At 40.1% G+C, this 51,848-nt stretch overlaps 2 protein-coding genes across 2 annotated transcripts; one reads left to right on the forward strand and one right to left on the reverse strand.

Annotated features, from left to right (window-relative positions):
- Positions 1-424: 424 nt before the first annotated feature.
- On the forward strand, positions 425-24,007 carry LOC117435830 (inactive ubiquitin thioesterase OTULINL-like). Its single transcript, XM_034059287.3, has 8 exons — positions 425-651; positions 8,322-8,478; positions 18,105-18,136; positions 18,234-18,325; positions 18,941-19,090; positions 19,406-19,534; positions 20,942-21,211; positions 21,682-24,007. The coding sequence occupies exons 1-8, from the start codon at positions 579-581 to the stop codon at positions 21,859-21,861; spliced, it is 1,083 nt and encodes a 360-aa protein (XP_033915178.2). The 5' UTR covers positions 425-578; the 3' UTR covers positions 21,862-24,007.
- An 8,234-nt stretch (positions 24,008-32,241) lies between these two features.
- Positions 32,242-40,249, reverse strand: LOC117395009 (uncharacterized). The gene is made up of 18 exons (XM_059020664.1): positions 40,153-40,249; positions 39,892-39,944; positions 39,560-39,652; positions 39,362-39,486; positions 39,113-39,256; positions 38,288-38,365; positions 37,061-37,231; positions 36,833-36,929; positions 36,340-36,563; positions 35,844-35,997; positions 35,473-35,681; positions 35,228-35,345; positions 34,199-34,401; positions 33,823-33,940; positions 33,184-33,353; positions 32,763-32,860; positions 32,396-32,528; positions 32,242-32,280 (listed from the first exon to the last, which is right to left on the reverse strand). The coding sequence occupies exons 1-18, from the start codon at positions 40,182-40,184 to the stop codon at positions 32,257-32,259; spliced, it is 2,244 nt and encodes a 747-aa protein (XP_058876647.1). The 5' UTR covers positions 40,185-40,249; the 3' UTR covers positions 32,242-32,256.
- Between the last annotated feature and the right edge of the window lie 11,599 nt (positions 40,250-51,848).

Here is a 51,848-nt window from a genome sequence, read left to right on the forward strand (position 1 = left end):
ACATACATACTACAACTTCAGTATTCTCTGTATAATTGTAACCTCTTCCTGTTTGTTTGTGCATTTCCATGGATATTATTAAAACGTTCTGTAGCAGCGGGAATGCTGGACAAACATTTATTGCAAATGGTATTATAATGTACGGTACAGCCTTCTTAATTTATACAAACAAGCGTCAATTATGTTACGTTTTTCTGCGAAATTAAAAAAGAAACAGGAACTTTTGTATTTTTAAATGTACCCAAGCCTCACAGTAAATGATACAATATAAGCGAACACATTTCATAACAATACGATATTAATAAGAACTTGCGAAATGTTTCATTCGAAGCAACACGTTTTGGAAAACAATCGTTTTTAATCAAACGTGAAGCTCTACACAGGAACTTACATCCGCCTTTAAAAAAAAACAAGCTGCCAGCGCTCGCCTGGTTCACTCGTGTTTCCTCGTTTAGAGAGGACCTGCCCTTCCGTGTTCACTTCTGAATCGGCCGATTGGATCCGACTGAGCTGTCACAAACATTAGCCGTGTAAAGCGAAACTTAATATTATCTTTTGTAAAAACAGAATATGGTGGTATGGGGCAGTCTGGCAGCAAAATGGAAAGTCACACCAAAGGCAGCAATGACAATTTCCCATCTGCTCTGACAGGTAAGCTGTGAAAAATAAATACTTCATTTACAAAGCTAGTTTTGGTTACATGTTACAGTACTGTAGAACCGTAGCATCTCTATAACGAAGAAACACATATCTCATTTTACAAAATTATACACAACTAGTGGTTTATACACAACTAACGTGTCTCCAGTTAAGTCCAAATGTATTTTCTGATACGTTAAAGCTAATGTCTACACGGTTTCAATGCTTCTCCTGTGACACCAAGGGACAACCGATACAGTGCGCCTGTGTTGTAAATGCAGAAAGCAGAAGTAATGCAATCAAATCTTGCCAGACAGTCCTGATTTGACAAAAATATCCTTCAAATTATTATTTTTTTTTCCAGCAAAATAATGCACTGATGTATCAGATATTGGAGGAAAGTGATACAAATCTCCGTTTCATGCTACAGAACTGTAGAGTGCATGTATGTTACGCATACAGGATTTTGAACATAATAATATACGGGTGTGAATGCTGAAGTTTAATTCATTGAAATATATAGCGAAATGTCATACCTCACGTTCTTGTTTTGTTGCGGTTGTGCTTTATTTATATATGTATTTGTTTATTTATTTTAATTTTACTAGTAAATTTCCGTGTTGGTATTAGCAGTATTTCTTTATTTTTATTTGTGGCAGTAATAATACATCAACAAAATGAAAGACTCTGGACTTCTGAAATGATTATAGACATTTATTACTCTTTAGAGAGTACAAGGGATTCAGCTACACTAATCACTGGAGCTTGAACATGTCAGCCCTTCTTTCAGAATGAGCTGCAGCAGGGTTCTTGAAAGCTCAGCTTAGGGAATGGGCCTGAACTATGTGGTAGGCTAATAACTTGCCTGAATTTTATTCAGATCCCAGCAGAATAACTTTATTGAATGTAAGTGAACATTATCCAGCAGTGTAGCAATATTGTAGTTCACCTTGTAAGAATCTAGTACATGAAGGAGGCTGTGTGGTCCAGTTGTTAAAGAAAAGGGCTTGTAACCAGGAGGTCCCCGGTTCAAATCCCACCTCAGCCACTGACTCATTGTGTGACCCTGAGCAAGTCACTTAACCTCCTTGTGCTCCGTCTTTCAGGTGAGACGCACTTGTAAGTGACTCTGCAGTTGATGCATAGTTCACACACCCTAGTCTCTGTAAGTTGCCTTGGATAAGGGCGTCTGCTAAATAAACAAATAATAATATTAAAAAATGGTCTGGTAAGGAGCCCACCTATCACCAGGGAACGTCTTTCAGGAGACTTTGAAGAAACTTCTTCAATGGGACATTTTAAGCAAATTTCCCTAAGTGGCTCAAATCATGTAAGGGTGGTTTCCATTTATATGCCAGCTTGCAGATAAACTGAAGGTTACACATAAATGTTTTTGTTTATTTGACATGACCAAATTGTCACATGAAAATCCCACTTGGCCTGAGGGGATATGGCCTTTTTTTAAGTTAATAGTGGTAACAGTGCTTAATGTTTGTTTACACAGTTTTATAATAAAAGGAGACTTCTCTTAAGTTTGAGTCCATGTCTCCAAAGCTGGTGAGCTGTTTTCAGGGATGTGAAATACATTGTATGTGCTGTATATTGCAGTTAGAAAGAAGCCTGACAGAGCTTGGGTGATTGGAGCTCTGGGCAGACAGACTTCACCGGTTGCTGGAGACTTGGGATGAAACCAACAAGTCTACAGTATTAGCTGCAGAGCTTGATAGTGCAATGGTATGGGGACCTGGCTGATAGGTGCTACTGTAATACAACTATTACATAACAATATGGGGGTGAATATTGGTCTTTACTGTACATTTGTCCATCTGTATGTGACACTTTGCAAACAGTATCTTGAAAACTGCTTAGTAAATTGTGCTAAATCTTGGTATTGACATTATTATTTTGTGTAGTTTGTACATCCGCCCATGTGAACGATACACTTTTTTACAGGATACGTTATTATACTGTAAGTCTAATACTGTGTGTGCATATTTTCAATATGTGTCCACTTCCTTTACTCTGTTTACAATTTTAACTTAAACCAGTTCTCTAGAGGTTTAATTTTTGTTCAATTTTTTTTTCTTATCACAGCTACTTTGTATTTCAAACGGAAAGATTTTCACAAACATCTGAATCTGTGAATCTGTTTTTTTTTTTTTTGAATTATTGTGGAGCAGATTTTTTGGCATTAAATTAACATTATATACTTTAGGAGATTCACAAAATCATTAGCAAACACAAAGTTTTTAAAATCTGAACCTCTGTACCGATATAACAATGTTAACATTTTAAGATTTGAGAGCCTGTCTTTGTTTTTTTTGTTTTTTTCAACTGAATGTCTATTGATTTTCATTGATGAATCATTAAATAAATTAGATGCCAGAAGTTAGATTCCAGCTTACAGCATGACAGTGTGATGCTACAGGAACGATATGTAACAGAGCAGGCATACACGGTTGTGTAGTTTACCTGATCACTGTCAACTGGTCTGTTCTTTAAATAGTCTCCAGTTCTCCACAATGTCAATGATAAACACATTAAGAAGTTATACGATAGTTAGCTGGATGTTTGAGGCTTCCTGCTAAAATATATATATATTTTAAAAATCACATAATAATGTTAAATAATAGTCTCTTTTCTGGTACTGTAAATGCTAGGTTAAAAGGTTGACATGGACTGTAGTTGTTTTTGGACCTTGTACAAATATAAAATATTATGTTCTTTGGATTCTTAAAGGTTTAACTTGGTTATTTATCACATTTGTTTACCGCATATCCTTATTTGTTTATCTTCCAGATAGCCTTATACCACATCATTATCTAAATGTCTCATTTGAATTTTGTAATACATGCGTGCTGTTTCTGGGGAAACCGACGTCCTCCAAATGGTTTCCATTCCACGATGATCAAGGGGAGAGAGAACTACTTTGTGAAGAGGCTTAGTGCTCATTTGACTGCATTCAGATGTTATGGGTGGTTCCAAGATCTTAAATTATAGATAACCTCTGATGTCGTCAGGAGGTTGTGGAGTCAGACTAATAATCTCACCTGTCTAGCAATAGTTTAGATCCACAGTTAACATACACAAACCCATCAAATAAACTAGGACATGCAAAAAATAACTTCCATATCAGATGCATTTTATTGTACCTTAGCATTTCTGACTAAAATAGATCTTTGTGTGTGCCATTCACATCTTCCATTCCATCTAGTCTGCAGCTCATGGCTTCATACCGTGATTCAGATTGACTGACGTGTGACCATGGTCATCTTTATATTGTTGCAGTTTCTAATTTTTTCATGTCCGCAATATTTCAGCTGTGATTCTCTTTTATACATATATATATATATATATATATATATATATATATATATATATATATATATATATATACAGTACACTGAGACTTCAGTACATGAAAAACACTATGTAACATTCTTATCACAATTTACTGTTGCTGCCTCTGTATCGACTGGAAGATCATTGCTTGTGAAGTCACTTTGCTACCCTGACAATTAAATGTTCTCAATGGAGATCTCCAGTTTGCTTCCAGAACACGATATGATCACACACAGTTGTGGAACCTTAAATTTAAAGCAGTGTTGATTTCCAGTATAAGAATAATACTAATAAACATGTTTTAATATGGGAGTCTGAGTCTATGGGAGTAATTATTGGCAGGGATGGGGTTAAATTCTCCTCCCTGCCCAGGTTTATTGTGTCAGGTGGGAATCATGAGTAATCAATTAGCACCCAGCCACCTGACATAAAAGGAGGCCTCAGCTCCTTAGTAGGGAGAGGTAGCTGAGGAAGCAAGTGTGGGGTTTTTTTTGGGGTGCTGGGTTTGTGGTTAATGTTGCAATCCAGTGAAGGCAAAGCTCAGCCTGGAAGACTTATTTCTGTAAGGTTTTACTTTGTGTTTATTGTTTGTGTTTAAGAACTTTTTTGTTTGGCCCTAGTGCCTGTTTATTTTGTGTTTTTTTATTTAATAAAAGTCTTTTGTTTGAACTGCAGTCTGTCTCTGGGCCTCATCCCTTGCGCCACCCTGTCACACAGAGTTACAGGGTGAATGATGTGCAGATGTTGAAACATTCAATATGGATGTGTAGGGAGGGAATCTCCATTTTAACCCTTTGCGGTCCTATGTCGGACCAGGTCCGACATTACAATTTTCCCTTTCCGGTCCAATGTCGGACCCTGTCCGACATCATCAAAAAACAAAGGTCTCTAGTCGTTTTTTCTACGGAAAAAGCCGAGAAAACCATTCAATGGCCGAGTGAGACCAATAGGAGCCAAGAGAAGTCGATAAAAAAAATAAAAAGGGGCGGATCTGAGCAATACACATAGCCCCAGCACCTCAGAGATAACACGGCCATAAACAAACAAGATAGCTGCTTCTGCATCCAGTGCTCAAAGAATATCACAGACATTTGCAGAGCTTTTTGAGATGTTACAGTAGTAAAGTAATGACTTGGATCGCATTATTGAGGAGTTTGGTGATAAAACGAGTGATCAGGAGATGATTTATCAGTATGCACGACTATGAAGAGGTATGTGAAAAATACAGCGAACAAGGGGTGGGGCAGGGCTGGAGATGCGGTACTGAGTGTCCTGTTGATATGCAGTACCTTTTAAACGTGTTTTACTGTGAAAAATAAAAATTTTAAACAGCGCATCTAAAATAAACTAAGTTTGCACATATGCATAACACACATTTTAACATACTGTTTCTTCGCATATCCAATTGTTGTAAAGCTCAGTGAGAACATTCTTTAGCACAAGTTATTTAGAATATGAATCGGGACATATGTGGAGATGCATTTCTGTTTAAAGCATCTGTACAAATGGTGTTAAACGTCCCCAGATATGAATGACAAAACAATCCTTTTATGTTTATGAAAAAATCCATGCTTTTTGCTAGTCTAAACATTGTAAATGAGTCTGGAGTGGCATTTAATAAGGTACAATCAAAATCCATACAGGTTTGTAAGCCTGTAGTTCTTTTCCTCTGCCAGTTTGAGAGTATTGGGCAGCAGTGTGGAGTAGTGGTTAGGGCTCTGGACTCTTGACTGGAGGGTTGTGGGTTCAATCCCTGGTCGGGGAAACTGCTGTTGTATCCTTGAGCAAGGTACTTTACCTAGATTGCTCCAGTAAAAAACCCAACTGTATAAATGGGTAATTGTATGTAAAAATAATAATGTGATATCTTGTAACAATTGTAAGTCGCCCTGGATAAGGGCGTCTGTTAAGAAATAAATAATAATAATAATAATAATAAAGTATGGGCATGGAGCAGAGACTATACACTTTTTGCCGTAATCCACCAAATGTAATGCAGTATAGTGTATTTGGTTTTAAATATCCATATAATATAAAATGTTCAAGTTATGTCCAATAAGTTCCCCTATATTTCTAAACGGGGCAGATGGCAGGCTCGTGTTACTGTTCACAGCTGGTTTTGTCAGTGAACAGCCAAGCTTGCTTTCATTTGAATTGCAAACAAATCAACTAAATCTGCCCTTTTACGAATACATCCCAGTAGAGAGGTGAGATCATGTTCAGTACTGTACAGTAACTGTACTGCCTGAATAACTACCTCAAACACATGGGTGAGTGTGTTATTCTATATGCAATCTAAAAATGAACTTGCAATGTTAGAAATAAATGTTGAAAACAATGTCGACCCAGGGGACTTTTTTGACCTGAAAAAAGAAACAAGGACCAGGGGTCACAAATGGAGATTAGATAAAGGGGCATTTAGAACAGAAAATAAGAAGCACTTTTTACACAGAGAATTGTGAGGGTCTGGAACCAACTCCCCAGTAATGCTGTTGAAGCTGACACCCTGGGATCCTTCAAGAAGCTGCTTGATGAGATTCTGCGATCAATAAGCTACTAACAACCAAACAAGCAAGATGGGCTGAATGGCCTCCTCTCGTTTGTAAACTTTCTTATGTTTTTATGTTCTAATCCTCCTCTAATGTACTGTGGAAAAATAAGAGGGGCTGTATCATTCGGGAGATTGGTGGCAAATTCAAATCTTTGTAAAGAATGTCTTAAATGTCTGACTGTACTGGCTATATTAGCTCCACAGTGTAGCTAGAGTGCTTGTTGTCTTCATGATTAATGTATTTTCCCTCAACTGTATTCAGTGTCTGTGCAGTTGTTTTAGTACAGTAAGTATTGCATTTATATAGTATTGAATGAAAATCGAATGTGGCAAGTTTGATGAATTACATAGTCTAGTATTCATTCCTACATATTTATACATATCTATCTGTATACTTATCTGTACAGTATATCAAACTTGTTAAGCTTTGAGAACTTGGTGACATTTTCAATTATTTTAAAGTGCATTCACACACTTTCACCTTGTGGTTTTCTAAAAGGGTTTGGAAACTATTGTTGGGAATAATGTTCAGTATGTATCAAGTTGAATAATTGTGTTTTATCTTTATCCATGCATACTGTAACATCTTACTGCTCACACAGACTTTATATTCATGGGATATTTGGGCTTAAAGTATTTATGCAGGACTAACGAAGTACACATTATAAGTAGGGCTTCTAGTTTTCGGGTTTTATTTTGTCCCTTTAAGCATATTTTGAGCCGATTCGTTTTCTTAACCAAACACTAATTATCAAAGGAAGTTGTTTCTTTTTACCCTCATATCTTGATGGAGTTCACAATCGACGTGCATTGATCTCATCTGATTCTGTTTGAACTGAATTTCATTCTGGATTTAATCGCCGAATTCAGCTTATTCATTTACACTGCGTCAGTTTCTAGTAGCACGTCGCTAATTTAAACAATCTGGTATTCAGTTAAGGCTTAACAACTATTAATTAAGGTTTAGAGGAAGGGAGAGAGATGGAAAAAAAAAACTAGGAGCCCTAGTTAAGACACTGCAGTTGCATGTGGAACTGTGTGTACTGTACGTTCTCGTTTATTCAACATAAAGAGGAAAAGGGCTGCCATTCTCTAGATTCTGCTGCTGGTTTCATTTTTTTGTAAAAATGCATGGGTGTAACAGGAACTCCATCCACCTAGCTAGCAAATATTAGACATTCAAAGAGCTGAGTTAATGAAACACATTTAGAGTGGCTTGCATACCAGAGCACTCAGTAAAGAGCAGAGTTGTTAATTGTATCTCCGATACTATTTGTTGTATTGATTTGGAACCTAAAAGGTACTGTATTACTGTACAACCATTACTGAGGAATGTGTTGAGTGACCTTGTCTTTGACCTACAATCTAATATGGCTGTATGGAAACCACCTTGGACATTTTGTATCTCTACCACTATTCCACCAATATGGCTGTGTGGATTCTTGACTTTATTGAGAGGTGGTCCCCCGAAGGAAGGTGGGCTGATCAGATTTTTCATATTATTTGATCAAAGGCGGCTGACTGGTCATATTTTCTACCCTGCTGTATTCATTCTCCACATAGTTTTCTCCACATTGTTTTTGTTAATTGCTGTTTTATGAGTTCACCATTGTAACACAGGCCTGGAGTAGAGTGGCCCTGGGGTATGGTAAAAAAAACTCAATAGTGAATTTATTGACACCACAATAAATAACCCAACAAGATTTATATGTATGCAATGAAAAATAGACTATTATTGTGTAATATGTAAGCGTCCTGTAATCTGATCCTTCTTTCCTTAATACTTTAGATAGAAGTGGATTCCAGTCCGTGAGGCAAACAATCCACTGGTTGTCTGGATTTTTGTGGCAGACATTGGAAGGACGGCTAATACTAGGAGTTGGATTTGTACTTGGTCTGTTTTTTATCCAAAAGCCATATGTTTACATAGGGCGGTTTTTGAAACAGTAAGTACATTTGTTTTTCATTGGTGGCTTACCTTTATGACTGATTTATGTTAATTTTTTTTTTAAATAAATAATATCAAGATATCATTGTTTTTTTTAGTGAGAAATAGAAATGTACTGGGGGAAGTGTTAGGTGTGTGTGGGTCATCACTGAATAATACTGAGGCAGACACAGAGCACTGGGTGCTGACACGCCACACAGGCACACAGATTTTATTTAACACACAGGCTGTCACCAGGGTACCAGTAGTGATAGGCCTGGTATCAGATTTAATAAAGAAAACAAAGCTAAAAATAAATGTTTGCTACACACGGCGAGTGCTAGCCTCATTAAAAAGAGACGTTCCAGGAAGCCACCATACTACATTAACACTCTCTGTATTGGTATAAACTAATATAAACGAACTTACTGCTGTTGCTCCCAAAGTCCCGGCCTCTCAGCGACTCCGGGTCGTTGTGGCAGTCCTGGCTGGACAGAGGCTTTACAGGCACCGTCTTGCAGTTGAAGGGTTCCATAGTAGTTAATCCTGCAGACGCCTTTTGAGCTGCACACAGCCTCCCCCGGACACGCCCCCACAAACCCCCCAGCCAATCCGGACCTCCCGATCAGCTCAGTATTGGACGAGCCTAACTGCTCAATTGGTTGCCTAGCAACGTGTCTCCTGTTCCATGTCCCAGCTGCACACATTTGCGCAAGAACCAGCGACAGGTCTCTCCCTGTCACAAGAAGAAATTTGGAGGCATTTCAAACAATACTTTTTAGTTAGGTTGAGTTTCATTTTCTCAAATTCACAGGGTCTCTTCAGGTATCCCAGATGAGTCTTTGGTTTGGGAATTAAAGTATTTTATTAGAAGAGCACTTTAGCACAGCATTTGTTATCTATTTACATTGTATCTCAACATGCGTCTGTGGATTCATGGAAATACCAATATAAACAACGTCACCCCTTCATCAAAAGAACAAGTTGTCGCTCTCTCATAAAATGTACTAAATTCACACAGCAGTTTTTTTTCAGAAACTGGTATAAAAAGTGTTTTATAAAATGTGTTTCAAATTGTTTTGTGAAAGCGGGTTTAGCCTGAAAATGGCACTAAGGAAAATAACTTTCTTTAACATTCCTAAACTGCTACATGTACAACAAGAATCCACAAGCAGAAAAAAAATTATAGTTAGAGCTTTGCCGATCCTGGGAAAATACGAGTAAATTCCATTGACTTTCAGGTCTCACATAATATCTCAAGCATGTATTTTCATTTTAAAGCATAGCAGCTGGTACTACAGTAGGTAAACATAAGTTCTCAGTTGGCTTGTTTTCCCTTCTAGGGAAATCTGTTAGACTTGTACTTCCTGGGTAGTTTGACCTCATCACTGTCTTTGAGTCAAACATCTTACTGGCTGCAAAGCATTGTCAGTCATTCTATTATATGTAAACTTATGGAAACTATAATAAGATCTAAAATGGAAAATTACCTATATGGTAACAATATCCTGGGAGACCGTGTCTAACTAACCTGCTTGATTTTTTTGAGGATGCAACATCGACAATGGATAATTGCAAAGCATACAACATGGTTTATTTAGATTTCCAGAAAGCTTTTGACAAAGTCCCGCATAAAAGATTAATTCTCAAACTGAACGCAGTAGGGATTCAAGGAAATGCATGCACATGGATTAGGGAGTGGTTAACATGTAGAAAACAGAAAGTACTGATTAGAGGAGAAACCTCAAAATGGAGTGAGGTAACCAGTGGTGTACCACAGGGATCAGTATTAGGTCCTCTGCTATTCCTAATCTACATTAATGATTTAGATTCTGGTATAGTAAGCAAACTTGTTAAATTTGCAGACGACACAAAAATAGGAGGAGTGGCAAACACTGTTGCAGCAGCAGCAAAGGTCATTCAAAATGATCTAGACAGCACTCAGAACTGGGCAGACACATGGCAAATGACATTTAATAGAGAAAAGTGTAAAGTACTGCACCCAGGCAATAAAAATGTGCTTTATAAATATCATATGGGAGATACTGAAATTGAAGAAGGGAACTATGAAAAAGACCTAGGAGTTTATGTTGACTCAGAAATGTCTTCATCTAGACAATGTGGGAAAGCTATAAAAAAGGTCAACAAATCAAGGGAAGTAATGTTAAAACTTTACAATGCATTAGTAAGACCTCACCTAAAATATTGTGTTCAGTTCTGGTCACCGCGTTACAAAAAGGATATTGCTGCTCTAGAAAGAGTGCAAAGAAGAGCAACCAGAATTATCCCAGGTTTAAAAGGCATGTCGTATGCAGACAGGCTAAAATAATTGAATCTATTCAGTCTTGAACAAGGAAGACTACGCTGTGATCTGATTCAAGCATTCAAAATCCTAAAAGGTACAGACAATGTCGACCCAGGGGACTTTTTTGACCTGAAAAAAGAAACAAGAACCAGGGGTCACAAATGGAGATTAGATAAAGGGGCATTCAGAACAGAAAATAGGAGGCACTTTTTTACACAGTGAATTGTGAGGGTCTGGAACCAACTCCCCAGTAATGTTGTTGAAGCTGACACCCTGGGATTCTTCAAGAAGCTGCTTGATGAGATTCTGGGATCAATAAGCTACTAACAACCAAACGAGCAAGATGGGCTGAATGGCCTCCTCTCGTTTGTAAACTTTCTTATGTTCTTAAAAGCAGCGGTTGGTTACTGTAGATGAAATGACTATAAAAGTGCAAGACAATCAGAAAGCAAGGCTGCAAACCTGAAATTTATTTATCTTATTGTAGTTCTGGAAAGCATGCTTTAAAATGAAAATACCTGTACATTTGTTTAAAACATAGATTTCATTCTAAACTACCATTTGAGCCCCATATAATGTACATTGAAGGGGACATTTCTGGAATTATTTTTTAAGCTGCAATCACTTTAAGAGATAATGGGCTGGATTTTCAAGTTTGTTAATAATAACTCTAATGTTAATCAACAAATATTTATGTAGCATTGATTTGGTCATTTTCAAGAGGTCTTTATGCTTATCTCGTTGTTAAATAATTATGCTAATGTGGTTTCTGAAATGATGTTAATTTACAAAATAAAGGTATATCTTATGAGCTGTGCTTCTTGCGACTGTTCATTTTGTTTGCGTGGAAATGTAAAAGCAAATCCGTGTTAATTGTTATAATTTATCAGGAGTTCATTTGCACTTGGAAAAGGAGGGTTTTAATTTACGAAAGACTATAACTCACCTTGAAACAGAAATTTAACAGACAGCGGCTGTGATGCCGACGATACAAAGACTAGCTAGATAATTCAATATTTGTAGTTATGGAAATATTTTAAACTTTTATATACTTGTGATTATGAATGAGATTTGTTCACTTGTTTTAACAATTTGTAACCTTAAGCCCGGAACACACTGCCCGATGACATCGCAGGAAAGGATGCATGGATGCATAAAGTACAGTGGCAATGGGGAGAATCAATAGGTGAAAAGATAAAGCTGTGGCAGTAATACATATCTACAATCCTGGCTAGAACTTAATGGAGGAGACATGCACATATTCTCTCTCTATTAAACATACATACATACATACATACATACATATATACATACATACACACACACACACAGTATTCCATTGGTTTCTATATAATGTCTGTGCCGATATTTTTTTGAAAACAAGACCTGTCAGCCCCACATTGTACTTTTTAAACTATTAGACAAAATATTTACAGAATACTTAAAAACTGCTGCTATAGTCATGATTCATTTATTATTAATAGCGTTATCATTAAATGATACCAAATCTTTTTATTTACAATGAAGGTAACCGATACTGTGTCACCCAAATGCTTATAAAGTCAGCAAAAACATATTTTCCCTTCGTTGTAATTAAAAACGTGATTTGGTATAGTTTAATTATAACACTATTAATAATAAACAAATCATGCAGCATGCTCCTAATAGCAGTTGTTAAGTATTCTATAAACATTTCGTCTAATAGCTAAAAAGTGCAATATGGGGTTTGCTTTCAAAAGATATCGCCATGGCCATGAATGGAATACCTAATGTGATCGAGATCGTTGACATGGGTTTTGCGTAACGTATTTGTAATGTAGTGAGAATATGCGTGATTAGAGGAATTCACCAAACAATTAACTGTAAATACATTATGTACTGGGTTTGGGTGTTCGGTCCTAATTTTAAAAGCTTAATAAATGTATAATGAAGTGTTACACACATGGTAGACATGTACAATAACTAACAACTACAAACACAAATGACACTTCAAATATATGTATTTATAGCCTACAATCGTACATACTAAAATACATACAAAAGTAGATGTCAGCATAAGAAAATAAATTCCAACCAATATAGATAGATGGCTTACAACACAAAAAATAAATGCCATTTTTTTTTCTTTTTTAAATCTGTACCCACACTCCAGATAATCGTAAATCAGCATTTTATATGTGAAGTGTTCTAAATAAATGTACATTCTGCATGACACAATGCACAATTTTAAATGAAGTTTACAAATTATACAAAAAATAGATATTCACATTATTTTTTTATTTCATTTCCATTTGGCTGCTGCTGGTCAGAAAGCCGTCTCGCTGGTAGTTTCCATAAATTCTGCTTCCATTCATTTTTCTTGATCTCGTTAGCATGCATTTTGATTAACGAGTTCCCCTTATTTAGTCGTTGAGACAGGACGTGATGTATTTGGCCTGCGACAATTAAGCTTTTTAACGAGAAATAAGTTAATTAACAACCTCATCGACTCAATTTCAAAGCATTAACAGATTCATTTAATTAACACTAAAGCATTGCTACTAAAGCTCTCGTTACTATACCACGATTTCAATGCAATAACACTGGTTTTTGAATATCCTGCCTGGTTTTTGGAATATCTCTTTTACTGAATCATCTACCGCTGTGCATACTGGGAGAGGTATTTATTTGTGGAGTTTAGTTACAGGTTAAATCTTGCCCAGGACACAAACGCACAATTCACTGCAGAGATAACACATTTCTATGGAAACCAGGAAATGAAATCAAAATGATCGTGTATAAAATACCGTATGAGTGGTTTTAGATTTGATTTCCATTACACGAGAGTAGATGTTAAAACTTCATGCTGATTTGAACTCGGCTCTCGCCAAGATAAGCACCAACTAAGACGTAGCTTTACAGTAAACTAATGTGATCCATATGTGTCTCCCTCCATTTACGTTTCCTTCCATATGATGATGTAGATATCCTTCTGTCTGGTGTTAATGGCTGAAGTGTAATGCTGGCTCCAGGGATCAGCTTATTTTGCCTCCCTGGCGCATCAGCACCACAACGGCTGCGATGCTGGCTCCGGGGATCAACCAAAGTGCGGCCTCCCCAGCGCATCAGCATGACAACCGTCTGGATTGAGCCAAGTAGGGTACATCTCTGGGGTTTTCAAGTGGGCACCTTCCATCCTCAGTGTTTCGTCGACTAGCCCACGACACCTCAAGAGGGCTCGACGGTGATTCTGGCGTCCCAGCATCACCCCCCTCCGTCCCCCACTCAACTCAGCCCAGCTTACTTACCTGTCCCCAGCCAGAATCTTTCCGTCTCAACCACAGCCAGTTGCTGCTCCTCTCTGCTGCTTCAGATAAGTTCTTCACTGTGCAACGCAACTCTTGGCCACTGAATCCGACGTCTCTGAGAAACCGGGTTGTAGAGTGTGCCACAAATCCTCGACAACCCACTTCCACTGGGTAAACCCGAACTCTCCATCCTCGCTGTTCCGCTTCAGTGGCTAGTTGAGCATACCGCAGTTTCTTCCTCTCATACGCCTCATCTACAGCATCCTCCCATGGCACTGTTAACTCTACCAGGTGAACAAGGCGTGCTGATCCAGACCACAAGACAATATCTGGTCGAAGGTTAGTGGTGGCAATCTCAGGTGGAAAAATAAGCCGTTGACCAACATCTGCCAGCATATTCCAGTCTCTAGCAGCTTCCAGTTGTCCTGGGCGAGGATTGGTTTTAACACCTTTTCTTGGTGGTTGCTCTCCTGGGCGGAGGAATGTTGTCTTTTGTGTGTAATGTTTTGATGGAACAGGTGGCAACTTATTGGTCATGTTACGCTTGTCTTCCAATGCTAAGGCCAAACATCGCAGCACCTGGTCATGGCGCCAAGTAAACCGTCCTTGGCTAAGAGCCACCTTACATCCTGTCAAAATGTGCCTTAATGTTGCAGGTGATGAACACAAAGGACATGAGGGATCCTCTCCTACCCAGAGGTTTAGGTTCTGTGGTGATGGGAGAACATCATATGTTGACCTGATGAGGAAACTGATCCTGCTCTGTTCCATTGACCATAGGTCTTGCCAGCCAATCTTGCGTTGTTCCACACTCTCCCATCTCATCCATTCTCCCTGTTTGGCCTGGGAAATGGCCTTTATACACCTCATCCTCTCCTCCTGCTTTTGCACCTCGTTGACTACCAGCTTCCTCCTTTGAGCTGGGGCCGCCTTGTGCCATGTAGGAGGAGTTGAACTGAAACCAAGACCCCCTCTTCCATGCTGAACTTGCCCCATGATATCACCAATTCGAAGGGCAGCCTTTGCATCTTCCACAGCTTTCTTTGCCGCCCACTTTCTTCCAGTTTTCAACACAGGTGCTGCCTCCCTTACGCATTTATCGCGTGACTCTACTAATGTCATTTCCAGTCTGACCTTGGCGCACTTAAACTCCTCGGTTAGAGCAGAGACTGGTAGCTGCAGTATTCCTTTACCATAAAGTCCCACTCTGCTGAGGCAGCGTGGAACTCCCAACCATTTCCTGATGTATGAACTGATTAAAGCTTCCAGCTTCTCTACTGTTGTCAAAGAAACCTCGTACACAGTCAGTGGCCACAGCAACCTCGGCAGTAGACCAAACTGAAAGCACCAGAGTTTTAGTTTACCTGGTAGAGCGCAGGTGTCTATGCTCTTCAACCCTTCCACTGCTTGTTGTCTAACTTCTCCCACACGAACTGTGTCCTTTAGATCCCCGTCGTACCATCTCCCAAGACTCTTCACTGGCTTCTCAGACACTGTTGGTATTGCCTCACCATTAATGAAGAATGTTTTATCTACTACTTTGCCTTTAATTATAGAGATGCTCCTTGATTTAGTGGGCTTGAATTGCATTCGTGCCCATTCAATGTTATTGGTTAATTTGCCCAATAATCGATTAGTGCAGGCTACTGTTGTAGTCATGGTTGTCATGTCATCCATGTATGCTCGAATTGGTGGTAGTCGCATTCCAGAAGCCAAGCGCTCTCCTCCTACTACCCATTTTGATGCCCTAATGATTACTTCCATTGCCATGGTAAAAGCCAGTGGAGAAATGGTGCATCCTGCCATTATTCCAACCTCTAGGCATTGCCATGTAGTGCTGAATTCTGAAGTTGAAAAACTGAATTGCAAATCTCCAAAATAGGCTTTCACTAAATTTGTTATTGTCATCGGTACACTGAAAAAATCAAATGCTGCCCAAAGTAGTTCATGTGGCACTGAACCATATGCATTAGCCAAATCCAGGAATGTCACATGGAGCTCCTTCCTCTCCTTTTTAGCTGATTGAATTTGTTGCCAGATCACATTGATGTGTTCTAAGCAACCTGGGAAACCTGGAATGCCCGCTTTTTGTATTGAAGTGTCAATGAAGCAGTTCTTTAATAGGTAAGCTGACAATCTCTGAGCAATAATGCTGAAGAAAATCTTGCCTTCTACGTTTAATAGGGAAATGGGACGAAACTGACTGATGCTTGTAGAATCTTTTTCTTTAGGTATAAAGACTCCACCTGCTCGGCGCCATGCTCTTGGTACAACCTGTTTTTCCCATGCCACTTTCATCAATTTCCACAGAATTCGTAGAACTCCTGAAGCACTCTTGTACACTCTGTACGGAACTCCATTAGGCCCTGGAGATGATGAAGCCCTTGCTTTTTTCACAGCTTGCTCTATTTCTTTCCACTTAGGTGCACAGTCTTCCATTTGGTATTCTGGTGGATTGATAGGTGGGATGTCTGACGGAACTGACATAGGCTCCTGCCTTTTTGAATCTGTATGTGTTTCCTCCAAATATCTCTCCAGCTCAACCTTAGATGCTTTTAGTGTGCCATTCTTCTCACTGGTGAATAACTTCTTTACAAATTTGAATGGGTCTTTATAAAAGTTAGCTCTCGCACGCTCCTTCTTTTTGTAGCGTTTCCGTAGGCGCTCAGCTCTGCGCAATGTTGCAAGCTTATCTTTTATGACCCTTTGTAAGAGATTGAGTCCCTCCTTCTGACTTTGTTCTGCTCTTCTCCATTGGTTCCTCAGCTGTCTCCTTTCTCTAACTAAGCGTTCAATCTCCTGCTGCCGTCTAGACTTTCCAGGAATAGTTTGTACTTTTTCCTTCCTTTTTTCAACTCCAAACCTCTCACTTCCATATGCGTAGATGATGTCCCCAAATTTATCCAGCTTCTTTTCAACTGTTCCACTTAATCTTTCCAATGCAACGCAGAGATCTGTGTTTACTGTGTCCCATGCAGTTTTCTCACAAGCTCTTGGCCATTTAACTCCAGGCTTGTGCCCGTTGAGGTTCTTTTCTCTCTTATGCTGGTTTGTCTGACCGGGTTCACAAGGATCATTAGGTTCATCACTAACTGTGTCCATGCAAGTCCTCCTCACATCTATGACAGGGGTGCTGATATCCTGCAAACTGTGGTTTGCTTCCTGTCGCTGGATTTCATTCGACTGACTTGACTGACTTCGTAAGAAGTACTGATCAATGCGAGGCCCTTGTCCCTTCTCCCTCAAGCATTTCATTCTCCCTTGATGTTAGTCTGTTAGTTAGTTTGATTAGTTTGAGTTTCTAAATTAAATCACTTGTCCACTTGTTATTTATTGGCACTCAATAATTGTGTAGACAAAGGGCAAATGAGGAAACGCTTTATTCCATTTAATTCATATTTAAAACCTTTATTTTATATTCATAATGTATTCCCCATGTTACAGTAGATCCTTATCTTAAGGCATAGCCAGACAACATCATCAATACACAACAAGTTTCCTTTTGATTTAATTCCATGTCTTATGTGTGTGCTACTAGAATCTGTCAGAAGGCACTCAGGAGCTGTGTCACAGACAACACTGGTATTTCAGTGCAGTAAATTAAAAACGGAACATGTACAGCAGTGTTTTATTACTTGCAACATTCCACTTCATGACCATTCCTCTTAGATCCTGGATTATATATGAATAAAAACAAAACCTTGTAGTGACATCATTCAAAAAACAAAATTCCTTTTATAGATCTTTTGGGTTTTGATGGCTGTTTGTGCATAATTGGGAATATTTACTGGGATTGCTTTTATCATGTTGGCACTGTACTTTCTATTGTTCATATCCTATTAAAAAACATTACAAACAATAGACACCAAGGGCAGGAAACATACAATGATTTATAACCAAACAAGATACTTCACAACATATTTTACAGTAAGCCAGGGACCTGAACCTCCAGGAAATGTGTTATCCCGAACCACCCAAGTCCCAGAACATCTTTGCTCACCTCAATTTAAAGTATGGGGATATACTGACTTAGCCTTTCCTCTTTCATTTCAGTTACAAAGGATGTTTCCCAGGGATGACCAAAAGTAAGAATTCTTTCATGTATGATTCAGAATTGTATATCTGTGTCTGCATTGATGCTGTGTAGCACTTTAGTGTTTTTTTTCTCTCCTCTGGTGTCAGAAAATCTCAGTGTAACCCCAGCAATGGACCTACTAGAATACTGTGAACTGGAATGGAAAGGAATGACACCTCATGCTGATCAAATAAGGAAGGTATAAACAATCCTACAGAATCCTCCCCATGCTACTCAATTATAACCCATTAAATACATGACTATCTAAAAGTTCACTGTTGTTATTCCATGAATGTGGATGGCCAATTAACCGAGTTAGTTAGTTGTCTACAGGCATCTTCAGTAATACAAACACAGCACTCTATGAACGTTCATGCGGGAGTTTGTTTATTTAACAAGTACAATGTAACGAACATCCTTTAGATGAGTCGTGTCTCTTGTCAATAATCAGGGATGTCAACCTAAGTTTCCACAGTAAAAAATAGCCCAATATCAACCTGGCTTTAGTACCCACCACCTGTATTCCAAACTGGAATCAGGTTGTCAGTATGGGCGAATGGGTGCAGTGTTGTTACCATAAATGTATCTGAGGGAGTCAATGATAAATACAAGAACCCACCAAACATTTGAGCATTTTCTCAGATGTGCTTCGAAGTAATCTTAGTATAGCAGTTAGTATGCATGTTAATGTAATTCATGACATTTTCATTGGGGAATTTCCTTCAACTTCTTGTTGTTGTATTGAACCCCTCTAATACAGCTTTAGATGCATGGTCATTTGTTTATCATTGTGGTCTCCATGATCTGTTTTCAGGCCTATGGAGAAATCTACAGGGTACATAATATCAGGTACATTTGCAGAGTTCGTGGAGACAACTACTGTGCATTGAGAGCGACACTGTTTCAGGTGCTCAGCAATGGCATACCCTTTCCATCCTGGATGAAAGAGCAAGATATCACAAAGGTACCTTTTTAAAGAAAGGTGGCTGTACATTGGTACATATTCATATTCCTATATATTTTTTTTTAATTCATACCTGTTTTTATAACTGTTATATGTGTTTTGAATAATTTTGGACAGCAGTTTCTTGTTTGATTTTTTTTTTGTCCTGGTCTTACGAACTAATGTCATTTTTCAACTACAACCAAACTTTAGTTTTTGGAATTATTTTCTGAGACATTAATGAAAATGTAGATAGCATGAAGTATTCCTTTTTTTACTGTAGTGTTCTAGAGGATAACTTTTTTTCTTTTCTCATGTTTTATTGGTGCTGTGTAGCTCCCTGAGAAGCTGTTTTACTCACAAGGCTGCAACTGGATACAGCAGTACAGCTTCGGACCAGAAAAATACACAGGACCAAAAGCCTTTTATAAGCTACGTAAATGCATAGACCTGTTGAAGTTTCAGGTAATCTGTATGGCATTTTACTAAAGTTGTGTTGGTAGATGTTACAGTTTTAAAGCAAATGTTACAGATTTAAAGCAAACTAAGCTCATTCTAAAATAGAGACAACCAGAAACTATACCTTTCAGACATTTAATGGTCTACAGTAGAGGCTCTCGAACGTTTTTGTTTATGGGACATCCTTTTTAAAACCTATTTTGAACAGGGAGAGACCCCAACTGAAAACTGAGAACAAGGCTAATCACAAACAAGAAAGACGTACTGAACTGCAGTGAATGTAAATGTTTTGAGTGTAATATTTTCTGTTAGTGTCATAAAGCCTCTCTCACCACCACAACAGTCAGATCACTGTAGAATAAAGCCAAGAAATTGACAATATTCAAGTCTGTGTTTTATGTACAGTAGATTCTGCATAAAATCCCAAGGCTGGTCTTTCACGACTACAGTGAAAGAACATTTGTATATTCTTGTACAAAAGTAGCAGTTTCCAGAATCTTGCGGGAGGCCCCTGGGTAATGTTTGCTGATCCCCGGGCCCCAGTTTGAGAATCCCTGGTCTGGAAGACGTGGCAGTCACCAAGCCCTCTATCACCATTGTTGTTGTTTTAGAAGTAAATGGTTAAATCTACAAATAATTGTTTATTTTGTGACAAATCCTAAAAGGTTTGTCCATTTTATGTCAAACAATGCACAATCATTACATTTTGAATTGAAGTTATGTCCAGTACTGTAGGTAGTGTGAATAGGGTATCAGTCTTTATTTTGTTTGATAATGCAGTCATAGAGGGATAAACAATTTACCTCTTAGTTCAGACCAGACTTAGCAGGGGTCTTATAGAAACACTTTTCTCAGTGCAGGGCAAGTGGCATTCTCCATTCATGTGCATATACAGACGTGATATGTTTAACACACTCAGACTTTTTCAATGTTTCCTCAAGAGAAATTCCCCCAGAGAAACCAGTTTGAGAAACACTGAGCGGTTGTTCTAAACAGTCACTTAAAGTGTAGCAAGTAACTTCACACTTCCTATGCACTTTATTTGTAAAATGTACTCTACATTGTAGATAGAGTCACATGTTGCTGCAGCTTTGGACACTTCCACAGAAATGCACATGCATACTGTAGAAGTGTTCTTGTCTTATCAGCATATTTGCATTTCAGCAAGTTGAAGTCAATGCATGCATTGTTGTGTGTTTTTTGTTTTATTTTACCATTTTAACTATATATAATATATTACTAAATACAGCTTTGTTTTGTATTAGTGGGAAATAACACCCATTTAAAAATTCTGTAAGTTGGACATTTTCCTGTAAGGGGGATTCAGATCCAAAGAAAGGGTTACAACCTGTAAGGAGCTGAGTTTCCCCTGGGTTTTCATGGGATTGTTGTAATGTTTTAATCTTTCCATAGTGGGGTGATATTCATGGACTCAAGGATAAGAAGGCACGTGAAAAGGCCTGCAAGCTCCTGTTCATGGATGAATCAAGCGAGTACAAGATGTACGAGGCAGTGAAATTCCTCATGCTCTACCTGGCCATTGAGATGTTTGAGGGCATGAGACACGGGCAAGATGTCCCCAATTTCTGTGCAATCCTTTTCTCAAGGGACACATCTTTAGACCCTTTTAGCTTCATGCTAAATCACCTGAACACCATTGGTGACTCTGGTGGACTTGAGCAGGTAAACTAAGCCTTGAAATAAAGCAGAAAATCTATTCTCAATTCCAAAGTGATTGAGTGACTTGGCGTACAGTAGTTGTTTTGCATTCTGTCGATGTAAACATGATAGGACCTGTTTAGAATGTGCTTAGTTAAAACCTGGCTCTAGTGTTTACACAATCCCTGGAAAGGTAACATCAGTGAAATTGGAAACTGCTTCCACTTGTTTGAAATGCACGGCTATTTGTGTACTTTATTACGATGAAATCATGAAAAAGCTTCCAGCCCTTTCAATTGAAATCTCAGTATAGAGCATTAACCCTTGCAGCTTAGAGACAGGTTGACTGTACCCATTTCCCCCCTCTCCGCCCACCCAAATCACTGTCTTTATAAAGTACAAAACAACTCCTTGAAAAACATGTCAAAGTTTAAATCTGTTAATGTAATGTTTAAAGTTACGAATAGGATCTGGCTTTTTTTTTGTTGTTACAGATTGAGATGTTTCTTCTTGGATACACATTACAGCTGCAAATCCAAACCTTCAGACTGTACAAGTATGGCACAGAGGAATTTGAAGTTAGTTTCACTGATGTATGTGGGAGGGACTGGCACAAGATCACCCTCCTGACAGAGGATGACAGACATTATAACATACCTGTTACCCACCAATAGGTAGAGGATGAAACCACAAGAGCCTCTGAGTAAATCATGTTGGGTGCTGGTGATAATCAATATTGAGTCATGACGGAGTGGGTCACAGCCCGATTTGTTTTTTTGAGTTGTTTAATATTCTGATTCTATAAACATTTCCTTGTGGACAGCACTTCCTGCTAGGTACAGTAGCAACCACATAATGTATGAATCTTTTTTTGACAAATCTTCATAGGACTATGAAGTTATAATGTATATATTTGGAAAGGAGAGTGTAAAAAACTTATGTTAAATATTTTAAATAAAGCACAGGTGATGCACTTGAGTAATACTAAATTAATAGTATCCAATTTGATTGTAACTCTTTTGAATCTAATAACTACAACTGAGTGTCACACACTCCAGCAGTGAGTGTGTCATTGAGTCCAAGCCCTTGCTGTTAAAAGCATCGCTAATGGGAATGATCCTTTGGTCAGAAGGTCTGCTGTGATGCAGTATAATGTGATATCTTGTAACAATTGTAAGTCGCCCTGGATAAGGGTGTCTGCTAAGAAAGAAATTAATAATAATAATAATAATAATAATAATAATAATAATAATAATAATAATAATAATAATAATAATAATAATAATAATAATAATAATAATAATAATCCTTTGAGTAGTAGTGGCGTGCCGTGACAAAATGGACTGGGGGGGGGCTCCCGAGTGGCGCATCCAGTAAAAGCACTCGCTAGAGTGCAGGATGTGCTCTATAGCCTGGACGTTGCCGGTTCGAGTCCAGGCTATTCCACAGCCGACCGTGGACGGGAGCTCCCAGGGGGCGGTGCTCAATTGGCCGAGCGTCGCCCGGGGGAGAGAGGGTTAGGTCGGCTCACCACGCAGCAGCGACCCCTGTAGTCTGGCCGGGCGCCTGCGGGCTTGCCTGTAAGCTGCCCAGAGCTGCGTTGTCCTCCGACGCTGTAGCTCTGAGGCGGCTGCACAGTGAGTTTGCAGTGTGTAAAGAAGCGGGCGGCTGACGGCACACGCTTCGGAGGACAGCGTGTGTTCATCTTCACCCCTCCCGAGACAGCGCAGGGGTGGTAGCGGTGAGCTGAGCCTAAAAAATAATTGGGCATTTCAAATTGGGGAGAAAATAATAAAAACTAATTGGCAACGACTAAATTATAAAAAAAAATAATAATGGACTGGGGTAGCAGAGTCGTCGACCCCCCCTCCAATTTTTCAGAGAAAGTTCTCCTTGAAAAATAATTCGTAACCAAATTGACTATGATGTCTCCGTTTTCTCAATTATTTTTATTTTAGTGTAAAATAAAATTTGAAATAATTAGATGTAAAGGTATTTGTATTTATCAATGTATATTTATAAGCAATATCGTGCAAACCCAGCTATCCTCCTAACTGCAGTGCTAACCAAGGAATATTCATGTTTTGGGGTTGCTCACTAATGATTGGTCAGCTATCAGAGCTTTGACTTTCCCATTGGTTGCAAAAGCAGGCCCTTCAAGTCAGGCAGAGAATACCCTGGGAGATTTATGACCCACCTCTGCTCACTCCTGATTGGTCGCCTGTCTAAAAAAAAAAAAAAAAAAAGAGGACATTCTCGCCTATTGGTTAAACTCACTCAAGACCTTCAATTGAAACGGAGAATACCCTCAACTGTTTTTTTTTTCTAGCATTTGGTCGTTGTTTTTGACACATGCGGGGGAAATGCAAATCTCTTACTGGCTGATCACATCCCCTTCAGGAAACCCCTAGACTCTTAAAAAACCTCTAGTAAACCCTGTAAGTCATCTTGGATAAAGGCATCAGACAAATGAACATATATAATAATTAGAGTAGTATGTTTCATAGTATAAGCAAGCACACTGTACGCAAGTGAGTGAGGCAACGTAATGTCATTTGACTGACGGTTTACTTGGCACTGTCTGGTCAGCAGAGAATACCTTGAAGGTCCTGACGGCACGCCACTGTTGAGTAGTGAGTTCTAAAATGCACTGCCGGTCCTATGGGAGTGAGTTTTTTTTTTTTTTTCTGTCTTCTGCATGCGCTTGATTATTACGAGTACAGCTTACAAACAAGCTGAAAGCTATATGTTTGTATGTATGTAGTGAACACTAATGAAATACATCCACATCATTTTTACAATAAATAAATAAAACAAACACTGTTGACATTTTTGTGACTGGGATAATTATATGTAATTCAGTCAATATCTGGCAGAGGGTGCAAGAGACCAATAAAAGGTGTTACAGAAACCTAGTGTTACAACATTATGTGATCAGGAGTTTTGTAGGCTCAGTAATTCAAGTTTAGAGTTGCAGAACGTACCGGTAGGTTCGTACTCCTTGGGGACCAGAGAGCAGCGAATGTAGTACTTTCGTACTACTCAAAGGGTTAAGTTCAGATATAGCGGCCCCAGTCATTGCACTATACTGTAAAAACATACACTTAGAATGTAAGACTACCAGCAGAGATTCTGTAGTATGTTTCATTTGTAAAATTTTGAAATGTAGCACCATCTCGCCGAATCAACCAGGATGGGCTGTGAATACGAGTATAACAGGTGGGTTTACACAAATAATACATTTCGACATACTAAAATACATTAAACAAATGCAATGGCAACCCCTTTTGGGATGTACCTAAATACTTGTCGAAAGTTCGTATTTGAATGAAACTAGTATTTCTACAAATAATTACCAATAAATAAACAGCTATGGGTTTTCGATAGAATAAATCTAGACTGGGTACTCTTTCTCACAGAGCAGCAACCTTAGAATGATCTTCCAATTGCACTAAAAAATTAGTCCAGTTTTCTTTTCCAGGTCCAGAGTGGAGATAAACCTAGCAGTTCCCAGTCTATCTAGAAGCTCGTCGACCCGAGGCATGGGGTACACATCGAACTTGGCAATAGCGTTTATCATACGGAAATCAACGCAGAAGTGGTTGGTGCCGTCCTTTTTGACCACTATCCAATTGGACTGCACCACTCGCTCCTGGAGCGCTCAATCACCCCAAGTTCGAGCATTGCCATGACACCTGGGGGAGAGATAATGGTATATTCAATAAGGGCACGTCAGAAAAAACATCATTGAACTCCTCAATTAACCTACGCAGCTCTCATTGCTGATCAGGGAGTAACTGTTCCCCCATCGAAATGTCTTTTGTGCTAGAGGTCTCTAGACCAGGGCCTAAATCATCCTCACCTTTCCTACAGCCCGAATCACTTCATATGGCCCCTGCCATTTAGCACATCATTTCGATTCTGAGGAGGGAAGCAGCAGCATTACTTTGTCTGCTGGTCGAAAGGTTCGAATTTGTGCATTTTTCTTGTAATGCAGCTGTTGCCGGTGCTGAGCCGATTTGAGGTTGTCCTGGACCAAACGACCGACCAAATCCAGGCAATCTCTCAGTAGAAGCACATGCTGCACTACATTTTTGGACGAGCCTTTGTGCTCCTCCCACCCCTCTCTCAACAGATCGAGGGTTCCGCGAGGCTGTCAGCCGTACAAGAGCTGAAAGGGGGAAAACCCTGCCGAACTCTGCGGCACCTCTCTCACTGCAAAAAGGAAGTAGGGGAGAAGTGATGCCCAATGCTTTTGCTCTTGGTTCACCAATCATCTCAGTATCTGCTTTAAGGTCTGATTGAAACGTTCCACCAAACCATCCGTCTGTGGATGACAAAGAGATGTCCTGATGGGATGTATTTTTAGTATTTTATAAACTTGCTGTAACGTGTTAGACAGAAAGTTAGTTCCATGATTAGTCAGGATTTCCTTAGGGAGCCCTACTCTAGCCATAATCTGCAATAATTCTTACCCGCTTCAGATGTCCAATTGCACGTCGCCACGTCACCCTCCATTGCTGATGGGCATGACCTGGCCTGGTGTCCCTGTTGGTTACATCTAAAACAGATAGGAGGGAAGGAGGGAACATTGGTTATTTGTCTGTCCCGTTGCTGGTATGGCAAAGGGGCCGGGGTAGCAGCTCCACCCCCGATGGGGGCCAACCTTGACCTCCATGAAGAGGAGGCAAGGTTGCCCACTGGGGCCGGAGATCTACTGCATCACTCCTGCGCCCGTACACAATCAACCAATTTGCCACAGTTGCTTACAAACTTTCTGATGCACACCATTTCAGATTTATCACAAAAATATCAGAATTCAATATACAGGTAGTGAACAAAAAATGGAAACACCAATGTAAAATCACTTAATAGGGCGTTGGGCAATAACGCCCTATTAAGTGTTGCAGCAGCAAAGGTCATTCAAAATGATCTAGACAGCATTCAGAACAGGGCAGACACATGGCAAATGACATTTAATAGAGAAAAGTGTAAAGTATTGCATACAGGCAATAAAAATGTGAATTATAAATATCATATGGGAGATACTGAAATTGAAGAAGGGAACTATGATAAAGACCTAGGAGTTTATGTTGACTCAGAAATGTCTTCATCTAGACAATGTGGGGAAGCTATAAAAAAAGGCCAACAAGATGCCCCGATATATTGTGAGAAGTGTTGAATTTAAATCAAGGGAAGTAATGTTAAAAGTTTACAATGCATTAGTAAGACCTCGTCTAGAATATTGTGTTCAGTTCTGGTCACCGCGTTACAAAAAGGATATTGCTGCTCTAGAAAGAGTGCAAAGAAGAGCAACCAGAATTATCCCAGGTTTAAAAGGCATGTCATATGCAGACAGGCTAAAAGAATTGAATCTATTCAGTCTTGAACAAAGAAGACTACGCGGCGAGCTGATTCAAACATTCAAAATCCTAAAAGGTATAGACAATGTCGACCCAGGGGACTTTTTTGACCTGAAAAAAGAAACGAGGACCAGGGGTCACAAATGGAGATTAGATAAAGGGGCATTCAGAACAGAAAATAGGAGGCACTTTTTTACACAGAGAATTGTGAGGGTCTGGAACCAACTCCCCAGGAATGTTGTTGAAGCTGACACCCTGGGATCCTTCAAGAAGCTGCTTGATGAGATTCTGGGATCAATAAGCTACTAACAACCAAACGAGCAAGATGGGCTGAATGGCCTCCTCTCGTTTGTAAACTTTCTTACGTTCTTATGTATCCGCTCTGTGGAGTTCTCGGCAGACCGTTGTTGAAGAAACTGGCTGCTCGCACCCCAGGTTGAAATTTGCAGTCAATTGATCTGCAGTTGCTTGTCTGTTTTGCCTTGCACTTCTAATTAATGCATGGATATCACGATCCTGGAGTATGCGCTTCCACCCACTGTTGCCCTTTGCTGATGATGTCTTTCCTTCGGAGTTCCATGTCGACATCACCTGAGACACCATTGCTCGTGAAACATCAGCAAGTTGAGCTGTCTTGGTCATTGAAGCGCCTGCCAAACGCGCCCCAACAATCACCCCTCTTTCAAAGTCACTGAGGTCTCCTCATCTTGGTGTCCCTCATTTACCCAGGTGTTTCCATCTTTTTGTTCACTACCTGTATGTATTATTATTATTATTAATAATAATGTATTTTGTTGCTTGTAGGCTTTGTTATCATTTTTTAAAAATGAACACGAGTGGACCATAACTGCCCACTGCATTGAAGGAAACAAGTACTGTGGTTGTTTCCCCTTTCTCAAAGCTTGGTTGTCTAACATCTCCGACAACTTTTATTGACACAAAGTCATCTTGGAGCCCTGTTTCATCACAATTCCAGATGTGTGAAGGAAGATTTTCAATGCCAAGCTTGGACAACAGGCTTTCATACTCCATAAACCACTTTTTTACGACCACTGGATTTAATCCAGCCGCCCGTGCAGCCGATAGTGGTTGTCGCAAGTGACGCTGAATCAGCTAGGCTGGTCAGTAAAACATTGACACCTTTTGCATGGAGGATCTCAGTAGCTACAGCTGTTGGTTCATCAATTGAATCAGATTCAGTTGTATTGTGTCTACCAACTGATGATGTGAGGCAGAACAGTAATTGGATACCAGAAAATATGAATAATAGTGAGTTTTGGCCTCCTTCAGTGTTCTGGATGGAAGGCGTACCTCGCAAAGTGACTCTGTGCGAACAAAAGGAAATATATAGAAATAATATTTACAGCTAAACGTGTCCAAGTGTCTTATAGGAATGAAGTCAGGCCATGGAAATCCACACCTGTGATGGAGAAACATTGGATCAAGGGACTTCTTGTGGAAACAACTAAGAGCGAAACCTGGTACAGAAGCTGAATCCTGCTGAGAACATATGGATATGCTGAATATGTACTAGGCAATTTCAAATATGGAATGTATTATAAAATGAAGTGTCAAAGATATTAGGAAGGATAAAGAAAGAGTATTCTTGTACCACTAGTAGGTGGCTCTCTTGCTCCATGAAATAGGTCAGTGCTCTCTTGTTTGGAATTACACATGTATTCAATTAAGTACTTGGTGGTCTGAGAATCCCTAAGAAAATATATATAATGAATGATTTACCACAAGTATATCTTATCTTCAGAAAGCATGACGCTTGATAAAAAGCACCATTCCGGCTAAAAGTGAACGTTAATCTACACATTTATGTCCTAAAAACACAAGATAAGAAGAGACTCTTTGTGACCAAAAGATTAACTAACAAGCCAGAGGTCTTGAGAAAAAAATCCTGTCTCGGCTGGATTTTTTATGAACAAAGGGTCACGCCTTGTTGAATGCAGTTATACTGGCATATATTTGGATTTAAATCCTAAAAGGGATTCACCAAAATAATATTATAGCAATTGATAAACAGAGGTAAATTAATTGAAAGATTATCTTATAATGAAACAGGTTCAGTGCTAATTGAAACTGTTTATAGTTCATAACAGTTATTTCATAAGATTAATATGTTTTAAGTATTTGCTATAATGAGAAAACATATTATTTAAAACTGACAAGTATTATTGCTTGTTCACGACTTTGCTGTAGTGATAAGAAGATTAAAACCTGGAGCAGTATTCGATTTACTTAAATGGGAAAATGGTACAAGTTTATTCTTTCCATTGAACAATAAGACTTCTAGACATTATGATATCCATTGACGTATAGAAGTTAAAAGGTGTTGTGTTAAGTTTGTAATATACTATAATGTACGTTGTTATTAATCCACTATACTATTGTCTAATGATGTTAGATGGATTCCTTATAATGTGGTGATTTGAAACTGCTACAGTGAAACCAGGGCCTCTCTTCTTATCTAGAAAGAAGGAATGTCCTTGGGTTCCACTTCAGCAGAGCTGCAAGCCTCATAGAGCTGGGGTGGTAAGGTTTAGCACAGATAAGAATATATCTTGAAATATGCAAAAATTATGGCTTAACAGACCTTTATAGGTCATAAATCTAAAAAGTGTTTGCACAGACTCTGACCTTGAAAAAAAAAAACAAGAGACTGTGGAAACTGCTAGCAGTAACATATTCTCAAAGAGGTACAGGTCAGAGCCTGGTCAGTGCATCTCTTAATGGATAAATAATTGTAATGAACACTATTACCACTTAAACTTAGTGAAACTAAATGACTTGAATATTGTATGAGACAAACTTTTGTCAAATACTCTGTTAGACAATGGTATATGGAATCAAAACTGACTCATTAACAAAATGATTAAACAATATGAAGTTAAAAGAAACACATACCTTTAATTTAGCATAATATAATCACTTAGAAGATGATGTCACATATTAAGAACATCTCTCATAACACATAAAATTAGTTTTTTGCATGCAGTAGTGTTTTTATATTATACTATAAACCAAGATCCTGGGAACCTTGGTTCACTTAATGTCAGATAAAGGAGGGGCTCTGAGGAAAGCAAAGAAATGAGATCATAAGAGTTGAAACAAAGGTGAAGTTTTGAATTTATTGAAGTCCATGACACCTATTAATTCTGAAAAGTTATTCCGGATCTTTTGAAAACTATTTGTAAAATGGATAAGAACTGGATTGGAGGGTGAATAAAAACATTCAATTTATAAACATCCCAGATGTTTATAAACCGTAAAAATGGGGCTTGCCTATGAACACTGTGGTAGAAACTGGACCAAATCATTCTTTGATACTGTTCCCTTGAAAGGGGCAAAAGGTGTACAGCGCATGTAAAAAAGGTCTAGTTGATCGTTAGAGATCTCGTCACCCTCAACCCATGCTCGAGAGTCACACAAGTTTCACTGCAAACCCTCTTCACTTCATGGCTGAAAACCAAAAGGTTTAAAAGCATCATTTAGTGAACCAACAGCAGAATCCTCTCATGGTAAAGCAAGCTACTGAAAAAGGACATTCAAATGTTAGCTGAATAAGGCTGCAGGCATCATTTTAGCCATCCAATACCCCAGTTAATTCAGATCCATTGATAGATGAAAATGTGAAAGCTAAACGGCACGAAACAATTTCAGTCAAAGATTTTTATTAAATAGAAACCCAACATCTCATAGCTTTGGCAGCAAACACTACAACAGCAAGTAGAAGGACTCCCACTGCAACACCCAAGACTGGAATATAGGGGACCAGAGGAGGAGTCGCACCTGAAAGCAGACAATGGCAAGCATTAGGACCCTGAGGAAGCTACACAATACCCAATGTGTGCACTGGGGAAGAGATGCAAGTGTTGGGTACAAGAGGCAGAGCTAGTTAGCCTGGAGGGCTTAGTTTGAAAGCACAGCTACTGGTTACATTATGTAGCGTGCCTGGGACAAGCATTTGTTTGGCTAAAACTTGCAACAGAAGAGGTCTAGAAAAACCACAGCCCCTGCAGGTGCCATATTGGCTCCAGATTCCCCTTTGGTGCAATACACAAAGCTTACTATGCAGGAGCCAAAATAGCAGCAGTTTCCTAAACTTCTCCGTCACCATGCAAAGGAACGCAATTACAGGGCAGGCAGGGGATTAGTGTCTTGGTGCTTTACTGCTTACCGGCTGCTTGAACACTGGCAACTTCCCCCTCTGGTACAATTTGGACTGGTCCAGCAGAAATATAGCCTTTGACAGAGTCAGCCAGCTCAACACTGCGGGCTGGAAGACATAGCCCAAAAAAGAGTTGGATCCAAAAAGGAGCAATTGGGAGTCGATAGAGCATACAAATGGGTATCATCCACTGCAAGAGAGGTCCTACACCCTGCCTACCTGATCTCTTGTCTCCAGCGATACAGGTCTGATTGCAGACACCTGCCTTCCCAGAAGCACAAACAAGAGCTAGACAGTGGAAGTACATCTGCAAAACACGAAGGTCAGACAGTGTTAGAGCCCTAGTTCAGTCAAATACACAGCCAGCCAATAGAAAGCCATTTCTAGAGCAGGACTACCCATTTCTGACCTTGGAGTCATTCCACACCAGTTTAACTAGGGAGCCACTTCAGGGTCTGGATGGAGGTTTAAACTATCGTTTGACATGGAGTAGATGGACATGCATTAACCCGAGGGCAAGAATGCAGATCAAAAGGTTCGGGTTGAGCTCACTGAAAAGTTACCAACCTGTTGCCACAGGGCATGGTTTGCAACAGACCGAGCCTGGACCTCAAGCCTCTTTGTGAGAGGGCTGGCAGACACTGGGTGGAACTGGGTCTTGTAGGAGTCACCACTGACCAGACAGCTGCAGAAAGGAGGAGACGACATTGGAGGCAATCGCACACTGGGTTTCGTGGCATGAAGTACAGGACAGAGGTATTCATTTTAGGAAACTACTGCATCCTAGCACATTTGGAAGCCTCCAGAAAAGACTTCCTAGTGTATTATACATGCAGTTCCCACCAGAGGGAAACTGCCATGGTGGTGTGTTTTCTACCATATAATTGGTGTTTTTCTATCAAGGCAAATGCAACTCATTTCAGAAGTACATGAAACCAAAGCCCATTGCAATGCTGAAAAGGCCTTTGCCAGGTCACAAGTCACATCTAGGCATCCAGGTTATCATGCAATGCAAGTTGCTGCAAATCTACAGCATAGTAAGAGTAGCAAGTAAAGTTTAGACCGCTACCAAAGCGCACATCCTAAAAGCTAGCATAAATGACAATGAAACTCCAGCGCAACACCATATGCCTGCTTACTCTCGTCACCCCCACCCCCTTACCCGTCAGTGACCAGGTCCCATTGAGGGGTGGCGTCCAGTTCAGGGGTCTCTGTGACCCAGCAGTCCCGCAGGATGAGGTGGTCAGCCAGGTTCTGGTGGTGGAGGAGCACAACCTCCAGGAACAAGGGCTCCAGCCCAGACTTGGACACTGGGAACTCCCGATAGAACTGGGAGAAGGTCACATCTGGCGGGAAGGAGAAAGGTTGACGGAGCACCCATCACTGCTATGCTTTTAAAGCACTTCACGTGTATAAACACCATTCCTGGTGGGTTATGGATGAAAGACTACAGAACCTGGCCATTAAAAGGTAGGTGGGTATGAAGGGGTGTACCAGGTACCAACCTCTTGCTATACGGGCCTTCAGATTCAGAACGTCTCTGGCTTTGTGGCCTGGGAAATCAAGAAATGGAGTCATAGTAGTAGGTGGATACTGGTAGTCAGGATAAAAGTTGACCAACACTGTCCCGGGACCGGGCAAGTTAAAACTAGGCACTAGAAGCCATACCTCTCTGCTCAGAGCTGTAAGGATAGAACTCCAGGGATCCAAGACTTTTTTTAGAGTAGGGGCAGGGACAGCCTTCCTTTCAGCTAGCAATTTCATGGTGTCATTGAGGGGGTAGCGGCAACGGATGGTCAGCCTACGGGAGACACGTTGCACAGAACCACTTCATTGGAGTCTACCAAGGTCTTTAAAATGCAGTTGAAACACATTACTTCCAATTTGGAAAATGGTTCCTTCAGAGTTAAATCTTCACAGGAAGTATACCATTATCTATTGGGCAGCATGCCCCAAGTCTAAAAAGTCAGTATCGAGAGGTGCCAGTGTAGGCCCATTTCAGGCCTTCTAGAAGTGCAGGACTCCTCATGCTCACCTGTATTCAGAGTCCCTGGTGATGACTGGAGCATTGGCTGGGAACAGCGCTCTGGTATACACCACCTCATTCTCATAGATCAGGTAGTCCTCCACAATCTGAAACATTGCCATATCAAGCCATTAGTACAAAGCGTCCCCACCCAATACTAAATTAGAATAGCAGCCCCATTTGAAAAATCTGTATTTCCAATAGCAAATTTTAAAAAGACACAACAGGAGTTGCCACTTGGGTTTGTCAAATATGCAATTAAAAGCAGTTCAAGGGGAAGCAATCTTGTAGTAGTTTTTACTAGGGCAGACATGCCAGGCTAGTCCACAGCACTTTTAGGGATATGTATTGCATCTAGTACAGTCCACCAATACAAGACCTGTATAAAAGGGCTATTGCACGAGTCTACAGCACCATGCAGGAAACCCACCTTGCTCCTGGTCCCACACGTGTTGACACTGAAGGTAAAGAGAGCCCTGGTTGAGTCAAACTCTTTGGGTTTGCAGGTCTTATCCAGCAGGGTGGTCTTGCTGGGTTCCACTACTGGTATGGGCTCCATGGTGACAGCCACCACCGTCATCACACCATTAGGCATGCACACTGAAGAGAATGGGGTGAAGTTGAAGCATTCCACGAGAACTTGCTGCATGAACCAGTTCAAGATTGCCACACCAAATCGTGTACCAAGTGGCCTCGAGACGATACCTACAGCTATGGCCAAAAGTGCTGCGGGACCCTGTAGAATTAATTTTGCCTGCCGAATACTAAAGGATCACACTGTGGTGCAGGTACTGGTAGAAGCCTTCACCAATATGCATAGAGACCTGACCGCAGACCAAGAGGCCAGGTAGACCATTTAGAAGTTGGGCAAGTGGCACTACGGATTGTTGCAAGCAATATGCGATCAAGTGGAATACTCTCTACAGCAATGGAGAAGGAGTCAGGAATACGACTAAAGCATATGTTAGAAATTGTTTAGTCAACACGTGTAGAAAATGGCAAGGCATGGAAGCAGGGAGGTGCAGAGCACCAAGACAGAAAGTCAAGCCCACTTTGGGGAGCTACTTACCTAGCAGCTGCTTGGTAGGAAACTGACAGCGCTGTACAGCTGACAGCACTGCCGAGAGTGTCCCAATATTGATTAGGGTCAGTTCTACTCGAACAAAGAGGCCTCGGAGAGAGATATCCTGGAAAAGAGGGAGACAAGCGACACTGGAAAAAACATCCCAGTTTGATGGCACACCAACAGAGGGGCAGGCTTTCCAACCTAGTCATGCAGGGATAACTACAGATTTAACAAGGCTCAGGTTTGCTCACACACACCTAAACAAAGGAAAAAAAAACACCTCAAACGCAGAATGAGAATGTAATCCTACAAAACACCCAGTTCAGCCTCTAGGGAGGCTCTGCCAAGTACATTCCTAATGGCCCCCGGAAATGTGTACCTCATAGATGCAGCCGATACTGAAGAGCGGCACCTCTAGAATAAACTTGGTCTGGTTGGTGAGGATGTAGCCCCGTTGAGCCGCCAGCTCAGAGGTAAGCTGGTGTTTCCCAATGTACATGGCCCAGAGGTGGTCCATGTTCCCACGCGTCACTTCAAAGACTAGGCTCTTTTCAGTACAAGAGCCCTTGATCACAGGAAGTACTGGGGAGGCAAGAGAAGAGTCAAGAGCCTGAAGTGTATGCCAATAAACTACCAACCACACCTTCAGTAATGGTCAGGCGTCGACAGTTCAAGCTTCAGCAGAGTGCTGGCAGTCTTCTTTGGGCAGCAGTGCTTTAATGAACATCATTTCTCTCAAACAGCAAGTGCCAATAGGGGTGCATATTTGTTAGTGTGGGAGGTGTATGCAAATCCCCAAGAAAGGTGACAGCATGCTAGCAGCAAGCATTTCCGGGAGGCTTTCAAGAGCTTGCAAACTAGCTCAATTGGGGAAAAAAAAAAAAAAAAAAAAAAAGGGGGGGGGAGACACCTTCATGATGGAATTCCCTGGGTGGGCACACAACCAGTGCACCAATCCTTTGGTTGAGAGACTTGGTCTAGTCCAGGGATGTCAACTCCAGCCCGAGGGTCGTCATGCCAAAACTCTCAATTAACAATTGATCTAATTTGTTGAATTATCAAACATTAAGGTCTTTTACAGTTGAGGGTTTTAGAAATGCACTGGATTCAAGGTACACTACCTATGAAGCATTGAGGCCTGAAGAGAAGTGTTGAATGTGTCCGGTTAATCATCATTAGACCCATTAAGTAATTTGCTCTTATTGTATTACTTGTACTGCAACACAAGAAATGTATTTGCTTACGATTGTAAGTCGCCCTGGATAAGGGCATCTGCTAAGAAATAAAATAATTGAGAGCTCAGGGGGAACGAAAGCCAGAAAACACTGTAGCCCGCCAGGAACAGAGTTTGACACCCGTGGTCTAAATCAATCAGTGCTCAGGGACACTTCCCAGCCCCAATACTTACCGACATCCTTAATCTGACACACAATGGTTGCAGGGTGGAAATAAGGCGCATTCCCAGGGATGATGTTCAAGGTGTAGTTGATATTCAATGTGAACTCCCTCACACCATTGCCAATATACTGCCAGAGAACAACAAATGGTGTAAAGAAGCAGTACAGTTGCTGACCGTTACTGGAGAATAGACCGGTACAGCTTGGGTCTTAAGCTTTTCAATCCATCAACATATAGGCATGCTTTCATCCCTACCTTTTGTGGGATGAGGGGGTGGGTGAAGGGGACCTTCAGGACAAAAGACTTGGTGCCATTGGGGTGCTGGACCTCAGTTAGCACAATGCCTTGGTTGATGGCCTCAGGAAGGGTCAGAGGAACCCCATTGATGGTGAAGTTCTTCAGCTCAACATCAGGGTTGAAGATGCCAAGGGTCACTGTGAAGACCTTTTCTGCTGGGATGGTATCTACAAACACAGGCATTTAGGAGGTTAAGATGGAGGAGGGTTTGCATTACAGATTTAAAGCCAGGGCTAGTGTTTTAGTCCAGGGCGTCCCCCACTGCATTACACATTGGCACCACAGCAAGGCCATTAAATGCCATGCTGGAAAGCAGGCAGCGTACTCACTGTTGACGACAAAGGGGGTCTCAGCAATAGAGGGGGTGCGGACTGGCTTGAAAGAACGGTGCTGGGTCGCTTCCCACAGGTCATCTGCCCACTGGTGCTCAAGGTACAGGTCAATGGCGTAGATCCGGTTGTACTGGTTATTTATAACACGACTCTGAAGAGACAGAAGGGCATGGTCACAAGAGTAAAGCAGGAGGTGGACTCCATTAAAAGCATGCAGAACCAAGGCTGGAAAGGAAGGGTCATTGGCCAACGTGTAGATTAAAACCAGGATTTACTCAGGGTCAGCTAAACTTCACTCTGCCACGGGAGCATTTCCCAGGTGTCTGGGATATCAGAAGCAGGTGTACTGTCAAAGTGCTTATCTAGAGAAACACCAAGGGCACGCGATCTAGGGGGTAGAGAGAGTCTGCAACACATCCAGAACCTGCCTGGTTGTCAGTGAAGGAACGCCAGAGCTAAACTCCCCCCCTGCCCCCCCCCCCCCCCCCGTTACCTTCAGGTAGCCACCCTCCGCGCCATAAGGAACAGAGATTCCTATGAAGGTCTCATTGACTTTCAGTTCATAGTGCCGTCTCTGGATAGTGGCAAGGTCAAGCAGCTCCCCCTCCACACCCATGGCAATACCCTTGTCCTGGAACTTCTCTATATGCAGAACCAGTGGAGTGAGGACTCTGGGTGCAACCCAAGCCAAATGTGTACCATCAAAAGTGCCAAGATCTAGGAGGGAAAAGACAGTTGGATTTAAAAACTTGTATCCATTAGGAATTTCTGTATAAAAGGAAGTGCAAGCAGATGGCAATCAATATGGCCATGATCATGGCCCTTGTTTGTAGAATTCTGTAGTGCTAGCATGCAGAGATGTTCCTTTTGTAACCTAGTAGAAGTAACTGCACTAGTAATTGTCCAGTTAAAAAGAGGACCACACCATGGCAGTCGTTTTACATGGCCTCTGGACCATGGCAAGATAGCCAGGCTTTAGATCTTACTCTTGGTACAGGCAGCAGAAGTGTCCACCAATAGCAGCATCCACCTTTGCTTGTAGAAGACAGTTGCCCGGATTGCTTCCACTTGGATTCCATTAACCTGGAAGAACATGGCATGAACTCACAGGCACAGAAGCAATACAAGTGTGCTTGGAGACACTGATGGCGCAATATGGACCTCTGCTAAAAACAGAACCCGATATTTTAATAGTGCTTTTGGAGAGGTCTTACTGTAAGCATTTCTGATTCCGGCATGTTATAGGGCGAGCGGAAGAGGATCCTACTGGAGGTGGAGTTGATCATGTAGCCCCGAGACTGGGCCACGGAGGCATTCATGGATTTTGCTGGCTGTCCGGTCTTGTGGAACACAACCTGCCACACTGACAGGATAGCTTCCTGGGCCTGGAACACAGGAGAGACAGCAGCTGGTCAGAAGGTCTAGGGGCTAGTCTGGTTTTATGGGACTGGGGTAGGAGGCAAGAAGCCAAGTTGACTGGGAAAGTGTGGAGTGATTTTAGCTAGACAAGTTATGAAGCTTAAAAAGACATTTCACACTTGCATAGATTAGCAGCAAGTCACAAGCCTGCATAGAAGACAAACTAGGACTGAAACATAGGCACTTCATATACACCCAATTAGGGACACGGTTGTGCACGAGAGACCAATCGGTGGGGAGGTCCAAGTGTGATGGTCTAGTTGCTACAGAACTCCGCTGCCAGTGAGGGATTGATGGAAACAGGACTCCACAGCAATACGTTGATCAAGTCCCAAGGCCTCACTTGGTGCCCTTCTTGCAAGCCCATCCTAATAGGCCAACGTGCATGGTCTTGCAGGAATGGCCACATGTTGCTCGTGTCACGACAGCTTTCTTGCACAATGGGAGAGTCATGCCATGGATGCCTTTATTCCCCAGACCCAAGCCCAATTAAACATTTGTGCGATGAACTTGGGCGGCCTGTGGCTTCTAGGGCTCGGAGACCACTGAACAGGCAGATGCTTATCCACGCATGACAAGAGGAATGGGCCAGGATTCCACAAGACAACATCCGAAACCTGGTGCAAAGCATGCATACTGCTTCCAACAGTGGCCACACATGCTAGCCTGTGACTTGCAGTATCCCCTGTCCCCCCCCCCCCATAACATCAGATGCTAAAATATCAATTGTTGGTCAGCACAGTAGAGTCACTGCAGCGAGACAAAGTCCTTTTTCAAATAGATATAGTGCATTTTATCCAAATATGAGAGACACATTTGATGCTCATGCTGCCATATATATATATAATGAATGAGCATTTGCATCAAACAGCAATCATTTTATATTAACATGAACTAAACCTTGTTAAGTTGGAAATCTAGGACAGGTTGCAGAAAGACAAGCCAATAGTCCTGCTCACAGCAAGATGCTACTGTGAGCTGGATAGCAGCTTGTAAACAAACAGGAGTGGCTTTTAACTTACTGCAGGGAGAGCAGCTTGCCAGTCTTCAGTATCCATCCCCTCTTGAGCAATAACTGGCACATTTCTCCTTACAGATATCTAAAGATGACAAGGGGATAACGTTATACAATCATTTAGGTTCAGACCTCCCTATAGCTTAAAGATGATCTAGCAGCCCGTCACTTCTGAGAAGTACATGGCTAGATCAGCCAAGAGGAACCCCGATAGAGGTATTGGGCTCTGAAGTCACAACCAGATAGAATTAAGCCATGCAGCAATAAGTCTGCTGAGAATTTGATACAAGCTTCTGAAGGAGTACAAGGTACAACTGTAAACAATCATGGACACCGCAGTTTAGCAACACCAACAGTGGCAGGTTGCATTTGTTTACTGGGTTTGGTAGAGGACTACGCATCCAGATACTGTGTATTGTTACTAGTGAAAAAAAAAAAATGCACAAAGAATCATTAATTCACCTTCAGTTTAATGCTGTAAATAAAATGCACAAATATGGGAAGCAGAGGCAATGCACACCAATTTGGATTTGTTATCCAAATAAAGCACACATAGGTTTCCAAAGAGATTCTACAATACTTGTAATTCAATTATTGTTTGGTATTCTGTCCTAAACCAGTTTCAGTTGCAACATGTTGACAAAATATGGGGAAATATTGGTTGAATTAAAGTATTGTTTTATTAAAACTGGTACCACAGTGGCACAAAAAGGTAGTTTAAAAAGAAAAGAATCTGCAGAAGGATAATGGACCAAAGGGTGAGGCATTATTGTGGGCAATGTATTATAGCTAGTGGGAGTACAGGTCAAACCCAGGACTGGAGAGGTCTTACCTCCATGTAGTTCTCTTCACAGACGATTTCGCGGGGGTACCACTGCTTGGTAATACTGCACGTCATAGAGAACGGGTAGTAAGTCTCTCTGCTGAACTGGTCGATGCGAACGAAACGGAACCTCAAGCTAAACTCCGAATCACTCTAAAGAGAGAAAAGCCATTAGTTTACAAGGCGACATTGTCGCTTGTAATAATGTTGCCATACATACGGAGCTGGCCGTGTGAAGTGCGACCGCACAGGACTCACATTGCTGGAGACGTGACAAGCAAAGAAAGAAGCCCTGAATATCAGGTCGCCGGGGATATTAACAGAGTAGGTAAAGCCACAGGATGCGGCGTATCTATCGTCCAGAGGGTGAATGCCGTCGTTACCTAAACACAAAAAAGGCTTAATTGGATGTTGAGGCATCCTGCAAATACAAGTTACCGATCAAATCATATTTACCAATGATATCGAAGCGAAAGTTCCCTCCAATTAGGAAGCTTCTTTTCGTCGTCAGCCAGAAGTATCGGTCCCGACACTCATTAACAAAGGTCCCTGCGGGCAAAGAGGCGAGAGACTTACTCTCACTTGCAGTGGTTCAATAACTAATTCAGAGAACTAACCGGTTTTAATAACGAAAATAACGTTGATTATACGGCAAATACAGTGCGCTTTTAAGAGCAAGACCGTGCTAGGGCAGAGACAGCTTGTAACATTTCAGACAAACTTCCCGTTTAAGCAGGTCAAGTGGCAGCTACAAAAGACAATGTAACAATTAAATAAACGCCACTTACCTGGTGGCGCTTGCGCCTTCGCATCCAAAGGTAACAGCATACACAATACAACTCTGAGGATGAAAAAAATGCATGCAAGAAGTGTTATTCAGACACACGCTGTATCCTACACAAACTCGGGTGTACTCAAGACACTGCATACCTTTACACGGCAACGCAAGAACAAAACATATCGAAATGAAATACAGTAACGCAAGCATCTAAAACCGCGTAGCCATTAAAGACATAAACAAACCAAACACTATAACACATCAAACTCACCCTAAAATGAGTTTACAATCCATGATACCCATCCTTCGTGCCAAAGCCAGCAACCAACCCACAAGCTGCACAGCGTGTATTTATAATAAAGAAACCGATATACTCGCTTGCTAGAGAAGTGACTGGTTACAGGATTATAAAGTCGCCTGAATTAGCTTGCATCCAATCGGGGCGGCAGCACCTGAGTTTAATAATCCGTTTATTGGAATGATCTTAATTATTGACAAATAGGAGCGTGTTTATCATTTGCCCCCTCCCGAGGCAAAGCCGAGCAGTGTTGGGTTAATCTTCAGAGGGTTTTGATTACAACAACGGTATTTAATAATATAAATACACATAATACAGTAGCGCTAAGTAGCGTCCGCCACCCGTCCGCTCCAGCTCATCCAGAACTCTGCTGCCCGCCTAGTGTTCTCTCTGCCTCGCTTCGCCCACGCTACTCCACTACTCCGCTCGCTCCACTGGCTCCCGATCACCGCTCGCATCCAGTTCAAGACTCTTGTACTAGCCTACAGATGCCTTGACCAGTCTGCACCCAGCTACCTCCAGACCCTCATCTCTCCCTACACCCCCACTCGACCTCTCCGCTCCGCCTGCACTAGAAGACTAGCTCTACCACCGCTACGCTCCCCTGCCTCCAAAGCCCGCTCCTTCTCCACCCTTGCTCCGCAGTGGTGGAATGACCTTCCTACAGATGTCAGGACTGCCCAGTCCCTGACCACATTCCGGCGCCTCCTTAAGACTCACCTCTTCAAAGAGCACCTGTAGAACTCCTCTGTTTGTATCCTGGGACACTATCACCCTTCATGTAAATGTGCTTTATTTTGCTCTTATCAGCCCCTATTTTACTGCATTTAATCCTGTACTTCAGAATACTGTAATCTGCCAAGTTTTTAACCTGTAGTACTTTGTATTTAATCACATCCTGATGTAACTATCACTATTTAATCATATCCTGATGTAACTATCACTATTACCTGCTGTATTATTGAATTGTGGTTTGTCAAACTTGTACTTTACTTGAACAAAAGTTATTGTATTTCTTGCTCTTATTGTATTACTTGTATTGTAACGCTTGAAATGTTTTTGCTTACGATTGTAAGTCGCCCTGGATAAGGGCGTCTGCTAAGAAATAAATAATAATAATACTAATTCAGCCGTGAACCAGTGTTTCACCAAAAGGTTCACTGATCCGAATCACCCCCAGCGCTTCATACTTTAGTGCCACCTAATGGTAGATCTGCACAACCCAATGTCTTTAAAGCTAAGGCATTATCAAAATGCAACCGAACCATCAATAATAGTGACATTGTGGACAACTGCACCATTAGTTTACAGCGAAGGCAATAACCCGTAACATATTTTTGATACACATTATTAAGCAATTATTAATGCTCTCAGTTACTGTATCTTCTCAAATGTTGTTTCACTAAATGGTAAGGCATCTTGATCTCTTTGGAGTGCTTCGTAATCCATTGGTAGTAATTTAAAAATGTAAAATGAATATGGGGGGTGCTGTGCAAGAGAGTGACGGAGAAAGACGTGCTGAGAGACTGACAATCGTGGGAGACCTATCGGGTAGCTGAGGGACACTGCCTGAGAGTAAGGTGCTAGTGAAAAGGATTCGGATACAGACAAGAACCGAGAGAAGGATACGGAACAGGGTCGAGGGTTTATAGTGGGCTTTCTTGTTTTGGTGGTGTGGTCCTGGCCCGAACAGGGGCCGTTAGCGTGTCACACAGGCCAATACAAAGCTCCACAGAGTGTTGCGTCTGTCATTCTTAAAAAAAATATTAATTAAGTTCAGATATAGCGACGCCAGTCATTACACTTTACTGTAACAACATAGACACAGAATGTAAGACTACCAGCAGAGATTCAGTAGCAAACCCTAGTGGAAATTCCAACAGAAAATGTTCAACTGGTTTCTACTGGTGACCAGTGGCAACTGGTTTCAAATGGGTTTCTGGACAACTGAACTGGTCTACTGGTTTGGGTTGGAAACAGTAGCTCTACTGGTCTCTACTGGTACTGGTCTCCCAGTAGCTCTTTTGGTTTACCAGTACCTCTACTGGTCTGTAGTTGCACTGGTCTCCCAGTAGCTCTACTGGTCTCTACTGGTCTCCCAGTAGCTCTACTGGTTTTTCTGTACCTCTACTTGTCTGTACTGGTCTCCCAGTACCTCTACTGGTCTCTACTGGTACTGGTCTCCCAGTAGCTCTACTGGTTTTTCTGTACCTCTACTGGTCTGTACTGGTCTCCCAGTACCTCTACTGGTCTCTACTGGTACTGGTCTCCCAGTAGCTCTACTGGTTTTTCTGTACCTCTACTGGTCTGTACTGGTCTCCCAGTACCTCTACTGGTCTGTAGTGGCACTGGTCTCCCAGTAGCTCTACTGGTCTCTACTGGTACTGGTCTCCCAGTAGCTCTACAGGTTTTTCTGTCGTTTTGCAACTGCTCTCATTTGTTTAAATCTGTTGCAGATTTTGCCCTATGTGCTCCTGTCCTTTAGCACTTCTGAACCCCAGACTGCTACAGCAAGCTCTTTGCAAAAAATGGAATCTTTGCTTGCCTTGGAAATCCATATCCATTTTTCTTCTGGCAACCAAATGCCCTCTCCAATACACACCTTCAACACAATTATAGAGAGGGACAATATTTTGTAACAGAACATCAGTTTTAACATTTAAATATTAATAGATTGTTGCATAATATAAACAACTTCATCAAATAGTCTTGGTACAGGGTTTAATTTTGAATGATAGTATTGCCTCAGTATCTTAGAAACAAGCTTGTCCTTTCTTCTATGTAATTGGATATCGTGTAAAGCTTAGCTTACATTTCCATCAAGCAATCAAAAGGAATATATTGCGATTCCTTTGAAGCTGGACATTCATGGACAGCAATAGGTTTTTCAGATGTTGTGGGCTCTGACTCTGGAAAAACAAAACAATGAACAAAACATGTTACTAGAAAACAAACCTGGGGCCAAGTACACCCCAGCACATTTATAAGTACAAGAAGGCCAAGCAGTATAAAGAGTACATTTTTTTTTATTGATGTGCTCAAGTATGACTAATAAGAGTACATATTAAAACGTTTTGGTGGGTAACTGGAGAGAGTATGTTGAACAACTATATAAAATAAGCTACTTTGTAATGGCATCATGTCAATGACCCAAAACATAACAGATGTACTTAAATTCTGAGCAAAATAGGAGGGTTACATGAAATAAATTAAACTGTAAACATAAATATAATTCTTACCTCTTGGAAATCTGCTAAGCAAGTTGCTCTGCAACTTAATGTTGAGGTCCCTCAGGGTTCTGTTTTCAGTATTTAGCGTTTGATTTTCTTTTCTCAACAGTGACATTTCTTCGTTCATATTCCTCTTTTGTTTTTTTAGGATTTCATAGTTTTTTTCTGTTGCATTATATTTTTCTTTCATTTCTTTAAACAGTTTGGACGGTACCAGGTCTACGTCCGAGTCGTCAGAGCTGCTGGGTTCTATTTCCTCCACATAATCCTTTTTCTCTGAATAGAGGATTTCTTTTCCTTGCCTTCTTTTTTATTTCTAATATTTTCGACATTGTTTGCTTCTGTGCTTGAAAGGTTTTTCTTTTTTGTTCCTGCTAAAATGTATTTAGAAATATATCAATCGATCTTTATTTTATAGAGCGCCTTTCATAGTGGACCACAGCGTTTTACAAACGCACTGTCGCCTACAAGAAACCATTACAGATAAAACACATATTAAATAAAATAATAAATACCTAATACACAGTATACAAGAAACCATTACAGATCAAATAGAAATATGTGGGTTTCTAATTACTATTATTATTTATTATTTATGTATTTTTTTTTTTTACATATTAAGATACTTACCATTGAATGTTTCATTGCGGAGATTTCCAGATCCAGATTTTTAAAACATTGATTTTCTTCGATTTCTTCATCATGGTTAACCTTGGGAACATGGATCCTTCTCGTCATCTGGAAATGTTTATGAGACCATTCAATATGGCCTAGTTCTTACATAGAATGCCATCTTTGCAAAAAGGTATTCATTCGAAATTGTATTAATATCCTTTATCAAAATAATTGTCCAAACTTGTTTTCTTTTCACAATTATCCTAGTTATTTTTTATGTTGTCATTATGTTATTAGCCTACTTTTACTTTTAACCTCGTTGTCCCATTCACTCTAAATAAAAAAAAAGATAAAACGTCCTTACCTGACAAGTAATAGAATTTGTCTTTTATAATAGTTATTAGAACTAACCAGATGTTGCTTAAGTTTATGCTTATCCTCTGGAAGTTTTTGTTGGCTTTCAGTCCAGTAAATCTGGTAAATTTCCTTTCTGTCAAAATCTTTAGTCGTTTCAGGATTGAAGTCTCTAATAAAAGACTACGACAGCACGTACATCATCTTCAGTGTATCTGACAAAAGCGAACACCCCAAATTACCAAGAAAAAAGTCAAATTACAATTTTCACAGTAATAGTTACATTATTTTTAAATACCATTACACAGAGGTAACATAACTTACCTTCTAGCCTTTAGCGAAGATGAACCGGTCTGAAAATTCCAAATCTTCTCGCGCAGCTGTTCAAATTTTATTGCAACTGTAAAGCTGCATCAGTAGCGCGCGTGTAACAACCATTAACCGACAACGGGGAATGACGACAGAGACAAGAGGAGCCAGCGGTTTCGAGAAACTTCCAAAAGGTATGTTAAACCAAAAATTAATCACAATACTTAACAAAAGTATATAGTGTACTAAAACTTAATACCCTTTTGTTTGTAATATTTTTAGTATTTTTTATTATAAATTAATAGTTTTTTTTCTCTTGTTATTCATAATTGTTAAGTGAAAGTAAACAAAAATATTGTATATGTTTCAGCAGAATTAAAAAATGGAAAGGCCTTCAAAATATAAAAGATATTTAGAACCTGGAGTAGAAGATTACAGGCCGCGCTCAACACAGTGGCTGCATGAAAGAAAACATCATATTGCTTTATCAGAGGTGCCTTTGGTAAGTATCCATTCATTAGTTTTGCATGAGTTATAAAACAGGAGTAGCAGTTTATTTCACATTTCAAATTGATTGCAAGTTGTCTGTAATGTTTTCTAGTGATAACATCCTGCCCCCCCCCCCCCCCAAAAAAAAAAAAATCCAAAAACATAACGTTATTACATGTATTCTGCCTTTATTTAACAGACTGAGAATGATGAAACTATAGAACAGTTAGTGGGAGATTCTGACAGACTCTCAGGCAGCAGTTGTTCTACGGTAAGAAACACCATGAATATAACAAACAGTAATGCATAATATATTGTAGCTGGGGTAACTGCTGCCGCTGCTCCAGGACTCATACCTGCAACTGGGTCTGGGTCTGCCGCTTATTATGTGAAAACTAAATTATTCTTTATAAAGCCAACACTTTAATTTTACTCTTTTAAAATACATATTTTACAGATACACTCTGGAACAGAAGACATAACTTACAGCCACAACAGTGAAGAACTGGCTTATGAAGTAAATATTCAAGACCTTCCTGATGAGTTTGATGAACCAGACAGTGATCAAGAACACATGTCATCTGGAACAGCGGTAAATGTGGAAAGTCCTGGTCCTGGTTTCTCAAATGATCCCTTACATATGTTGGGGTCAAATCCAGACCTGAATTTCAATCTGTGCGATTTTGTTTCTACAACAAAAGCAGAGGCACTTTTAATGGTTATGACATTTGCCATGAGGCACTCCCTTACTGGTGTTGCTGTAGTGGATCTCCTTCAAATAATTAACAAATTGTTTGAGAGAGAAGTTGTCCCAGATACGAAACATCTTTTCAGTAAGGTTTTTAGTAAATCATGTGAGTTGACAAAATTTCATTTTTATTGTACATTTTGTCAAACATATGTAGGAAATTACTGTAAGGGTTTTGATGAAAAAGAGAAAAAATGCCCCCAGTGTCACAGTGTTTGTAACTTAGACAACTTGGATGAAGGAAATTTCTTTATAAGTGTACCACTTGCTCCTCAGATTCAATGTTTACTAGAAAAGCTGGAGGGTACTGATGTGTTGTCGTATAGAATGTCCAGAAAAATGACTAACCGTGAGTCTATATGTGACATTTATGATGGCGAATGTTATAGGCAGATATCACAGCCTGGAAAAATTTTAAGTAAACCAGAAAACTTTTCGTACAATTTCAATTGTGATGGCAGTTCGGTGTTTAATTCATCTTCCTTCTCTATATGGCCTATTCAGATAATGATTAATGAACTACCTCCCAGTGAAAGGGGTAAACATTTGATTTTAGCAGGTTTGTGGTTTGGCAAGGGGCATCCAAATATGGATATATTTCTTGGGCATTTTGTAGAAGAGGCCAAAATGCTTACAGAATTAGGTGTAAAATGGAGGAAAAAGGACAAGACCATAGTAACAAGTAAAATTGTAGGTATTTGTTGCTGTGTAGATTCTGTAGCAAGACCTGCCATGCAAAATTCTGCACAGTACAATGGATACTTTGGTTGCAGCTGGTGCTATCACCCTGGTATGTTGGTTTCAGGGCAGGTCAAATACCCAGTTTCAGAAGTAGAGTATGCAGATAGGACAGACAGGGGAATGCTGAATGACATGAAAACTGCATTAAGAGAAAGGATTATATACAACGGAGTTAAAGGTCCTTCTCCCTTAATTAATCTTCCCTACTTTGGAATAGTCTGGGGCTTTACTCCAGACTACATGCACTGTGTGCTCTTGGGTGTTACACGGCAACTTACAGAGCTGTGGCTTCAGTATGCAAATGAAGAATGTTATATAGGCTCACCATCATGTCTAGTTGTCATAGATTCAAGACTACTTAGCATTAAACCACTGCAGAATATGGCACGATTACCAAGATCAGTAAAAGACCGAAAGTACTGGAAAGCATCTGAATGGAGAAATTGGTTACTATTTTATAGTTTGCCCTGTCTGAAAGGAATACTGCCAGAGAGGTATCTGAAGCACTTTGCACTTCTTGTTGAAGCAATTTATCTTCCGTTACAATCTCCGATTTTACCTCAAGATGTGAATAATGCTGATATTCTCCTGCTCGAATTTGTAGTAAAGCTGCAATCATTATGTGGTGAAGCTAACATGACATCAAATGTCCATCTTTTGCTTCATTTGGCAAAAAGTGTGAAACTCTGGGGTCCACTGTGGGCACATTCAGCATTTGTTTTTGAGTCTGGTAATGGTAAATTATTACAATTAGTGAAAGGTACAAAAGGTGTAGCTAAACAAGTCGTTAACAAATTTCTGCTTTACAAAGCAATTCCATTATTTAAAGAGATCCACAATATTAAAACAAGCATTGCTGAGTTCTGCACAAAATTAACAGATTATCCAAAACTTCAGGCTTCTGATACAAGCAATGGAATAACACTACTGGGTCCAGGCTATGTACAAAGTAGTTTAGGACAGGAAGAGCAGACACTATTCAGAGAAGCTGGTAAAGAGATACCGTCGACTTTGGTTGTTTACAGCAGAATGGTTGTAAATGGGCAAAAGTATGAAAGTAACAGGGCAAAGAATGGGAGAAATAATAAAAATTGCTAGAAGCAATGCCACCATTGAAAACGAGATTATTATATTTTTAAAAATGTTTGATATAGAGCAAAGACAAGACATTGCCGGTATCATATTACAATGTGTTCAGAATACAAACGAGCACGACTTCTTGTACCGAGTGCAACGGATATTGTATGTAAATGTATTTTCATTTGTTTTGGTCAGACTGCATATATTTGCAAATTTCCAAATGTATATGAGAGGGACTAAAAAGTGTAGGGTAAATGTATTCTGTAAGCCCACCAAATCTAGTTTACACATGTCGTCCATGTGTGTTCCAATTAAGCCCATATATACAGTGCCCATCGTAAGTATTGGGACAGTGAAGTCAGAATTGGTATTTTTTTCTGTATACTGGAGCAATTTGGATTTGAAATGAAAAGATGAATATGAGGCAAAAGTACAGAACGTCACCTTTTATTTTAAGTGTTATTATTCTAAAATGGTAAAACATATATGCACAGAAATACCCAGAAATAAAAGGTGACATTCTGTACTTTTGCCTCATATTCATCTTTTCATCTGAAATCCAAATTGCTTGAGTATACTGCAAAAATACAAATTTTGACTTCACTGTCTCAATACTTACAGATAGTGCAGTGTTAGAGAATACAGCTGTGAAATGTCAAGGAATCAATTCCACTAGATGCTCACAGATATCTGTGAAGTTATGGGACCACTCAGCTCTGATAATAAGTGCTGGTGGGGGTACACTTACCCTGATATATTAAGACGCTCCCTGTCATTTATTTCTTTAGGTATCCAGACTGAAGATTTCATTAGTTACCATTACATTTTGTGATAGAAAAAGAACCTTGGTAGAACCTTGTTTTGGTATTTTTTTATTTACATATTTTTTACTTGTTTGTTATTTTAACCTCTCATAGACTAAGAGAAAATGTACATTTTAAATTGTAATATGTTTTCTATGCAATGTTATTGTGATATGTTAAAAAAAAACCAGCAATTCTGCAACCTGTTCATCAGTCCATTGTAAATGAATTGTAAAATAATATATACTGTTTGTTTTTTCATATTTTATAACTGTGACCAGTTTTTATAAAATATTAATGGAATGACTAGATTTTGTACTTTCTTATTGTTCTTAACATAATTAAACAAATATAATATCAGAAATTAAGTGTCCTTTTCTTTTTAAACTTCCATTGAAAAAGAGGTAGCTAAGGTAAGACACTGTATTCATTTCTAATACATTATTTTGCTATAATTTAGAATTTTGAATAAAAGCTTACACGAGTAACATATTTATACTCAAATAGGAGCCTTTTATTGTGGATGCAGACACATACTACTATAATTAGCTACTATCAGTAGCTTGCAATTATCTTTATTTGAGAGATCTACTGCTGCACTACTCACCAGTAGAGATACTGCCGAGTAGTGCAGGAGAGTTCATACCAGTTGAGACCCATTGATGAAATGGACTAATATACCATAGACCAGTAGAGATCTACTGGTGAGTAGTGTAGACCAGTTCATACCAGTTGAGACCCATTGATAAGGTCTACTGGTGAGTAGTTCATACCAGTTGAGACCAATTGATACGTCTACTGGTGAGTAGTACAGACCAGTTCATTCCAGTTGAGACCAATTGATAAGATCTACTGGTTTCAACTGGAATTTTTCTGCTCACGGGCCAGATCATTTTGTGCGTGAGCGTGCTTGCGTGCGCACAACACGCTAGACGGATAACATGGTAGACGGATAAAAAAAAAAAAATCACTTATGTTTTCTTCTTGTTCAGATTAGTTTGTATAGGTTGTTTCGCTCACTAAGCTACTAACAACCAAACGAGCAAGATGGGCTGAAATGACCACCTCTCGTTTGTAAACTTTAAGTAGCACGAAGTGGTTTAAAACGTCATATGTACTTTAGTGGGTGTAAAGAAAAACACAGTTTCGGTTTTGTCACTTGCACTTAACCCTGGTTTTACCATTTTGTTTTTCAAAGTCAGCGTAACGCTATGCAACACAGTCCGTATAATTACTGTATGAACACAGCCTAAGTTTTAAATGTTTACAAAACTCGACAATGTTGCCGAATTTGTCATTCAAACTTGTTTTGTTTTAATCAGTTTTGTCTGCTTGTTACTTTTTTCAGCCAACACATTTAAATGACCCTTGTTTGTTACATTTTAGAAGACTGTTTTAAACGTTACAATGTAAATGTTGACTCAGTAGCTACCATTAAATGTTTCAACCTTGGTGACTTTCTTTGATGCGCTATTAATTTTAGGCAACTTGCAATAGAAATGTTATATATATATATACACACACACACACACTGTATATATATATATTTTTTTACATGAGACATGTACTTTTTATATAGGTATATAAATGTCAGTTGCTATGGATAAACGCATCAGCCAAATCAATTAATATGACGTAATTTTCTAGCTTGCTATTTATACATTTATGTATTCATTTCTACATTTATTTAAATTATTTCTAAATGTATTTATGCCTCCTATTTGTTTAAATCGTTTATTTTTACCAAATAAATCCCTTTATTTTTAATTTAACGAGGAACTACAATTTATCAGAGATTTAGACAAGGAAGCTACATGCCACTCGTGTACAATTCCATGCTGTGGTATCTACCAAACAAACAGGAAACTAGAAATTTTCAAACAGGAAATCGAACATTCCTAGAATCGCGCAGAACTTTCAGCAAAAGCTGGTCAGGCTCGGATGCAAGCTTAAAAAATAAACCGCATTTCAACAACTGCGCAGTGGGCCAAGGTCGTGTGCTCGTCAAGAACGTCATGTTGCAAGTTCACACCACGTATTTTTTCTGCGATGTGCCGTTTTAAAACAAATGGTTTCATATAAATGGTGTGGATATCAAACTGCTTGCATTCTCTGGTTTATTTTGACGTTGATCAACATGTGGAATCAGTTTAGCTTCAATGTTTGACAGAAGAGGAAGAATAACAATGTTACCTTAGTTTGACGACTTCTATCGCATTGTGTACAAGAGGCATGTACGGTTTTGTTCCCCCCACATTTGCTGTAAGGAAGTTTCAGACTTTTGATACTGGTAGAGATGGGAATTGTAAATCATTTAGTTTTGCCGCTGCTACATGGCAAAAACAGCTAAACTCTTTGCGCTATACAGAGATGCTTGGTAGTTTCAAACAAGTTTTTCTAACTTGTACATTTGAGAGGAACGGTAGTTCCTCGTAGAATGGATAGACAAAATACACAGCCCCTCCCTGGATTTGAACTAATAATTAACCAATACAGCAGTCCTAGTAGCAGGTTCCCAATATACAATGGCTTTCCTCCCTTCCTTTTCTCTAGGGCAGTGGTTCTCAACCCTGGTCGTTTTTGTTCCAACCGAGCTCTCAATTACTTAACTGAACCCTTAATGGAACTAAACCAAGCTTTTTCCTTTTTTGAAAAAAAAGAGAAAGGGAGATTAAAGTTAAATATAAAAAGGAACTTTAATTCTCCAACATTTAAGTTAATCAATTTAAAAAGCCAAATTATTCATTCCAGTACTTGTGAGCTCAGTTGGAACAAGACACACCAGGACAGTGGGTCCCCAGGACCAGGGTTGAGAAGCACTGCTCTAGGGGATTGTCATGGAATTAAATCTTATTTGCACAACAGCAGTGCAAACTATAAAAACAGGTTACAACTTACCCCTCCACTAACGAGGAAGGCAATGCTTCCTCCTAGGAGTACATGTTAGTACGGATTGCGAGGGGAAGGAATAAAAACTGATTCAATTTATAAAGCGCAAAAACGTGGCTTGCCTGTGAACACTGTGGTAGAAACTGGACCAAATCATTACACTATGATACCGTTCCCTTGAAACGGCAAAAGGTGTACAGGCATGTAAAAAAAGGTCTAGGTTACCGATAGAGATCTCATCACCCTCAACCAATGCTTGAGTCACACATTTTTTACTGCAAACTGCTCTGGCCTGGTTCTCCTCCTACCTCTCCAACCGCACTTATCAGGTAACCTGGCGTGGAACAACCTCCACACCTCACCCTCTCTTAACTGGAGTCCCCCAAGGGTCAGTCTTGGGTCCTCTCCTGT

Source organism: Acipenser ruthenus, chromosome 3, assembly GCF_902713425.1.
Source record: "Acipenser ruthenus chromosome 3, fAciRut3.2 maternal haplotype, whole genome shotgun sequence".
NCBI lineage: Eukaryota > Metazoa > Chordata > Actinopteri > Acipenseriformes > Acipenseridae > Acipenser > Acipenser ruthenus.

What these genes read in the sequence shown, in the direction of transcription:
- LOC117435830 (XM_034059287.3), top strand. Translation starts at nt 579, where the DNA reads ATGGGGCAGTCTGGCAGCAAAATGGAAAGTCACACCAAAGGCAGCAAT. An exon ending in ATGCTGATCAAATAAGGAAG is followed by an intron (nt 18,326 to 18,940) that starts GTATAAACAATC and finishes ATCTGTTTTCAG; the next exon opens with GCCTATGGAGAAATCTACAG. An exon ending in ACTCTGGTGGACTTGAGCAG is followed by an intron (nt 21,212 to 21,681) that starts GTAAACTAAGCC and finishes TTGTTGTTACAG; the next exon opens with ATTGAGATGTTTCTTCTTGG.
- LOC117395009 (XM_059020664.1), bottom strand. Translation starts at nt 40,184, where the DNA reads ATGGGTATCATGGATTGTAAACTCATTTTAGG. An exon ending in CGGAGGGTGGCTACCTGAAG is followed by an intron (nt 35,998 to 36,339) that starts GTAACGGGGGGG and finishes CTGTCTCTTCAG; the next exon opens with AGTCGTGTTATAAATAACCA. An exon ending in GTATCGGCTGCATCTATGAG is followed by an intron (nt 33,941 to 34,198) that starts GTACACATTTCC and finishes CCTCTTTTCCAG; the next exon opens with GATATCTCTCTCCGAGGCCT.